Here is a 72,089-nt window from a genome sequence, read left to right as displayed (position 1 = left end):
TATTTGGTGTTTTGACTATTATGTGACGGGAGGATTTTCTTTTCTGGTCCAATCTATTTGGAGTTCTGTAGGCTTCTGGTAAGTTTATGGGCATCCCTTCCTTTAGGTTAGGGAAATTTTTTTCTATGATTTTGTTGAAAATATTTACTGGTCCTTTGAGCTGGGTGTCTTCACTCTCTTCTATACCTACTATCCTTAGGTTTGATCTTCTCATTAATTCCTGGGTTTCCTGTATGTTTTGGAACAGTAGCTTTTTCTGTTTTACATTATCTTTGACAGTTGTGTCGATGATTTCTATGGAATCTTCTGCTCCTCAGATTCTCTCTTCTATCTTCTGTATTCTGTTGGTGATGCTTGTATCTACAGCCCCTTGTCTCTTCCTTTGGTTTTCTATATCCAGTGTTGCTTTCCTTTGCGCTTTCTTTATTGCTTCTATTTCCATTTTTAATCCCCTCACGTGTTTGATTGTGTTTTCCTGGAATTCTTTCAGGGATTTTTGTGATTCCTCTCTGTAGACTTCTCCTTTTTTATATATGTTTTCCTCCGTTTCTCTAAGGGAGTAATTCATGACTTTCTTGAAGTTCTCCTGCATCATGATCAAATGTGATTTTAAATCTAGATCTTGCTTTTCTGGTGTGTTTGGATATTCAGTGTTTGCTTTGGTGGGATAATTGGGCTCCAATGATGCCATTTGGTCTTTGTTCCTGTTGCTTGGGTTCCTGCGTTTGCCTCTAGCCATTAAGTTGTCTCTGGTGTTACTCTGTTCTGCTATTTCTGACAGTGGCTAGATCGTCCTCTAGGTCTGTGTGCCAGGAGTGCTGTAAATCTGTTTTCTTGTTTTCTTTCAGCTGGTTGTGGGAACAGATTATTCTGCTTTTGGGCATTTAGTCTTTCCTGTCTACTGGTCTTCAGCTGTTCCTGTGGAACTGTGTCTTGGATCCACCAGGCAGGTCACTTAGAGCAAAGTTGGTCTTAACTGTGGTCCCATGGCTCAAGTTGCTTGTGGAGGAGCTGATTTTGAGCTCTCCATGAGGGTGGCAGCCAGGAGGGCCTGCACTCCCTTTTCCTAGAGCCCCCAGGCACCGGGGTCCCAGATGGCGTTAAGTGTTTTCCTCTGGAGTCAGAAATGTGGGGAGATTGCAGTCTCTTCTGGCATCCCAGGCATGTCTGCCCCTCTGAAAATTTAGCTCTCCCTCCCACGGGATTTGGGTGCAGAGAACTCTTGATCGATCCCTTCAGTTCCAGGTGGTGTCTGGACTGCAGGGGACCTGCCACTCCAGTGCGCCTTCTTTCACTTTAAATACAGCACCTATAGTAGTTTCTTTAAGGGAACAGAATTAAATATGTATGTGTAGATACATATATTTGTACATATGTGTGTACATATCATATATTTAGTGTTTTATTTTACAGTATATATTTCTATATTTGGTTTTATATGTAAAGTATTACATATTATATTTTAATATGTATATATGTTATATATGCATGTATATATAATTTATTAGACAATCTTTTATCCAAAATGACTGTCTTACACTAGAGAAGACAAATATCTCGTATTTATTCAATCCATGAATCTGAGTAATCCAGGAATACCCCAGTTTGACTCTGAAGGTATTGAAGATACCTGGAGAACTCTTGACCTTCAGTCTACATTGGAATTCCTAAGAAGTTGATCCTAATATTGGTGAAGGAATGACTTGTCAACAGTATGGATGAAATTGCCAGGAAAAGTGAAGATGAGCACACAAAAAGCCGTTTCTTCCTACTATGTCCTTTCATCTGGTTGCCACCAGAAGTTGCTGTCCATGGTTAGTCTTTTTGTTTACATTTATCTGATTGAAAAAAATTCCTCACAGGATTTCCATCAACTTAATTAGTTAATTTTAGTTAATTCCAAATGCAGTCAGTATTTGTCAGTGTGACATACAACCACATTTCCTTATAACACACTTAATTTCCAAACAAAACCAATAAGCAGGACATAATTCTTCCTAGCCTTATGTAACTATTGCATGTACATTTTTTACAATAATTGTCCTTTCTTTATTCTGAGAGCACTCAAAATATACTCTACTAGCTATTTTGAATAATACAATTAATTGGTTCTATCTATTATTACCCGAGAGTGTTGAACACTAGAAGTTATTTCTGACATTCTACTGTCCCCCTCTACCTAGTATCCATTTCCTCTTCTTTCCTGCCTCCTCAAATTTCTCTCATATAAAATGTAGCACTAACAAGTTTTCTCCTTTGTTTATTTGTCTGAGAGTCTTCATTTATGCCCCACTTTAAGGGATAATTTCTTAGGTACATGCTCTGGGTTGAGGATTGGGTTTTTTCCCAACATTTATTATACTACACGTTTTCCTTTGTAAAGTTCTGATGAGAAGTTTTATTTAATTCATGCACTCTTTCCTTTATAGAAAAGATTCCATTTCCATGGTCCAGGTCCACTAAAGAACCTCTGTTTCTTTGATATTCTGTAATTTGAGTGCGATAGACATCTGTGTCAATTTTTAGTATTTGTCCTGCTTTTTATCCTCTAAGCTTCTGATATGTAGCTTGGTTTTGAAATATGTTCACCCACTATTACTATAAGGTAATATAAATTACTTATTCCTGTCTCCATTGCTAGTGTTCCCATCCTGTGTATTGTGACAACTTCTGTAATTACCCATAATGTTTAGATATTCTGTTATTTCAAAATTACTTTTATTTTTCACTACTTTTATGTTTTAGATTTGGAAAGTGAAGCAAACAAGACATATGCTTCTAAGACAATGGTTCTCAACCTTTGTAATGCCATAACCTTTAATACAGTTTTTCATGTATGGTAGCCCCTAACCATAAAATTATTTTGTTGCTATTTTATAGCTGTAATTTTGCTACCATTGTGAATTATAATATAAATATCTAATATGCAGGATAGCAGATATGTGATCCTCTAAGGGGTCACAACTCACAGGGTAATAACTGCTGTTCAAAGAGATTAGGGGGAGAAAAGACCTAAAGTTCAATCATTCTAGTGTCCTTCTTGAACACTGTATCTGGGTTTGCTTGAATGACACTGAGGTTAAAAAAAAAAGGATAGACTGATAAGAACATCCTATAAAAATGCTTTAGCAGCCTTACTCACTATCTTTTGCTTCATATCTTTTGCTTTGTTGTTATCCTGGATCAAGTTATAAACTATCCCAGTTTGAGGTTATTACAGTTGCTCTTCTCTCCAAAGTAATAATCTCTGAACACACATATCCTTTTTTTGGTTATGTGTGCTATTTGTGCATTAATTTTTTCTGCAACCTACAATGTCTGTAAGTCCCAGAGGACAAATAACATTGTGTTCTATGCACCATGAAATTAGTCACAATATTTGAAATATGAAAACCCATAAATAATGTGCGAATGATCAGCTTGTCTGACTTGCTAAAAATTTCTGCTTCTATTACAGAATTATAGAGTGGGTCATGAAATAAAGTCTATAATCCAATTTGAGTAAACATGGCAAATGGAGATTTGGGAGATGGTAAAAACGACTTGAAAGAGAGCCAATTCACAGCCATATTGCAAATCTTTCCTCTCTCTTAATAGCAGGTCATTGAACTACAAAAATATTCATCAGAGTGTTCATGGTTCCTGTCTTAGTTAGTGTTCTATTACTATGAAGAGAACCATAACCATGGCATCCTTATACATGAAAGTATTTAACTGGGGCTTCCTTATAGATTAAAAAGTTTCACCTATTATTGTCATGGGTGGGGAAGCATGGTGGCATATAGTCAGACATGGTACTAGAGAAGTAACTGGAAGTACTACATCTGAATCATCAGGCAGCAGGAAAAAGAGTCAGTGGGCCTGGCTTTGGTTTTTGAAATCTTAAAGACTAGCCCAATGATATATTTCCTCCAATAAGGCCACATCTGTTGGGGATCGGGACTGGACTGCTGTACATTCCACTCAATAAACAGACCTTGACAAGGACACTGCTTGGTCTTGCTCCTCTTTCTCGCCCGTTCTTCAGCAGGTATGGGTCCCCCTCAACTCCCACGAATAACTGAGTCCTCGCTGGTGGGGGCAAGTGGCACCCAACGTGCGGCTCGATGTATGGATGATCACTGGACAGAAAAAGAAGTTGAGGACCCCGGGTATTTGTCCAGAAACCGACGCAGATAAAGTGAAAGTAGCTGTGCTGATCTGGTATTCATCGCCACATGCTCTCACCACTCATGAGAGAAAGATATAGCAGGTAAGAGTTTTCTGTCTACTTGAGAATGGGCAAAAAATGTCTAAGGAAGCAGTCTTTATCAAACACCTTAAAGCTTCTTTCAGGGAAAGGGGAGTAAGAGCTTAGAAAAAGGATCTCATTAAATTTTTTTGTCTTTGTGTCAGAAACTTGTCCTTGGTTTATTATTAATGGATCAGAAATTGGCTCATATAGTTTTGACAAGGTTGGAAAGTGTTTAAATGACTTATTGTAAGAAAAAGGACCTGAGGCGGTTCCAATAGAGGAAATAGCATCTGTGTCTATGTGTCTTTGTGTTTTGTGCCAGCTAAACTCTGGGTCTGTATTTGCTACTCTGGGTCTGTATTTGCTCTCGAGTTCTGGAGTTCTGGTTTTTCAGTTGCTCCCATCTTGGACTGAGAGGGAGGCTCATGTCTTAGGAGAAACACAAGTGTGAGTGGTAGACATGCCAGGAGCTCACCGATTGTGCTTCCCCGGGAGATGTCCCAGGAGGTGAGGGAACCCAGGGATGCCTGGGAGAGTCCTGTCTGGGTGCCAGTGAGGATTCGATGATTCTCCTGGATTGGAGAAAAGACCTGTCCTCCCAGTCATCTGTATTCCCAGAGTGGTCTTTGTCTGTGTGTCTTAGGTCTTTGTTTTGTGTTACTTGTGATTTTGACAATGGGAAGATTCTGGTTGGGAAGGAGGAGTGATGTGGAATCCACTCCCCTTCATCTGTCTTTGGTGAGCTCATGGAAGCTAACATCTGAATCAGTTTGGTTTTGTGACAATCTTGCGGCTGCTGCTTGTTTTTTGTTTTTGTGTGCACTTTTGTTTTTTTTGTCTTGTTGTTTGTTTGTTTGTTTGTTTTTTGGTCTGTTAATCTTTTGGTTGTGTTTCTGTGTGACTGAATGCTATTTGCCCTCTTCGGTGGACCTCTATTTTATGGACTCTCTTCTTGTTTTCTCACCATCCCACTTGAGATGCTTGTTAGTAGCTGTTACAGGAAATCTATATGCTCACTTGAGGAGTGTGCTTTAGAAACAAGAATTTCATGTTTGCCCTGGGTTCCATCGGGATAGGTGTGGGGATAGGCTTGATTTCTATTGCAAATGATGTAAAATTGCATATGTTAGTACTCCTAACACTTCTTGGGACTGTGCCTCAGGGATCACAACCTGTATAAGTTTAGAAGTTCTAAAAGGCAGTTGTGACCTTTGTGTGTAGGTTCAGATAGTGTCCAGATTGGAATCCTGATGCTAAAGACTTAATGAGATACAAAAGAGAATTACTTAGGGCTATCTTAAGGCTGAGTCTAGGTGTTGCAAGGGCAGCTACAAGGACATAGGCTGTTGCCTGCAACACAAGGCTTATGGAGAAATCAGAACTGCCATTGACTTAGATATAAAAAGAGTAAAAAAGACTTTTTAGCTGACCTCCAAGAATCCCTAACCTCCCTCTCAGAGGTATTCCTTCATATTAGAAGATTAGACCTGATATTCCTTAAAGAAGAGGTCTCTGTGCTACACTAAAAGAAGAATGTTGCTTCTATGTAGACCATTCAGGAATAATTAAAGACCCCATGAGTAAACTTTAAAATAAAAGGTTAGACAAAAGACAGAGAGACATAGAAGCACATCAAGGATGGTTCGAGAGCTGGTTTAGTAGATCTCCTTGGATGACTACTCTGATATCTTCCCTTATGGGACCCTTCTTAATTTTGCTTCTGTTTCTGATTATAAGTCCATGTGTGTTAAATAAGCTAGCTACCTTCATTAGAGAAAGAGTAAGTGATGTTCAGATTTTGATATTACATCAGCAATATCATGTTTTAATTTAGTTCTATGATTAGAACTAGCCACTAGAAGAAGTGGGGAATGAAAGGTAGAAGTTTTAAGGTTGCCTCCCCGGCTAGACAAAAGTTCAGAGTAGAAGAAAAAAAACTGGTTAGGCCCTGGAATTGTATGATCCAGGAAGCTTCTCCTAGGACTATAGAATGGGTAATTACATCAGCGGGTTCAACAACTCTCTCCCCGGAACTAACTGACCATAAAGTTAGATTAAAATCTTAGAGAACAATCTTGAGACGCAGGAAGCTTCTCCCAGGAACTAGTGGACCCTAAAGTTAAACAATCTTGAGAAACAGGAAGCTCTTCCTTGTGATTTTTCATTGGTATTCTCAACATTTTCCAATGATGTCCTTCCTACCCCCTTTTCCCCAACAGCAGTTTTTTGGCAACAATATCCTCTTTTACTGGATACATTTACCTGCCTCCTCAACTAGGGTCCTTCCCACCTATCCCTTGCTAGTGGCACAAATCATACATCTTGGAAGAGAAGAGTCCCATACACTCTTTGGAAGGGACCCCGATACTTTAATCTTACCCTATAGCCTCTCCCAGGTCTCTTGGCTCAGTCAACATGGACAATTAGCTGCATTGTCTTTCAGGGTAAGATAGATAATCCTTACCCCTCAGATAAGTTGATACAGTTTTTACACAAAATTACACTCCCAGTGGTCTTTCCAAAGGTAACACACGTGATCACCCTATGTTGGGAGTCCACCTTGTCTTTACAGATGGCTCCTCTAATAGACAAGCCACATTTTCCATTGATGGTCTAATACAACAGTTCTCTACCCCTTTAGATTCCACTCAGCTGGTAGAGCTTTAAGCTATCCTCACAGTATTTTGTGTGCTGCTGGATACACCCTTTAACCTATATATAGATAGCTCATATCTTGCCTTTTCTATCCCCCTGTTACAAACAGTGCCCTATATTCAGCCTACCACCAATGCTGCCCTCCTGTTTGTCACCTTACAAAGGTATATTCAGAGGTGTACTTGCCCCTTCTTTGTGGGGTACATCCGAGCACATACCAGATTGCCAGGCCCTTGGCCGATGGTAATGATGCCGTTGATCGCCTCACCCAGAATGTGGCATTGACCCAGGGGACCTTCTCTACGCCCCTTACACTTGCCCAAAAAGCACATGACTTACATCACCTTAATGCACAAACCCTTAGGATTAAATATAAGATCACCTGTGAAGAGGCTGGCCAAATAGTCCGTAATTGCAAATGCTGCATGGCCCTACTGCCTGACCCCACCTAGGGGTCAACCCCCATGGATTGGTTCCCAGAGAGCTCTGGCAAATGGATGTCACCCATATTCCCTCCTTTGGTAAATTAAAATATATTGATGTAATGATTCCCCCTCCCTGGTAATCACAAAAATTTAATAAATCATGCACTCTTTGTCCTTAACTACCTTGTCATGGACAAGGATGGAAAAACTGCAGCAGACCACCTGTGGCAGCCCCATAATTCTTATGATTATGCACCAGTCCTATGGAAGGATCCATAAACATCACAATGGTATGGCCCTGATCCAGTCCTCATTTGGGGACGTGGATCAGCCTGCACTTATCATTCAAAGACTAGGGGTGCCCGTTGGCTACCCAAGTACCTTGTTAAGATCTTTCACCCACCCAGGGACAACCCTGAGGAAAAGTCTAACTATGCTTAATTACAGACCATGCTGACCATGTTCCCCTTCATCTGGATCCTTGGAAGCATCATCACGTCTGCCCTTGCTACATCGCCTCACCAGATCTTGAACTATACCTGGGTGATTCTTAAAGGTGCCGGAGATGTGGTGTCTGCCAACTCCACCACCGTTGCACAAGTTCCCTGGCCCAAACTTGAGTTCCTGCAGTTTCTGGAAAGAGGCACCTCCACGAGTACAAAGAGAGAACCCATCACAACCTTAACTCTTGCAGTATTCCTAGGCCTGTCAGCTGTGGGGACAGGAACCAGGTTGCCTCCCTGATCACCTCCCAACAGAGTTATCATCAGCTCAGTGCCACCATAGACATGGACATTAGTGAGCTTCAACAAGGAATAACCTATCTTAAAGATTGAGTTGCTTCCTTGACTGAGGTTGGTCTACAAAATAAAAGTGGATTAGATCTTCTCTTTCTCCAACAGGGAGGGCTCTGTGCAGCCCTCAAGGAGGAATGTTGCTTTTATGCTGATAAAACAGGATTAGTAGAAAACAGCCTACAAAATGTTAGAAAAAGGTACCAAAACAGACAAAGAGAAAAGAGAGAAGCATGGTATAAAAATTGGTTTTATGCCTCTCCCCTTCTCACCACTCTTCTACACAGTATCCTGGGTCCCTTCCCTGCTACTTGTCTCCTTTGGTCCATGGGTGCTTAGAGAGTTAACTGATTTTATCAAGGCCCAGGTGCATTCAGCTACCAAGCAGATCTCGGCCCATTACCACCGCCTCCATTGTGAGGAGGCTGAGACAACTGGAGAGTGTGAAACTCCCCTTGGGTCGCCCACTGCTGACCTCGACTTCTCCACCCTAAATACAGCCTATAACTCAGCCTGGTGGAAGCGTCAATGACGGGAATATTATGGTGCCACATACCAGGCGCACACCTCACCACTGTGAAGTAACCCTACAATGGGATTAGCACGGGTCCATTGCCCACTCTCACAAAACACACACGTATAGAGCCCAGAATGGTGTGTTAAAGCATAAGATTGTTCCTAGCCATTGGGGTGCAGTCCTAATTGCAAGAGTGGCTTGCCATGGCTGAGCTGGGAACTCTGTGAGGCATGTCTGATCTATCTCAGACCACTACTTCCACCCTGGCAGAAATAATGGAACCTAAGTGAGAGTGCCAGATGTGGGGGCAACCTGTGTAGCCTAAGATATGGGGCTTACCGACTCCTTATAGGTGCTGGTCATGGATGCACACCATATAGCCCAGACCTTCCTCCCACTGATAGTTAAGGAAAGGCGGACACATCTACTCCAACAAGGTCATACCTCCTAATCCTTCTCAGATAATGCTACTCCCCAATGATTGAACTTTAAAATATATGATCCCAAGGAGGACATTCTTATTCAAACCTCCACAGTTCCAGATTCAAAGAAGTTGAGTGAAAATACCATTGATTGAGGAAGAGTAATTGAGTGTGAGGCAGGGTCCAGCACTAATTGATCAGCCAATGACATATTCTGAAGGTCAACACTGGAACTGACAAAAGCTCAAACTCCCACTTTATTTCATTGATGTCAGAAAGTAGTGCCACTACATGAGAAAACTTATTTCCTCAATTTGACAACTAGAAATCTTTCTTGCAGGAAAGGATCACTCGTTTTCCATATCTCCAAGTACAATTACATTGCTGAGGAAAGAAAGATAAAATCTTTTGAATGAAGGAATTATCTCAAGAAGAGCAACTATCTAGATGCATTATTTAAAAGTTGTTATTAAAGTTAAAACTACCAAAAAATTTAACTTCTCAATTGAATTATTTACCATCTAAATCTGAATTATTAAAATAATTAAAGTAAAATTTAGTTAAAAATTGAATTTTTATCTTATCAAGCTAATTCAATAAGATTTGTTTATATGACACTGGCTTGGACTTTGGATAAGTGAATGAGACAGACATTAACTCTTTCCGTTCTTCTTAAATATACAGAGAAGTTATTTCTCTCCATCTCTTTATGTATTCATGAGAACACTTATTTGACACCACTAAAGGAAGTTTAGAGTATAGTTATCCAAAAAGAAGGTATTGTGCATATTTGTTGTGGTTTGCCCTGAAGTTATGTATATTTTGATGTTAATTCTACCACCCCAAGGACAGCTCCCTAGTCACATACTCAGGAATCAGGTGACTTCACCAGAGCCTCCCCACTGTACATAAAGTACAGGTGAAGGGCAGGCACAGAATAGAAGGTTGCCTGTCATATTATCAATGTTCCTAAGGGATGTATGGTACCGGGGTTTGTATGTTTAAGTGGGCAATTATATCTTACCAATTGGGTTAAAGATTATTGTGTTGTGTGTTCTTTTATGTGAGGGTTTGAGTGTAGGAAAGTGTGCAGCTAGGATGTGTTTCCACCAAGATATCTAGCAGATATCTTGGGGCACTGGGGTGTGTACCTTGCGAGGTAAAAGACATTACCGATTTTTATTTTTATATTTTTACAACAGATGGCGAACCAAGGTGATGGTCAAGAATCCACTAGTAATCTTAAGACTTGAGAGAGAGTTTTTATTTTCCAAGTAAGAGGAGGCTGGTGCCATCTTAAGTCATGTGATATCTCAAGGGCAGGAATTTAACAAAGAAACAGGGAAGTAGCCTGGGCTGACAGGCTGTCTGCCCCCCACTGTGTGATAAGTAATGGCAGCTCAGAGAGTTAGAGATTAAAAGCTGCTTTTTAAAGAACTCACACAAAACCATCCTTGCTGTAATCACATGAGGTTTAACGATAGCAACCAGTGCACTGGGGTCGAGACTCATAGCCCACACAGGGGCAGTGGAGTTCGACCCTGAGAGGCTGGGAGAAGAGGAATTTAAAGGGAGAAACCACAACCCGAGGGGGCAGGTATGGCATCATTGGAAAGTGTGTAGAATAACAGTGAAAAATCACAAGGAAAAACTCTCTGTTTTTCAAGATTGTTTCCTAGGAGAAGCTGTCTCCTGCTTCTCAAGATTGTTTAACTCCATAGTCCTCTAGTTCCTAGGAGAAGTTGCTTCCTGCTTGTCAAGATTGTTCTCTAAGATTTATTGTCAGCTAGTTTCTGGGAGAAAGCTGTTGAGCTGGCCAATGTAATTACCCATTCTATAGCCCTAGGAGACGCTTCTTGGAACATACAATTCTGGGGCCTAACCTGTTTTTTTTTTCCTGCTCTAAACTTTGTGTCTAGGGGGGCAATTTTAAAACTTTTACCTTTCACTACTTCTTAATTACAGGTATTATAGAAGTTAAGAAGGTTAAAGAAAACTCTGTGGGTCTGGGTAGAGAGAGCTTAACAGATGGGTATATTTTGGGTTAAAGTCTTGAGTTTTAAGTTGCTTATTGGTTTTAGAATTGATATGAGGTGTTTAAGTTTGTTTTAAGCAAAGTACACAGATTACCCGAATCACGTGGTGGAATCATTTGTGGATTGTCAACTATGGTTCGGAACTTAGATAGGGAAAAATTGGCCACTAACTCCAAGTAGAGAGTTGTGATAAATGTCTGTAACACCAGGGAGAGTGAATGCAGGCATATATTCTAGGAGTTATTAAGGTTAAATAAAAATCTGTGGCTCGCTCTGGGTTCCCTTGGATAAAGGCACAGGAGCAGGAAATCCACTTAGTCTGAGACACTGCTGGAACCTGAAGGGACCGATCAGATAAACAGTTCTCTGCACCCAAATCCCGTGGGAGGGAGAGCTAAACCTTCAGAGAGGCAGACACGCCTGGGAAACCAGAAGAGTCTACACTCGGCACACATCTCTGACTCCAGAGGAAAACACCAAATGCCATCTGGAAACCTAGTGCACGGAAGCTCCCTGGAAGGGCTGCGCAGATCTTCCTGGTTATTGCCGCCACGCCATGGAGAGCTCATAAGCAACACCCCACGAGCAAACTTGAGCCTCGGGACTGCAGGTAAGACCAACTTTTCTGCTGCAAGCGAACTGCCTGGTGAACTCAAGAAACAGGCCCACAGGAACAGCTGAAGACCTATAGATAGGAAAAACTACATGGCCGAAAGCAGAACACTCTGTCCCCATAACTGGCTGAAAGAAAACAGGAAGACATGTCTACAGCACGCCTGACACAGAGGCTTATAGGACAGTCTAGCCACTGTCAGAAAAAGCAGAACAAAGTAACACTAGAGATAATCTGCTGGCGAGAGGCAAGCACAGGAACCCAAGCAACAGAAACCATGACTACATGGCATCATCATAGCCCAATTCTCCCGCCAAAGCAAACACGAAATATCCAAACACACCAAAAAAGCAAGATCTAGTTTCAAAATCATATTTGATCATGATGCTGGAGGACTTCAAGAAAGACATGAAGAACTCCCTTAGAGAAACACAGGAAAACATAAATAAACAAGTAGAAGCCTACAGAGAGGAATCACAAAAATCCCTGAAAGAATTCCAGGAAAAAATAAATAAACAAGTAGAAGCCTATAGGGAGGAAAGACAAAAATCCATGAAAGAATTCCAGGAAAACACAATCAAACAATTGAAGGAATTAAAAATGGAAATAGAAGCAATCAAGAAAGAACACATGGAAACAACCCGGGATATAGAAAACCAAAGGAAGAGACAAGGAGACGCAGATACAAGCATCACCAACAGAATACAAGAGATAGAAGAGAGAATCTCAGGAGCAGAAGATTCCATAGAAATCATCGACTCAACAGTCAAAGATAATGTAAAGCAGAAAAAGCTACTGGTCCAAAACATACAGGAAATCCAGGACTCAATGAGAAGATCAAACTTAAGGAAAACAGGTATAAAAGAGAGTGAAGACTCCCAGCTCAAAGAACTAGTAAATATCTTCAACAAAATCATAGAAGAAAACTTCCCTAACATAAAATAAGAGATACCCATAGGCATACAAGAAGCCTACAGAACTGCACATATATTGGACCAGAAAAGAAACACCTCCCGATACATAATAGTCAAAACAGCAAATGCACAAAATAAAGAAAGAATATTAAAAGCAGTAAGGGAAAAAGGTCAAGAAACATATAAAGGCAGACCTATCAGAATCAAACCAGACTTTTCGCCAGAGACTGTGAAAGCCAGAAGATCCTGGACAGATGTCATAAAGACCCTAAGAGAACACAAATGCCAGCCCAGGTTACTGTATCCTGCAAAACTCTCAATTAACATAGAAGGAGAAACCAAGATATTCCATGACAAAACCAAATTTACACAATATCTTTCTACAAATCCAGCACTACAAAGAATGATAAATGGTAAAGCCCAACATAAGGAGGCAAGCTATACCCTAGAAAAAGCAAGAAATTAATCATCTTGGCAACAAAACAAAGAGAAGAAAAGCACACAAACATAAACTCACATCCAAATATGAATATAAGAGGAAGCAATAATCACTATTCCTTAATATCTCTCAACATCAATGGTCTCAACTCCCCAATAAAAAGACATAGATTAACAAACTGGACATGCAATGAGGACCCTGCCTTCTGCTGCCTACAGGAAACACACCTCAGAGACAAAGACAGACACTACCTCAGAGTGAAAGCCGGGAAATCAACTTTCCAGGCAAATGGTCAGAAGAAGCAAGCTAGAGTAGCCATTCTAATATCAAATAAAATCAATTTTCAACTAAAAGTCATCAAAAAAGATAAGGAAGGACACTTCATAATCATCAAAGGAAAAATCCACCAAGATGAACTCTCAATCCTAAATATCTATGCCCCAAATACAAGGGTACCTACCTACATAAAAGAAACCTTACTAAAGCTCAAAACTCACATTGCACCTCACACAATAATAGTAGGAGATTTCAACATCCCACTCTCATCAATGGACACATCATGGAAACAGAAATTACACAGAGACGTAGACAGACTAAGAGAAGTCATGAACCAAATGGACTTAACAGATATTTATAGAACATTCTATCCTAAAGCAAAAGGATATACATTCTTCAAAGCTCCTCATGGTACTTTTTCCAAAATTGACCATATAATTGGTCAAAAAATGGGCCTCAACACGTACAGAAAGTTAGACATAATCCCATGTGTGCTATCAGACCACCACGACCTAAAGCTGGTCTTCAATAATAAGGAAAGAACGCCCATATATACGTGGAAGTTGAACAATGCTCTACTCAATGATAACCTGGTCAATGAAGAAAAAAAGAAAGAAATTAAAAACTTCTTAGAATTTAATGAAAATGAAGGTACAACATACCCTAACTTATGGGACAAAATGAAAGCTGGGCTAAGAGAAAAACTCATAGCTCTGAGTGCCTGCAGAAAGAAACAGGACAGAGCATATGTCAGCAGCTTTGACAGAACACATAAAAGCTCTAGAACAAAAAGAAGCAAATACACCCAGGAGTAGACGACAGGAAATAATCATACTCAGAGCTGAAATCACCCAAGTAGAAACAAAAAGGACCATAGAAAAAATCAACAGAACCAAAAGTTTGTTCTTTGAGAAAATCAACAAGATAGATAAACCCTTAGCCAGACTAACAGCAGGACACAGAGAGTGTGTCCAAATTAACAAAATCAGAAATGAAAAGGGAGACATAACTACAGATTCAGAGGAAATTCAAAAAATCATCAGATCTTATTGTAAAAGCCTATATTCAACAAAACTTGAAAATCTGCAGGAAATGGACAATTTCCTAGACAGATACCAGGTACCGGAGTTAAATCAGGAATCGATAAACCAATTAAACAACCCCAGAACTCCTAAGGAAATAGAAGCAGTCATTAAAGGTCTCCCAACCAAAAAGAGCCCAGATCCAGACGGGTTTAGTGCAGAATTCTATCAGTCCTTCATAGAAGACCTCATATCATACCAATATTATGCAAATATTTCACAAAATTGAAACAGATGGAGCTCTACCGAATTCCTTCTATGAAGCCACAATTACTCTTATACCTAAACCACACAAAGACCCGACAAAGAAAGAGAACTTCAGACCAATTTCCCTTATGAATATCGACGCAAAAATACTCAATAAAATTCTGGCAAACCGAATCCAAGAGCACATCAAAACAATCATCCACCATGATCAAGTAGTCTTCATCCCAGGCATGCAGGGATGGTTTAATATATGGAAAACCATAAATATGATCCATTATATAAAGAAACTGAGAGAACAAAACAACATGATCATTTCATTAGATGCTGAGAAAGCATTTGACAAAATTCAACACCCATTCATGACAAAAGTCCTGGAAAGAATAGGAATTCAAGGCCCATACCTAAACATAGTAAAAGCCTTATACAGCAAACCAGTTGCTAACATTAAACTAAATGGAGAGAAACTTGAAGCAATCCCACTAAAATCAGGGACTAAACAAGGCTGCCCACTCTCTCCCTACTTATTCAACATAGTTCTTGAAGTTCTAGCCAGAGCAATCAGCAAGAAAAGGAGGTCAAGGGGATACAGATTGGTAAGAAGAAGTCAAAATATCACTATTTGCAGATGATATGATAGTATATTTAAGTGATCCCAAAAGTTCCACCAGAGAACTACTAAAGCTGATAAACAACTTCAGCAAAGTGGCTGGGTATAAAATTAACTAAAAAATCAGTAGCCTTCCCCTACACAAAAGAGAAACAAGCCGAGAAAGAAATTAGGGAAATGACAACCTTCATAATAGGCCCAAACAATATAAAGTACCTCGGTGTGACTTTAACCAAGCAAGAAAAATTTATACAACAAGAACTTCAAGACTCTGAAGGAAGAAATTGAAGAAGACCTCAGAAGATGGAAAGATTGCCCATGCTCATGGATTGGCATGATTAATATAGTAAAAATGGCCATTTTACCAGAAGCGATCTACAGATTCAATGCAATCCCCATCAAAATACCAATCCAATTCTTTAAAGAGTTAGACAGAACAATTTGCAAATTCATCTGGAATAACAAAAAACCCAGGATAGCTAAAACTATCCTCAACAATAAAAGGACTTCAGGGGGAATCACTATCCCTGAACTCAAGCAATATCACAGAACAATAGTAATAAAAAACTGCATGGTATTGGTACAGAGACAGACAGATAGACAAATGGAACAGAATTGAAGACCCAGAAATGAAACCACACATCTATGGGCACCTGATTTTTGACAAAGGAGTCAAAACCATCCAATGGAAAAAAGATAGCATTTTCAGCAAATGGTGCTGGTTCAACTGGAGGTAAACATGTAGAAGAATGCAGATCGATCCATGCTTATCACCCTGTACAAAGCTTAAGTCCAAGTGGATGAAGGATCTCCACCTCAAACTAGATACACTCAAACTAATAGAAGAAAAACTAGGGCAGCATCTGGAACACATGCACTGGAAAAAGTTTCCTGAACGAAACACCAATGGCTTACGCTCTAAGATCAAGAATCGACAAATGGGATCTCATAAAACTGCAAAGCTTCTGTAAGGCAAAGGACACTGTGGTTAGGACAACATAGCAACCCACAGATTGGGAAAAGATCTTTACCAATCCTACAACAGATGGAAGCCTTATATCCAAAATATACAAAGAACTCAAGAAGTTAGACCTCAGGGAGACAAATAACACTATTAAAAAATGGGGTTCAGAACTAAACAAAGAATTCACAGTTGAGGAATGCCAAATGGCTGAGAAACACCTAAAGAAATGTTCACCATCTTTAGTCATAAGGGAAATGCAAATCAACACAACCCTGAGATTTCACCTCTCACCAGTGAGAATGGCTAAGATCAAAAACTCAGGTGACAACAATTGCTGGAGAGGATTTGGAGAAAGAGGAACACTCCTCCATTGTTGGTGGCATTGCAGACTGGTACAACCATTCTGGAAAACATTTTGGGGGTTCCTCAGAAAATTGGACATTGAACTACCTGAGGATCCAGCTATACCTCTCTTGGGCATATACCCACAAGATGCCCCAACATATAAAAAAGACACGTGCTCCACTATGTTCATTGCAGCCTAATTTATAATAGCCAGAAGCTGGAAAGAACCCAGATGCCCTTCAACAGAGGAATGGATACAGAAAATGTGGTACATCTACACAATGGAATATTACTCAGCTATCAAAAACAATGACCTTATGAAATTCATAGATAAACGTTTGGAACTGTAAAATATCATCCTGAATGAGATAGCCCAATCACAGAAAAACACACATGGGATGCACTCATTAATAAGTGGCTAGTAGCCCTAATGCTTGAATTACCCTAGATGCATAGAACACATGAAACTCAAGACGGATGAACAAAATGCGAATGCTTCACTCCTTCTTTAAAAGGGGAACAAGAATACCCTTGGCAGAAAACAGAGAGGCAAAGATTAAAACAGAGACAGAAGGAACACCCATTCAGAGCCTGTCCCACATGTGGCCCATACATATACAGCCACCCAAATAGACAAGATGGATGAAGCAAAGAAGTGCAGGCCGACAGGAGCCAGATGTAGATCTCTCCTGAGAGACACAGCCAGAATACAGCAAATACAGAGGCGAATGCCAGCAGCAAACCACTGAACTGAGAATAGGACCCCCGTTGAAGGAATCAGAGAAGGAACTGGAAGAGCTTGAAGGGGCTCGAGACCCCTTATAAACAACAATGCCAAGTACTAGAGCTTCCAGGGACTAAGCCATTACCGAAAGACTATACATGAACTGACCCTGGACTCTGACCTCATAGGTAGCAATGAATATCCTAGTAAGATCACCAGTGGAAGGGGAAGCCCTTGGTCCTGCTAAGACTGAACCCCCAGTGAACGTGATTGTTGGGGGTAGGGCGGCAATGGTTGGGAGGGTGTGGAGAAGAACACCCATAAAGAAGGGGAGGGGGAGGGATTAGGGGGATGTTTGCCTAGAAACCAGGAAAGGGAATAACATTCGAAATGTAAATAAGAATTACTCAAGTTAATAAAAAAAAAAGAATTATAAACAAAAAAAATCTGTGGCTCTGGGTAGAGAGCTTGAAAGATTAAGATATTTTGGGCTAAAGTCCTGGTTTGATGTGTTGCTTATAGATACTGGAATTGATAAAAGGTGTTTAGTTTGTTTTATGAATTAGCCTGCTAAAGGCTATATCGCTCGTTGATGCCGGCTAGCGAGGTTTTGTGTTTACTTTTGTTATTTACCACAAGAGGAAGCTCAGATTCTCTCAACGTGGCCTCCACGGGAATTTTGGGTTATTTTCCTGGTATCACAGAGTACAAAAGCCTATCAGGCTAATTGTTTAGCTTCCTTCCTTTTTAAAAAATTTAGTCTTCATAATGGGTGTGACTTTAAGTTTCATGGTTATGTTACTACTCTGGGAGAGAGTGCAAGATACAAGCTTTTCTGGTTTCAGACTAAGGAACACAGTATTTTGAGAGAAAGATTTTGTGTTTATGTTTTTAAAAACATGATTAGGCTCTGGAAACCTCACAGGGTCATACTGATCAGATTTGATAAAGGTAGACCGCCTGAAAAATTTATTCAGGAAAAACAAACAAAAAGATTTCTCGATTCTAAACTTTTCTCTTGAGAGTTGTATTTTACAGAGTGTGCCTACTTGGATTCCTGGTCTCAAGATCTTTCAGCTGTGTCCAGTCAGGACACATTGGCTATAGAATTTGCTTCATTCTTCCTACCCCTTACCCCCAAGGATATCTCAACACCCATGTACATATTGAAGAAGTTATACAGGAGTCGTCGCCCCAATTCCCTGGACTTTGGAGGGCTGAAAGTGGTTATTGTAAAGTTGTTTTTATGAGGAATTTAAAATTGATTGTAATTTAACAGGGAGGAATTAGCTAGATTGAATTGTACAGTCATAATCTCATTTGGTATCTGAGCTTAAATAATATCACTGTTTGGGTATAGAATTTATACCCAAAACAAAGTTTAAAAGTACAAGGTTTACAGATACACTCAAACTAATAGAAGAAGAAGTGGGGAAGTATCTCGAACTCATAGTCACTGGAGAAAATTTCCTGAACAAAACACCAATGGCTTATGCTCTAAGATCAAGAATCGACAAATGGGATCTCATAAAACTGCAAAGCTTCTGTAAGGCAAAGGACACTGTGGTTAGGACAAAATGGCAATCAACAGATTGGGGAAAGATCTTAACCAATCCTACAAGAGATAGAGGCCTTATATCCAAAATATACAAAGAGCTCAAGAAGTTAGACCACAGGGAGACAAATAACCCTATTAAAAAAAGGAGTTCAGAGCTAAACAAAGAATTCACAGCTGAGGAATGCAGAATGTCAGAGAAACACCTAAAGAAATGTTCACCATCTTTAGTCATAAGGGAAATGCAAATCAACACAACCCTGAGATTTCACCTCACACCAGTGAGAATGGCTAAGATCAAAAACTCAGGTGACAGCAAATGCTGGTGAGGGTGTGGAGAAAGAGGAACACTCCTCCATTGTTGGTGGGATTGCAGACTAGTACAACCATTCTGGAAATCAGTCTAGAGGTTCCTCAGAAAATTGGACATTGAACTACCTCAGGACCCAGCTATACCTCTCTTGGGCATATACCCAAAAGATGCCCCAACATATAAAAAAGACACATGATCCACTATGTTCAAAGCAGCCTTATTTATAATAGCCAGAAACTGGAAAGAACGCAGATGCCCTTCAATAGAGGAATGGATAGAGAAAATGTGGTACATCTACACAATGGAATATTACTCAGCTATCAAAAACAATGACTTCATGAAAGTCATAGGCAAATGAATGGATCTGGAAAATATCATCCTGAGTGAGGTAACCCAATCACAGAAAAACACACATAGTGTGCACTCATTGATAAGTGGCTATTAGCCTAAATTCTTGAGTTGCCCTAGATGCACAGAACACATGAAACTCAAGAAGGATGACCCAAATGCGAATGCTTCACTCCTCCTTTAAAAAGTGAACAAAAATACCTTTGGCAGTCAATAGGGAGGCAAAGTTTAAAACAGAGGCAGAAGGAACACCCATTCAGCTCCTGCCCCACATGTGGCCCATACATATACAGCCACCCAATTAGATAAGATGGATGAAGCAAAAAAGTGCAAGCTGACAGGAGCCGGATGTAGATCGCTCCTGAGAGACACAGCCAGAATACAGCAAATACATAGGCAAATGCCAGCAGCAAACCACTGAACTGAGTACGGGACCCCTGTTGAAGGAATCAGAGAAAGGACTGGAAGAGCTTGAAGGGGCTCTAGACCCATATGAACAACAATGCCAACCAACCAGAGTTTCCAGGGCCTAAGCCACTACCCAAAGACTATGCATGGACTGACCCTGGGCTCCAACCTCATAAGTAGCAATTAAAAAGCCTAGTAAGAGCAGCAGTGGAAAGGGAAGCCCTTGGTCCTGCCAAGACTGAACCCCCAGTGAACGTGATTGTTGGGGGGAGGGTGGTAATGGGGGAAGGATGGGGAGGGGAACACCCATATAGAAGGGAAGGGGGAGGGGCTAGGGGGATGTTGTCCAGGAAACCGAGAAAGGGAATAACAATCAAAATGTAAATAAGAAATACTCAAGTTAATAAAGATATAAAAAAAAAAGAACAACCCAGTTGACCATAAAAAAAAAGTACAATGTTTAGAGCCCATCTTTCTATTGTCATTACAAACTTCTGAGTTAATTACACCTGTGAGTTAAGATTCAAATAGCAAATTCATGGCTCTGAGTTTGTGAGAGTACTTTCAAGATACTGTGTAGGATATGTAGCCAACAGTCCAGATTGTCTTATATAGATAGATGGTTTTCAAAAACATCAGAAATCCACAAAATTTGATATTTAAGGTTATTTATCTTTTGTTGAGACATATCTGGTCCGAACTGTTCCCCTTTGCTGGATTTAATGAAGAATTTGAACATCTCTATTTCAGATGAGGCAATACTTTGTGGCTAGGCAGCCACTGGACAAAACTGCCTGTTTCATCTGCAGACTAATACTGTCCAGAAAAGGACAAATTATGCAGAATAGTTGTGACAGGGTGATCAGCCCTTCAAAATCTGCATTTCAAGAGTCTGTCAGTTTATTTAGGGCCAGAAGGCTGAAGACTTGCATTCAAATGTTGCTAACAGGGGACTCTGCTAATGGAGATTTGTCTCTACATCCTCTCACTTCTGGAAGCCGTGTTAGGCTTCCTATGTGTATAAATATTTGGTCATCCCCAGATTTCTGATGGGTTGAAGACTGATTATAGTCTCATAGCCTACCCAAGCTAGCCAAGATATAATAAAGATTTTAAGCCTTTCTTAAGCTGGAATGAATAACTAAATGTTCTGTTTAACTGATATAGTGATGGACTGAGTCTTGAGAATATCATATGCTTTATAAATTGTAGAATGTTAATAATTGTACTCAATTTATATGTAAGTGAAAAGGCTTTTTAACTGGACAAAAAGGGGGAAATATTGTGGTTTCCCCTGAAGTTATCTGTATGTTGATGCTAATTCCACTGCCCCAAGGACATCTCCCTAGTCACATACTCAGGAATCAGGTGACTTCACCAGAGCCTCCCCATTGAATTTGTAAAGTACAGGTGAAGGGCAGGTACAGAATAGAAGGAGGCCTGTCATTGGAGGAGAAGGAACAATGGGCGGGAGAGAAGCTTGAAGGAAGAGGAGGAGACTAGAGGAGAAGGTGAGACAGGGAGAAGAGAGGGGGAGAAGCCATGGCCGGTGATGTTAAGATTCTGCTCTGTGTATTTACAGGTTATTATCAATGTTCCTAAGGGATGGATGGTACCGGGCTTTGTATGTTTAAGTGTGCAATTATATCTTACCAATTGGGTCAAAGATTATTGTGTTGTGTGTTCTTTTAAGTGAGGGTTTGAGTGTAGGAAAGTGTGTGGCTGGGATGTGTTTCCACCAAGATATCTAGCAGATATCTCGGGGCACCGCGGTGCGGACCTAGCAGGGTAAAAGACAACTATATTTTTTTATTTTTCTATTTTTTAACAACAACACATATTTTTACCTAATGAATAATAATTTTCCCTAAATTAAAGCATGAATTTCCAAGGTCACCCAGCTACCCAGTGCGAGGATCAAATTTTGCCCATTTTCCCCTAAATCACAAACTTAAAACCTCAGTTGGGAAACATATTCATAGGAGACTGTTATTTATATAACTACAATGATAAGAAGCAATGATCAGTTTTATCAACGTTAATTTATAGCCTTATAATATTACATGTTTTGAGTTGCTTTATCCTCTTAATTGAGAGGTGTGAAATACACAAAAAATAAAAGTGTGGCTTTATTTGCCCACAAAGAATTACAGGACTAAATGGTTACCATATATGAATTGAGGAAAAAGATTTCCTCTACCTCATTCTCTTGCTGATCTTTTTTTCTTGCCTTAAACTTATGACAGATAACAATAACATTTTTGAAAAATCTGGTTTATGCTCTCCTGGTTGATGACCAAAGCAAAATGAGTCTTTGAACATTTAAAATAAACTGAATTAGAATCAAATAGAAAGAGTATAGACAATTCTATAGACATGTATCACATCCTCAAGTGTATTAGTTATTCTCTTGATGTGGCCAAAAGAAATGTAAGGAAGAAAAGCCTCATTTTAATTAATTATTTCAGGAAGACAGAGTCCATGATAGTGGGGAAGCAGGTGTGGTGGCTTGAAGCTGGCTAAATCCATTTTCATCTATAAACAGGAAGTAGAGAAAGAACAGGAACTGCTTCATGAGCAAGGCTGCATCTTCTCAAGAGTCTATATTCTCCTCAAATAGCACTGCTTAGCAGGGACCAGCATTTGTTGCCAGATTCCATGATTGCCATTCTAACTGTCATAAGGTAGTATTCTCAAAGTATTTTTATTTTTATTTCCCTGATTACTAGGAGAATGCTTTTAAAAATTGTTATTGACCATTTATGTTTTGTCTTTGGAAACTGTCTATTCATTTCATTGGCCCATTTGTTGATTGTAAGTTTTATTTACTTGGCATTAATTGCTACAGGTCTTTGTAAATTTTGATTATTCTCCTGTCTAAAGAATTGAAGCCCCAGGGAGTGAGGAGGTAAGGTAGGGTGGGGTGGGGACATCCTCTTGGAAATGGAGGAGGAGTTATGGGATGAGGAATAGTCAGAAGGTGGACCAGGAGGGAGATAACAACTGCAGTGTAAAAAGAAAAGATTAAAGAATAATAATTTTAAAATAATACATACATACATACATACATACATACATACATACATCCTCTAGGAATAAAAGAATGACTAGTTAAAGAGTCATTGAAAAGTAAAAGATTGACAAACCCTTATCCAATCAAACAAAGAGAAAGAAACATCAGACACAAATTAACATTAGAGATAAAAAATCCTGTTATTACAATAAGTTCTAATGAAATCCAGAACAGTAATAGAGGATGCTTTTAAAAACTTATTCTCTAAAACTATGAAAAACTTAAAAAAACATGCAAATTTCTGAAGTGTGAACTATCAGAATTAAGGTCAGAAGACAGATCATTACAAGCATGAGGTCAAAGATTTAATCAAGTTCCCCTCCAAGCAGAGCTCAAAATTAGAAGGACTCCCATCTAAACTCTATCTGACTTTCAAGAAATATTGAATACCAATTCTTCTTAATATGTTCCACGAAATAGAATTCAAATGAATAGTACCAAATTAATTGTCATGAAATTATTTATTTTCATGTTATTATTTTGGTATCAAACCTGATAAAGACACAACAAACTTTAGATCCATTTATTTGATTAACACAGATGCAAAGTTTTCAATCAAATACTTTTAAACTGAATTCTGGGACACCTTAAGAAAAATGTACACTGTGATCAAGTGAGTTTCACCCTGGAGAGCAGAGTCAACTTATGTAAATCAATAATATTTGTTACAAACATACAAGGTTACAAACAGCATCACCACTTTGATTCCAGAAAAGGCAGTTTACAGGCATAAAAGTCCTGGAGACATTAGGGACAGGGGCATTGTACCTGAAAATAATAAAGGCTATATACAACAAATTTATTGCCACAACTATTCTAAATTGAAGACCAACTGAGAGCATTTCCTGTGAAGTCAAGTGCAAGACAAGGATGCTCACTCACTCCTTTTGTTCAGTACACTGCTCACAGCCTTTGCTATAGCAATTAGACAACAGAAAGAGAGATGAGAGACAACAATAGGAAAGGAAGAATTAAAATATTATATGACTTAATGAACTTCTTTATAATTAGAATAGCTATTTAGATAGAACTTTGGGATTTCATGTTGGATTTCACACTTCAATATCAAATCTATTCTTATTCATACTCTTAGCATCTGGTTAATTTTGATGTATGATTTTTTTATTTACAATGGTTTTATAATGCAGTTGGACCAAATACAAAAGAGAGTCAAACTAACTATATCTGCAGATGACATCATACATAACATCCTATAAAAGCCTATAAATATTTAAACAACAACAACAAAAATACCACTCACATATATCAACAATATAGTCTTAGAGAAAATATCCAATATGTAATAACTCCCTCCAAAACTAAGTACTTAGGAATATACCTAAGCAAAGAAGTGAAATACCTCTAAAATGAAAACATCAAGGCACTAAAAATGAAATTTAACAAAGAAAATAGAGCAGTGTTTTTCAATCTGTGGGTTTCAAGACTTGCTGAATTGGGTCAAATGACCCTTTCACAGGAGTCATTTAAGACCATTGGAAAACACAGATACTTGCACTACAATTCATAACAGTAGTACACTTACGAAGTAGTAACAAAAGTTATTGTATGGTTGGGCATCTCTATGTCACTAGGATCTGTTTTAAAGGGCTCCACTAGGAAGGCTAAAAAACATTGCAGTAGAGCCATGGAAAGAACTTCCATGCTTTTGCATGGCAAAAGTAATATTGTGAAAATGACTATAATGCCAAAACTAATCCATATATTTAACTTGATACCTGTCAAAATTTTGATGCTGTATTTCACACATTTTAAAAAATGCAAAAGTCCCTAAGGAAACATAAAAGACCACCGTAATCCTAAAGAGTAAGAATAAAGTTGGCAAAGGTGGGCAGTGGAGATGAAAGAATAAAGATTTTAAACTATCCCCCACTGACCCTGCCATGAGGACAAGTGCACCTCACAGCAAAGAATAACATATCATGTTTGGGGGATGTAGCCCAGCTATAGCCACCACAAACCATCTGGCTTCGATAAGGCCTGACTCAACAGTCCTGAGAAAAGCAAAAACTAGGGTCAGCTTGCCCCAGAAGCAAGGTGGCCTAGAGTTGAACTGAGCCCAAGTTAGATCATGTGTGCCAATGTAAACCAACCAATGAAATTGCTTTGTGTGACTGTTGCCAACTGCCTATGTAATTTTCCCTATAAATAACTTCCCCTAATTGGGCTCAGGGTCAACTCCTCTGTCTCCTGTGTGAGATACGTGTTGTCCCCAGAGCTCTGGTTCCTCAAATACACCTCTTGTTCATTACATCAAGACCAGTTTCTTGTAAGTTCTTGGGGGGGGATTACATTGTCTCAAAATTTGAGTGGGGGGTCTTCCCCACCTCGGTGGTCTTTCAGTGGCACACACCTTTAATCTCAGCACTGGGGAGGCAGAGATAGGTGGATTTCTGTGAGTTTGGGAACAGTCTGGTCTATACAGTGAGGTCCAGGACAGCCAGGGCTACACAAAGAAATCCTATCTTGAAAAACCAACCAAACGAAAAGAATACAAGTAGCAGTATCACAGTATCCAACTTCAAATTCAGAGATACAGTGATAAACACAGCCTAAAGTTGACATAAAAACTGACAGGTAGACCAGGAGAATAGAATAAAGGACCTGGCAATAAGCAGAAGAAACTATGGCTACCTTATTTTGACAATGTAAGCAAAACCATAAGTGGAAAATACAGCTTATTCAATAAATTATGCTGGCAAATTTCAACATCACCTGCAGAAGAATAAAATCTGATTTGTATTTTTCATCTTGCACAAAAATCAATTTAAAATATAGCCATGATATTAATTTAAATCCTCAAAATTACATTATGAAATCACAAGAAATTCCTCTCAAGATATTAGGATAGGTAAAAATTTTATGAAACAAACTTCAGTAAAACAGGTTCTAGACCCAAGTATCGGCAACATTTGTGATTACATGAACTTTAAAATGTTTTCTCTTGCAATACAGTGACTTTTTAAAAGTAAATGTTTTAAAAGTCACTTTAGCCAAGCTGAATTTACAAAGAAATTGTCGCGCGCCCAACGTCTCGCCAGCATGAACGACGCGCAGACACCAGGATCCTTCTGCAGCAAAGCGTTTATTGCATCTTGAAGAGGAGAGACCTGGGGCCCAGAAAGGCGCTTTTATAAAACCCTAGCACGGCGCATCCACGCCTGATTGGTCGCTTACCCATGATCTCACTGGCACGCCCCAGGGTGGGCAAAGACTTGGCGCAAACACACTCTTGCACATGCGCACATCTAGTTTCCTGAAAGGAAGTAGGGCTGGCGCAGCGGAAGCCAGCGCCATCTTGTGATGGCGAATGCTATTGAGGCTTTCCACATCTCCCCCTTTTTGTTTTACTAGAATGAGGCTGGTCTAGGCCTCTGCAGTTACGTCCATCTGCTGTGGCTCCTGTCTTAGGTCGTTCCTCTAACGTCACAGCCTTATCTGTCATAGGGTAACCCTATCGCCACCAGGCTCCGTGTCTTAGATTGGTCTGTGCATGAGGAAAGTTGCCCGTCTCTGGATACTGCAGTGCTGTGTGACAGTAACTGCTAAACAACCTAGGGCGAACTCTACAAAAGAGGCCAGCATGAAAATGAGTTAGTGGGGAAATCATGATCACCCTATCGCATGCAATGAGGAAACCTCAGCGATGTAGAAGGGCTGATCAAAGAATCATTGAGTCTCTCTCATCCCAGTGCAATGGATCCACAAATCCATGGGGTGTAAGAGCAGAGAACTCAGATGCTGACTAATTCCTGAGCATAGATAACCAAATTCCAGGGGAGGCCCCTTGTTCAATGGCCACAAGTGCTTGAGTGACAATGACCTTGTCACGTTTCTGTTGAGATCTGAGTTTGCAAACCAACCATAGCATGAACACTAATCCACAGCATAGGGCTGCACCAAACAGAGCCACCCCCGATAAGTAGTGGGCACCTCATCTGGTTCTCCTCAGCTGTTACCACCAAAGGCCGTAGTCAAGCCGCTCCTATAATAAAATTTAGAACTCCGAATTGTTAGCAACTACTCCAGAAAGTTCACCCACTGTGCTTGCCTAACAATAGATTGGGGGAGGGTAACTCCAGACACTGCACACACAATGGCTGCAGCAGTAATGGCTGCTACAATAGCAGCGAAAATAACAAGGTCTTTCCCAGGACAGTTCAGGATCAGTCATTCTTCTCTGGAACAACCAGCAGGCAATGGAACCATGTCTGAGATCTGCACAACCAGGGCAGAGTTCCCCAGTCCACAGCAGCTTCACGCAGATTGCATTCCTGTGAAGCTACAGACTGCAAAATGACAACACCAGTCAAGGCAGCAAGAGTCACCAGGGGAATGAGGGGGGCAGTAACGGCTGGAGTCCAGTCTTCTCTAGCAAGCAGCAGTGCACAGAGTCGGAGTGCAGGCCACAGTGGGACAGGACACACGCAGCGGTAACACTGACTGCAGCAACGCCAAAATCTGTGATGACAAAAGATGAGGGGGAATCTTCCATCTTCCTCTCAGGGCAGAGGAATGACTCCAGGGACCCAAGCCACGAGAGCTGAACCTTCATGCAACCAGGATCAGCAAGTCTCAGCAACCACCTCTGGCAGCTGGCATACTCTTGTAGCATCCTGTAGAAAAAACACAAACATTCCCTCTTCCCCATAAAAATACCTGGACAGGATCATGCCAAATGCAGAAGTATGCCTAGTTGTAAGGTGCCATAAACACTCAGAGTTCCTTGGCATCCAAATTTTAAAATTGGAAATAAAAGGAGTATTATTAAATAATTGTATAGCATACATAGCATACAGGGAAATAACTCCCCCTTTTTATTTATTAAGATATAAACTGTCTAGTATCATTGTCCTCCCTCGTTAAGGGGTCCAGGCAATCTAGTTTGAGTTCCCAAATGGCCTACAAAGGAACAGTGGTGAGTGCTCTTAACCACTAAGCCATCTCTCCAGCACCTCACAAGTTTTAAGCATTAATTAGAAATGCTGAATCCTGTAAACAAGGTCAAGATTTAGCCTTATTTAGAAATCCCTGAGTTAGCAGGGTGAAGCTGGGCATTGAAAGTAAGCAAATGGAGTCTTCCTCTTTTCGTGAGGGTGTGTTCTCAACTCCATTACCATTTTCAAAGAGCTGGGTCTATGGTTTTGTTTAGTTGTCTGAGCCAGAGCACTGAAAGGACAGTGAGTTGTCAGACATTCACACTGAAATCACTCCTTGATTTCAAGTAGAAAACCTGCCTCTAATAAAGCATTAAGCAATTGAAATCAATTATAAACCACAAGCAGCACATTGGCTATCAGTATATGAATTGAAAGCTTGATTTTTTTTTAACATTTTAAAAACAGTGGCTAAAGCACGGAATTTAATAGTCTGTGTTGAAGCAGGGGAAACTCAAGAGAATAAACAAGTGATCCAATCATACATCTAGCCTTTTCATTAGATGAACCACCTATAATACAGTAAGCGCATAGTCTATGGGTTGCATGCACAAATTTACAGTAAATACAAAAGCATGCAAAGAGTAAAATTATCAACTTTGCCTGAAATTTGTATATGTAATAGGCCAAATATCAGTATTTTGTAATAACCAATTTGATTGCTGTTTGGAATAAGGTATGTTTCACCAGGTTTCTTTTTAAAATACTTACATGACTCTAGCCTACAATTCTGTATTAACACAACTGAAGCTTTATCTCCAATGAGGATAACAAAGTTAAGTCCTCTGGTAAGGTGAGGTACTTTGGCAATTAACATATCCTTAGAAGCTTAAAATTAGTTTCAAATGTTCTTTTCTGGAGTAGTGTAACAGCTACTCCCCAAATATTAAAACTCATTTGGAGAGCAAAGTTTTGTAGTAAAAATTTCCATATACACTGAAAGATTCAAAGTTCTAACTTCTTACATTGAAGAAGCAACAAAATTACATAATATAAGGCTATTATCCATTCTTTTGTAAAAAAAATTTAATGATATCACTTCATGGGCTCTCTAAAATTATAAGCAAGCTCACAAAATGAAAACACAAAATCACTATGACGTAAACAAATTGCATAAAATCAATCCTCTAAATCTATCTTGAAACAAGCTGTAATGCTCTCACAAGTTCTAAAACCTCATCGATCCTTTGTAAATCCTGTAACAATCTCTACCTGTTTGATTTTTTTCTCAATTATAAATAAGTTTGAGTTAGTCAATGCAACACTGGCAATCCTTAATCACAATCCTTAAGTTCTCCTTGTAACACCAGAGCACAACCACAAGGTCACCTGAGTTTTGAGTAGTGACTAGGCAGCTGTTCTTGGGGCAGTGGAATTAGCATTAAAATACAGATAACTTCAGGGCAAACCACAACTTTGGAAAGCAAAACTCAACCTCCAACAAACGATCTAGTCTCCAAAATCCAGTCTCCAAAACACCGAGTCTATCCTTCATGCTACAAAGTTTGACTGCCAATTCCTACATATGAACCACGATGGTGCGGTCTCCAGTACCTCAACAAAGAGACATTGCCCTTAAAATCTTTTAGAAGTCTGGTTTCTAGGATAAGAGTTCCATAAAAATATTATCTCAATTTAGACCTGTTTCCCTAGGTTGGCTCATGCCACATGTTGTCTAGAATGACTTTATCCAAATTACCAGCTTTATGTCAACATTCTGTTACCAGTATTATACCTTTTTAACCATATCCAATAACTTATAAGCCAATAGTCCATAACCAAGGCATGTAGAGCATATTTATACATTTAAAACCAATGAGAAACAAAATTGAAGTGGCTACACATATCTTTAATATTTAGACCAAGCACCATTTTTACTTTTCTAGCTATGATTTTAAGAGAAGCACCTTGTCACCTGCTAAGTCTAATAATAAGTCAGGGATTTTTCTAAGAGAAACTGCCATCAGCTCCTGCAGACGCTCATCCCCAGGGCACCTTCTCCAGCTGACCTAGACACCTGGCTACAGGTACAGGGCTCCAAGGACTGATTGAAACTGCTTTTTATTCATTTGTTCCTTTTTTGAAACGAGTTAAAAACAAATCAAGGTGTGAATGACTGGCAGATAAAGTTTTTACCATTTTTTCTTTTGAACATGAAACATAAAACATTTAAACAACGAGAAACAAAAACCACAGACATAAACTGACATACATGGACAGCTTGGTGCACCAAGGACAGACAATAGACAAAGGGGAAAAACTAGATGGTGTCCCACCAAAGGGACCCAGATTCCAATAGGAGTCAGCAGAAAGGTAGGATTTCCCCTTTCCCACCACTTCCACGGTGACCATCCACTCGAGTGGAGTTGATATGGACGATGGATTGTCTCAATTCCTGGACTAGTCCATCAACGTGTTGAAACCAAATTCCTGTAAGATACTGAGATGTATTACGGGATATCTGAGCAGCACGACTGACATTCACAAATGGTATGGAAGTGAAACACTACAACTCTGAAGACAAAAGTTTAGAATTGAGATATCTTTTTGTTTGATTCTCCTGAATAAATTTTTTAGGCGGTCTACCTCTATCAAATCTGATCAGTATGACTCTGTGAAGTTTCCCGAGCCTAATCACACCTTTTACAAGCACAAAGACAAAATTTTTCTCCCAAAATACTGTGTTCCTTTTATCTCCTCCCTTTTTCTCTCGCAGGGCATCCTTTCCCTTATCTCTCGCTTCCTCGGATCCAAGGTCCTTAGAAGGGCCTTTTTTCTTATGTGCACCTTTTCTCTTTGAGCTCTTTAATCTTTCATTCCGCTCTGTTTCTGACATGCTGTCCTGTAACTCCCCTAGAGCTCCCTGTCCTGCTATTACTGTTGGGCGGCATTTCCCATCTTCTAGGCACGACTTCTGACTGTGCCTAGCGGCAGCCGCAACATTAAAAACCAAAAGAGAAAGAATGAGCGCTGCCAACACGATAACAAAAGCATCCGCCGCATCTTCTAAGGGAGGAGAGAGACGAGAGAGATCAAGACCAAACATGCCTCTCAGAGCTTACCTTTCGACCTGCAGTTCTGAACCCTCTCTGCGAGCGGAGGCTCTCCTTGGTGCCTGCAATGGTGAGGCGTTTGTGCCGGGTTTCGGCACCATATATCATGCGCCCAACGTCTCGCCAGCATGAACGATGCGCGGACACCAGGATCCTTCTGTAGCAAAGCGTTTATTGCATCTTGAAAAGGAGAGACCCGGGGCCCAGAAAGGTGACTTTCTGAGTAGGGCCACAGTAGTCACAGGCATTGACACCAACAATTAATGAAATTATTCTTTCTGACATCCTCTATATAAAGGCTTCTACACAGTAAAAGACACCACCTTTCAACCAAATAGGCATCCTACAGAGTGGGTGTCTTAGTCAGGGTTTCTATTCCTGCACAAAACATCATGACCAGCAGCTAGTTGGGGAGGAAAGGGTTTATTCAGCTTATACTTCCACATTGCTTTCATCACCAAAGAAAGTCAGGACCGGAACACAAACAGGTCAGGAAGCAGAAGCTGATGCAGAGGCCATGGAGTGATGTTACTGGCTTGCTCCTCCTGAGTTGCTCAGCTTGCTTTCTTATAACTCAAGACCACCAGCCCAGGGAGGCACCACCCACAATGGGCACTCTCACCCTTGATTACTAATTGAGAAAATGCCTCACAGCTGGATTTCAAGGAGACATTTTCTCACGGAAGGCTCCTTTCTCTGTGATAACTCCAGCTTGTGTCAAGTTGATACTAAAACTAGCCAGTACAGTGAGTAAAAAGAAAAATCTTTACCTCTATCTGTCAGAAGGTTAGTACCTAGTTAGTATCTAGTCTAAAGGTTAGTATACAAAGATTTAAAAGCCTAAACTTCAAGAAACCAAACAACCCAATTGAAAAATGATACCAAGAACTAGACAGAGTTCATAAAAAAAATGAAAGTCTGATGTCTGAGAAGCATTTTTTATGTTTAACATCCTTAACAATCAGAAAATGCAAATTAAACCTACTTTAAGATATCATCTACCAGTGTCAGAAGGACCAAGATAAAAAGAATGATAACAAATTCTGGCATGGATGTGGGAAGGGTTTGTTTATTAACTGCTGGTGAGAAAATAAACTGGTCTAGCCACAGTAGAAATTGGTATTAAGTTTCCTCCATAGGCTAGAAATAGATCTACCTCATAACCCAACTATCCAATTGAACATATACCCAAATGACTCTATATAATACTATAGAAATATTTGCTCATCTCTGTTCCTTAATGCTCTGTTCATGTAACAAGGAAATGGAAACAGCCAAGATAACTATCAACTTATGAATGGATCATGAAAATGTGGTACATGTATACAATGGAATGTAAGTCAACTCCTAAGAAAGATGAAATCGTGCCATTTTAGATGACTACACTAACTAAAATAGACTAACAGGTATTCTGAATGAAGTCAGAACCAGAAAGACTAATGTCCTATGTTTTCTCTCATTTATGGATGTTAGCTTTGATTCTTCAGCTATGTGTGTGTGGTTTAGAAAAACCATAGAGGTCAGAGAATTAGTAACGAAGTGTAAGGGAGTAGAGATTGGATGCAGAGGTATAAAGGAGGATAATGAAACAGAAAACATTGGGTCGGGAATGGAGGAGGACAGAGTAGAAGAGGATGGAGAGAAAGTATGACTAACATTGAAATTCTTTCGAAAAAGTCATATGGAAACCCACTACTGTAGAAGTATATAAATATATATGCACACATATATTTCAAATAGAGTTACCATTAATGAGATAACAGTGACCTTGTAGGATACCACAAGAAAACACATTCAAAGCCTAGGAATGGGTTACCTCTTTTGGAGTTGTTGGCCAGTGAGGACCTATAGATCTTCAAACATTATAGCCTATGGCCAATGCTGTCAGTTACCCTCCAGAATATGATGGTAAAATCCTGTTGCTGAAGACAGCACATATTTTGAGCTTTAGAACATGGAGAAATAAAGCTGGTTCTGACCTAGACTCTTCATCACTATGGTCAGCATCACTCATGGTACTAGAAGGTGTTATGCACATATACTGGAAGACAAATATAATCATCAGTCTTGTCTACCTGTGAACTTGTAAGCAACATCAATGACCAATGTGGCCAGATATGTCCAATGATTCAATAGTGAAATTAACATTCTGACTGGATTTAAGGTCAGCTTCACAAGATAGAATTCATACCCAGTATGGTTATCAGTCCAAGAACTTGTGGCTTGACAGGTCATAGTCTGTAGAAAAGAATATGCTACTAATATTCTGGTAAATGGCCATAGTATTAGACCAACTCTTTTTTTTTCCATTAATTTATTTATTCACTTTACATGCTGATCCTATCTCCCATTCTCCCAGTCCTTCCCTCACATGGTCCCTCCCCCATCTTCCCTTCTTTGTACCTCAGAGAAGGTAGAGGTCCCTCCCGGGGGACTAACCCACTCTGGCACCTCAAATCATTGCAGTACTAGGTATATCCTTTTCCACTGAGTCCACACAGGACAACCTAGTTAGGGAAGCGGTATCTATTTGCAGACAATAGAGTCAGAGTAAGCCCCAACTCCAGTTATTAGGTAACCCACATGAAGACTAAGATATGCATCTTGGGGCCTAGGTCCATTCTTTGTATGCTCTTTGGTTGGTAGTTCAATACCTGGGAGCCCCCAAGGGCTCAGGTTAGTAGACTCTGTTAGTCTTGTAGACTTCCTGTTTCCTCTGGATTCTTCGATCTTTCTCCAACTCTAATACAAGACTTTCCAAGCTCCCTATAATACATGACTGTGGGTCTTAGGATTTGTTTCAGTCAGAGGCTCTGGGTAGAGCCACTTAGAGGATAGTTATGTTAGGCTCTTGTCTGTGAATCAAAGCTGATAGATACAAACACAGCCTAAGGTTCCAAGGTAGTTGAAGGAGGAAGGCAGGATAGCAATGCGTCTGTACAGGTCTTCTGAGGACAGCTCAGCACATCCCCTGACCACTGCAATTGGCAGAGATTGCTGCATTCATTTATGTCCATCTCATGCAGAGCACCTGTGAATCCAGGCCAGCAGTGACAAATTTAGCTGTCAACAGTGTCTTCACATGTTGCATCATTGTGACAAGATCAACTTTTAATGACTTAACCTTCATCCCCCCAGATTAGTGCATCTCCTTATGTGGATCTCTGCAAATACCACAGCCAGGACAGTAGTGATCTATGTGAGGCAAGAAGACAGTTGAGTTCAACAAGACTTAGTAGCCAGTGTCAGTCAGACTTCAAGAGTCTGATATCAGGCAGCTTATTTTAGCTATATTTAACACAACACGAATTGGGAAAAAGTTTTCTGTGACAATTCATTTGATCCCAAATGTAAAATAAAGCTTAAGACATGATTAATGGAAACTCTTATAAAATACAAGAAACATCTTCCATTAAGATGAGTTCTATAGATTAACTGAAGATGCAGGCTCATGTGAGGCATCCCATGCAGGTATCATACAGGGAAGAAAACCACGTGAAGATGTAAGATGGAAACGATGTGCAAACTGCATCAAACTTCTGGGAGTCTAATGCCAGGAGCTTCATTGTCCAAATATTTAAAACACAGTGCAATTTTGGAAAAAGTTTCCAGGCAGCAATCAGTCCAATCAGTCCAATTCTAAGTATACAATAAAACTTGTGGTGGGACTACAGAGAAATTCTTTTACATTGTACATGTGACCATGAGGGTGGGTTCTGTAACTAAATGGCCTGGAATCTAATATTTTCTCTGACAAATAGCATAGAGGCCAGCAGAGTATAAAGTACTATCCAACCCTTAGGATGGATAGTAGTCTAGGGAAGGAAAAGTCTAGAATAAGCATTCTGGGGAACTTAGATAAGGCATGACTATATGGAAAAAAATGGATAAGGTCTCTCTCCACAGATAGCAAAAAGGTCACCAAGTTGTTAATAATCTCCATGTCAGCTTTCTGGATAGAATGCAGTGACTTGATTTGATCTCCTCCACTGAGAGACACTCCTACATGATTTACATCCCTGGTTGTCTTAGTGCTTCTCTGTGAGTACAAGAACCAGTAGGCCTCCAACGCTCATGATAAGGGTCTCCAGAAGACTAGCACTGTAGGTGGTTATGAGAGTCCTGGAAAGCCAGTGTGTACATCAGGCTATTAATCACATCCATTCGCAGCCTTCCAGGCAGAAAATGGGTTATACAGATCCCTTTGAAGAGATAACCCTGAGTATTTAACATTCCTGATTTCCCTGGTGCTTCTTTATGAGCACAAGTACCCACACATTTTCTACATCTCTGAACCCTCATCAGAGAAGTTCATTTCTACAGCAGATGGTGACTTACAGCAATCCACAACTGGCCAAGATGCACTGAATGAGAAACTAAGGAATGTTCAGCTCAAACTTGGTAATCTGCATTGTACTCATCATCCACAGGTTTAGGAATGATTGTGGAAGAGAATTCCGAAAGACTCTAAGATCCAGAGGCAGTGGATGATCACAAGAGTGTTTTCAGACATACTAGGGCAGTTGCACATTAGAACTCACAATGGTTGTGACAGTATAAGATCTGCACAAGCTCAAGCCAGACAAAATCCTAGCATAGAGAAGGAGGGTTGGGCCAAAGCCATACTCATACCTGAGGAACTATGGGTAATTGATAGCCTATGGAGAAGGAGAGCTTTCCTTAAAGATTTGTCCTCTAGTAAGTTATCTACACTCCAGTGGAAGGCCATACATCTGAGAAGATATTAGCAGCAGCAACTGCACTTGAAGAGTTTCTTTTTTAAAGTAGGCATGGATCTGGGAGTAGTTTGGGGTAAATATGGTCAAAATAAATTACATGAAATTCTCAAAGAACTAATGAGAAGGAAAGTTGTCAAATAGCTATTAAACACATTTTTTGTCTGTCTTTGCACAAGACAGGACTATTTGCAAGCTAGCATCTGACACCAAGGACAAGCTTCAGTAACTACATAAACATCATTATTTTCCATCTGACAAATTTCAGGGTGATTAAAAGCTGCAGATAACACTTTCATCATTAATAAATAAATAGAACTACTCTACAGAATCTAGGTGTGCAGAATTGTTATATGCAGACACACTGAAAGATGGAAGAAAAACTACTTGGAAAAAGTAATGTTTAATATGTTTTGTTTTGAGTAAAAAATGATAATGTCAACCTTATAAGCACACCAGGCCCTGGAGCTGACTGCCTCCACTTGGATGTGGGCTCATGCTGGCTGGCGCTTCCTAACCAAAGGCCAGACTCTGATGTCTATTCCAGTAGTCCACATGTTGAAGACATCCTATGAAATTACTGAAGTTGTTCCTGTTTTCTGTTTCCCTGAGGATTTTGCTTCTGAAAAAGCAAAATTTTTTTCTTACTCTGTATTACTGTTTTCATCATCAGCTGTCATATTATATTTGTTTCCTGATATTGTTAAATATCACCTCAGAAATCTAGCAATAGAGTTTTTGGTAGCTAACAGCAAAATACATAAGCTTTTGTTAGTTGTGTTTGTAACAGTATCGATCAGAGTATCCAAACAGGAATTTGTAGGATCAGAAACACAAGATCCTCTCTTTCTTCTCTTCTTAATGTTTACTCACACTATTTTACAGTTCCTTACTCTCTAATCCTCACCATAAACTATTAACTTCAAACAGTGATAAACTTTACCTAAGATATACAGATACATAAATACACACACACACACACACACACACACACACACCATGCTTCCACATATAATGCCATGGTTACTTTCTAAGAGTCATGTCTCTAATGAACTTCTTGATTGATGCCACTATATTTGCGGGGTAAGGTTGAGGCAGATTTTTGGAATATGGAAATCAATGCTAGTATTGAAACAAGCCCACTGAAGGACATCATTGGTACACTGGTAGCAATAAGAAGCAATTCCAAGACTGTATCCCTTGTCCCTGCCCTAACCCTCTTGTCGTCTCCCTAGTGCTTTCAATAGTCAGTCCTAAAATAAAATAATAGAGAATTTAGTTTTTGCAGAATTGCAGACCCAGTATTACCAAACAAAACACAGACATAATAATTTGGAGCCGAGAGCCAATCGCATGCCCCTTGTCCATTTGATCTCAAGGTTCAGCTCTTTGCCAGCTGCCTACAGCACAGCAGCTTCTCCAGTCTGCTGAGTGGGAGAAATCAACTTCTTTACTTCTGAAAACACACATAGACTTTTGATTATAAATGTTGAATAAGATCACCCAGGTCATCCACTAAATCTCCACTAAGAGAAACAATGACCCAAATGCCAGACATGAATAAATACCACCTTCAATATAGGAAGCATTTTAAGCAACAAAATATAAATATAAATGAGGCATAGCATCTAAGATTCAAAACAACAAAATCAAGCCAAATAAGTTATTTTTTGATATAAATGCTTTGACTTTATTCTTTATTATCGAGCTAATCCCAGTTTCTCAGTAAGTAAAGGCTGCAGAAGAACTGTATGACATATTTCCAAAGCTTTTGTTCTACCTGCCTCTTCAACAGTAATACCAGAGAGACATTGCTATTTGAAGGCTCTGTGGGAAATAACAGAGAACTACTAACTATAAATTCACAGTCAACCAGTAAACTCTGATAGTGTGGTATAAAACAAGTGATAATGCAGTGCCAAGACCATGCTAGAAGACCTGAACTTCCTGAGAAGTTGACAGTTGTCAAATGCATTGCTGCTGATCATGAGATGGGTTGATGAGGCCTACATGCACAAAAAGTCCACAAAAATTCCCCATAGAGACTCATTCAGAAATAAGAAAAGTGGGTATAAGGCAAGAACCTGTGGAAGTATTATTGAAGTTGTCAACAATGTACCATCAGATGGAGACTTGATAGACAGACATTTACAGAGGGACCTCCTAATAGAAATTCTAGAAGTGTTTACAGTGATCATTATTTACAGTCTCAAAGAAATTGAAACTATAATAGGAAGCTAACTAATTCTTTAAAAGGAATTCAATAAAGAGATTAAGTAGTTTAAAACAGTTACATAACTAATAATAAAAATAAGCCTTCAGAATTAGAGAAAGAAATGAAAGTTAAAAGTGAAATATTATGAAAACAAGTTACTCATAAACTGGATCTAACATACCTTTTGTTCATTACTTAAGCCAGAAACTAGAACAGCTAAAAAAAATAAGTTAAAAAAATAGGAGGAATAATATAAGCATGTAAAATAATACATTGGAATTCAATCCATAAAATAAATAAAAAGAAATAAGCAAATATGAGAATGTTAAGTTATACATTAAAGAAACAATATAAACAATAGGAAGAAAACAGAAATTGCTTCTAATAAGGGAATAAAATAAGTTGGTATTCTGAACCCTGTGACTGAAAGGGTGAATTTTTATAATATTAGGTGTGACTGTGATATCAGAAGAGGACAAGGGAATATGAGAACATCACCTAAATTCTACATCAATAGCTTTTAAATACTAGAAAAATGGATGAATTTCAAGTAAACCAGAAGGATCCAAAACTAGTCCCAAAAGCAGAAAAATGTGACAACAAAAAATAATGAAAATACTAAGTATTTTTTTTAATTTGCCATTTTAAAACATCTCAGAGAATTTTCGTGGGTGGGATTTGTAAATGTTCTGTTTGTTTTGTTTTGTTTTTGTCCAATTGGTTTTGGTTTTTTGTCATTTGCTTGTTTTGTCAACTAGACATAAGGTAGAGTTATCTGAGAGCAGGAAACTCCAATTCAGAAAATGATCCTAAATGTGGCCGTGTAGGCAAACCTATGGAGCATTTACCTAACTAGTGACTGAAGGGGAAAGGTCCAGATGACTGTTGGTGGTGCCACCCCTGAGCTAGTGATCCTGGCTGTTACAAAAAAAAAGCATGCTGAGCAAGTCAGGAGGAACAAGCCAGTGAGTAGCACTCTTCCACAGTTCAGTTCCTGCCTCCAGGTTCCTGACCTGTTATAGTTCCTGTCTAGACTTCCTTTCATGATGTACTGTAATCAGAAAATGTAAGCAGAAACAAACCCTTTCTTCCCCAATTTACTTTTGGTAACAGTTTTTATCAAAGCAATAGGAACTCTAACACAGTGGACATGTTGAAATAGATCATTTTAAAATATTTAAATGTTCAGTATAATAGTTTCAGATGACAGTTAAGGTTCATTTTGCTAAATTCACACACTCGATTTATGGGAGAATTCTGAGTCCAGCTTCAAAAAGATAGTTTTTTTTTATCAACAAGAGCACATGTACAAAGAAACCCCAGATATATGCACAATGTCAAGTGCATGGACATTTGTACCACATGAGCATACATATCTATACACATGTACACAGAGCCTGGGGGAGGGGCATGCCTATATTTTCACATCTTAAGTTTTTAAAATCTTTTTGTAGTTAATGACTTAAGAAAGAAATTGTTGAACGGCATGAAGAATATTACTGTCTTTAATTATTTAATTTTACCGTCTCATCTTCCCTGCCCACTGAGTCCTCCCTGGGAAGCCCAGCTGCCCTGAGCAGCCTGACTGACATCCCCACTGAACCTCCATTATCCTTCCACCTCTCTGCCCACCTTCATCAGACCTGCTGATCTGAAACCATACAGGTTAGATTCCCCCCTGCACCCTTCTTCCCTGCCCTCTGAATCCCCTGGGCCACTCCCAGCTGCTCTGAGCAGCCTGATACTCCAACTGAATCTCCATGTTCCTTCCACCCCTCTGCCAACCTTCATCAGACCTGCTGATCCAGAAAATCATACAGCCCAAGGATACCCACCAGAGACCTGCCACTCAAGGGTCATTGAGGTTAGGCCCCCCTTCCAATATGTACTACAACAGGAATATCCGGGGACTAAAGCCATCCAGATGGCTAAAGTCCCGACAAAGAATACAATTAACAAAATCCATGATGATATCACACCTTCAGAACACAGCTACCCTACTAGAGCAAGCCATGGATGTACTAACAACAATAGCACAAGAAAATTTTACTGTTTTATATAGTCTAGTAAAAGTTAAGTAAAACCTTATTTTATTTCAACAAACATATATCCTGTAACCTAATTTTATTAAATTATGTCTTTCTATCCTGTCTGTATGTATATCTTAAAAATTATCTAAAATAAGGTTTACCAATATTAACATTATTTATACCTGAGGGGACTCTGGTGTGATTTCATTTATTTTTCTTTATTGCTTGAGTATCTGATAAAGTTTATTTTTCTTCATATAGCAAAGCTCAATCACACAAATTTTAAAATATGAAGAAAAGGGAATAAACACAGTATACTCTAATAAATTTCTATTTAATGTGTTTAGTATGCCTATTGGATGAGTCACAGAAAACACTATAATGAGAATTTCACTTTGTGCCTTAACTTCATTACAGGACACACAAGCTGAGACAGCCATTTTCATCACTTATGGGCATCCTTGTCTTGCTCTTATTTAATAACACAAATTAGAGTGGGATAAGCTTTCTCTGTGTCTCAGAAAATTGTCATATGGTGAATTCTCTTGGGATCTCTTAGTTTAGAACTGAATGAATCCCCAAGTGGTATGTTTTATCTATTTCCTATTATATAAACCAGCCATTCTCTTGTATCTCAAACGTACGGGAATTTCATCCATGCATCATGGCACTCTAACAGTGTTTGTCCTGAGACCATCCAACAGGACCTAACTCACTGGATTCTGATTAAGCATGAATGGCACCGTAAACAGAACTTTGTGATTTTTATTTTTAACAAGAAGCCAATTTCTAAGAGCCACATTGTAGTACACAAATAGCTCTGCTTCACCAACTCTGAAATTCCTGTATACATACAGGAGTTTGTGAAACTGTACACAGTCATTCAAGGAAGAATGATAGGTACTAAAGGTTCAGTGGGGAATTACTAACTGTATGTACTGTATATAGAGGAAATTACTCATAATAAGATATAGAATTATGTAAACAGTGCTTTGAATTTTGGCAGATTTTATACACCTATTCAGCTACCACTAAAATCAAGGTTAAATATGGATCTGTGATCTTATAAATTCTTACATACCCTCCACAATCAACAACTAACTACTCATGCCAACTCTGCCCCAGGATTCAGTCAGTCACTGATCTTCGTACAAATACTTTTTTTCTAATTTCACATAAATTGAGAAATACATTCTGTTTTGGTTTGGTTTCTAAAAAGGAACTGAATGTCTTATACATTCTGTTCCATTGTATCGGAATGCTATTCATTTATTACTGAGCAGAATTTCATGACATGGATTTTCCATAATCTGCCAATTATTTATGGACAATGAGATCTTATTCAGAATAAAGCTGCCTTATACACTGGAGTATAAATCCTTGGGTAAAGATGTGCTCTCATTTCTATTGGGCAAATGGCTAAAGAAAAGAAAAACATCCTGTTCACAATAGTTCAAAATAAAATAAGGCACTTAGGAATAAACCTAACAGTAGAAATGAAACCTACACTGAAACATTTTAGACATTGAAAAAGATGCTTATTAGACAATGAAAAAGGCCTCTCAAGCTTCTGGATTAGCATAACTAATATTGTGAATATTGCTATATTGCTAAATTAAAATCTAGAAATTTATTTCCTATACAAATTTCAGTGAAATTCTTCAAAGAACTAAAAATAAAAGAAATCAATCCAAAGCTTTATATGGAAACCCAAAAGTCTTCAAACAGCTAAAGCAATTCTAAGCAGGAAAAAATTTTGTTGGGCAGTATCACAAAGCCCGACCTCAGATTATATTCCAGACCCATACTAACCAAAATTGCATGGTACTAGTGCAAAAACAGATACATAGATCAATGGAACAGAACAGATGACCCAGAAATAAATCCAGATAGGTGTGACAATGTAATATTTGACAAAGATTACACACACACACACACACACACACAGAGAGAGAGAGAGAGAGAGAGAGAGAGAGAGAGAGAGAGAGAGAGAGAGAATAAAAAGACAGTCCATTTAACAAATAGTACTGACAAAACTGGATTCCCAAAAATCGGTTCACAATAGATTGACTACATTAATTTAAAGCTTGAAATGCTGAAAGTGCTTTAAGAGATAAACACAAACAAGGCCTTCCTAGAAAAGACCCTGACAGTAAATAGTGCCAAGAATGGATTACGTGAAATTAAAAAGCTCTGCACAGTAAATAAAGCTCTCTACCAAGAAACTACAAAAATGGAAACAAGCCTTAGGCAACTATACTTCAAGTCATACTTTATGTCTACAATATGTAAAGGACCACAAAACGTAAATACCCCGAGGTGTTCTGAAGAGAAATTGTCCCCATAGACTCCTGTGTTTGAATGTTGAACCCATAGGGAGGGCACTATTAGGAGGTGTGGCCTTATTGGAGTAGATGTGGCCTTGCTGGAGGAAGTATATCATTGTTGGTCAGGCTTTGAGATCTCAGAAGCTAAAGTCAGTTCTCCCCTCTGCTGCCTGAAGATCAAGAAAGAAAACTCCCAGCTTCTTCTCTAGCACCATGACTACCTGCATGCTACTATGTGTCCTGCCATGACAATAACAGATGAAACCTCTGAACTGTAAACTAACCCCAATTAAATATTTTATTTTATAGAAGCTGCAGTGGTCATGGTGTCTCTACACAGCAATAGAAACCCTAAGACACACCCCAAATAAATACATAAACAATCAACAAATGGGCCAATTAAATACTTAGTTCATGAAAGAAATACAAATGGCCAATCAATATTTTGCCCCACCTCATACCACTCCTGCCACCTCTGGCAGTCCTGGAAGCTGCCCACAGGGTCATGAGCTAGGAAGAGCTATCACTGTCCCTCACCAGGTGTAGCACTTGGGAGAAAAGACCCTGTACCTTACCTGGACAGGACACAGAGCTGACTCTAGTGATGAGGTAACAGGTGACCCAGTCCTAAGGGTGAGAGTGCTGTGGTAGAGCTGACCCTGAAGTTGTGAGAGCAGGAGAGCTGTCTCTGCCCTTGTAGGCTGCATCAATCAGGAGAGCTGGCCTTGTACCTCATTGAGCAGCACAGTAGATCTGGCCCTGGTGGCAGGGGCGGGGTGAGTAAGGGAGAGATGACCCTACCAGATGTTCTACACCTGCTTTGTCCCTCACCACCTAAGGCAGACTGGAGAGCTGACCCCAGAGGGTAATGAGGGTACTCATTTGGGCAGAACAGTAGAGGCATGGATGTGGGTGAGCTGGCCCTGAGGACATGAGGCAGGAGAGCTGATCCTGCCTCCTGCTAGATAGAGCAGTGCTGGAGAAGTAGCCCTAGTGGTGCAGATGATGTGTGCTGTCCATCTCAGTTACAACCCAGGCCCAGACTCAGGGCTCTGAAAGGGCCCATACACAAATCTACATGCTCCGCGAATGGTTGGCATGTGTGAAAGTGCCAGTCCTGCTGATCTAAAGCTGCAGGATCTTCACAAGTCAGGGCAACAACAGGATGACCAGGAGGAGTCCTGGTGATGAACCAATATTGATGGTGTCATAGAACCTAGAGATCTAAGACCAAACCAATGGTCCATGGCAATGAACATTTGCAAGTAAAGATGTGTGAACAGAGGGATATACTGTGGAACACACTGTGACATACTACAGCTTCCACGATGAGATGTTTTCTATGCTTTTTGTTGATGGTGGTGGTGGGAGAGGTACTAGTTTGTTTGTGTCTTTCTGGGGGCGTTGGCGTTGCAAGGATGAAGAGAGGATATGAGGGGATGGGCAGAATGAACAGGACTGGGGTACATGATGTGAAACTCACAAAGAATCAATAATTTTTTTTTAAAAAGTTATAAGTCTCTTGTGGGCAGCTTGTGAATGTATTATCCTTCTCCCAAGTAACCTTTCTCCTTTCCCAGATAGTCCCATACCGCCCAACCCTTGCTCTTCTCTCTCTCTCTCCCTCTTCCTCCCTCTCTCTTTCTCTCTCTCTCCCTCCCTCCCTCCCCCCTCTGTCTCTCTTTGTCTCTGTCTCTGTTTCTCTCTTTGCAGTTTGGAAGAAAGTGCCAGCAATTATATTTTATCAAACTCTAAGATGAATATACCAGAAGCTTTATAGATCACTGGTGTGAGATAGTGGAAGTGCTGGCTTCCTTCATCTTCTACTCTGCAGTCTTATAGGAAAGAATCTCCAAGTATTCAATTGATGTAATGTTCAGGGGGTATGATAAGAACTTTCAGAACTCATGTTGAGATACAACCAGACCTAACGTTCCTATGTCTATGCCAAATGACGTTACAAATTGATATTTGCCAGCCAAACTTATATCAAGTCTGTGTTCCAATTGTTTTCTTAGTTGTCTTTCATGGTAGTTCAGTAAATTTTTATAGATTCAAGAGTCTGGATTTGGACTTCATGATTACTTTCTTATGCCTTTAATTTGTATTAGCACAGCTGCTGTAAATAATTCCAGAATCTGCAATGAATTGCTCTTAGCTTTGTCCCCCTATTTCTCTATAATGGCAAGCCCTACCAAGATTATGATGTCTACATGGCTACCAGCCTACCATAGGGTCCATTAGCCTATCATACCAACTTGATGTATATAAGGTGCATTTCTTAAAGGAAAGTCCATAAAAGTTTAAGAAAAACATTTCAACCATGATTGCCTCTTCTGGTTTATTTATATTGGCATGTACAATAAAGTAAAGTTCCAAACATATCTGAATTATGAAATGTCAATAAATTGGCATGACATACCCTTGAAGCTTTTTAATCTTTTCTATTATAATGCCATCCCAAAACATCAGCTAATAGAGATTTTTATTAGTTCCCTTTTAGCAATTATTCTTATACAGCATTTATTAATGGACTCAAGCTCTGTGCTTTGTAGATTATTTTTAGGTGAATACTATCATCTTCATTTTATATGTAAGGGGACTGAAGCCCAACAAGCTTAAATAAATGGGTTAAAGCACAGGCCTAATGTATGATAATGCAAGCAAGCATCTCTGAAGGTTTGAATCAGCTACTATGTAGGCTGTACCCTTTCTGAACCTCTCCCCTCTTCATAGTCTCAGATCTTCCATACATCTCCTATGTTCCACAGGTAGATCTAGAATCTACCTTCAGAAAATCATTCTACTGAAACTATCTCAAACTACCCTCTCTTCCACATTTTTTAAATGATTTTAATCAAGTCTCTAATAGCTAATTAGCATCCTTAGGTGGACTACCACATCTGTAGATGTCACTGATTCACATTCATTTTGGTTTTACTAATGCCAGCTGTGTTTTCCTGATATATGTTAACAATGTTAACATTGCTTCATAATTGTTCTGTCTTCTCCATTAGCCTTTTCTTATGAAGACAGATGGTTGGAATGGTCATAAAATTGGAATAACAATAGGAAATGAGAATGCAGTACCAGGGTGTTTTCCACCCCAAAACCCTTAAACTATGGAACAAAGTGGTCCTTTTCTTAATCATTGCCAGTGTTTATGACTTCTATATGTCAAATTCTCCTGAAATCCTAAAGAACGACTGAAGCTAAAAACAGTTGAAGAGGATGTGAGCCCATTTTCTTAATTAGAAAATGTGTTCTAAAAGTAAGTCATCTGTCAGTGTGTGGCTTCCTCTAGTCATGTCCTTTCCTTTGGGAGTAGTCAAGAGACATGGAAGGAGGAAGCTCATCCAACGTACAGAGGAAAGAAACAACTGTGTCTTGACAAATGCTGAATGATTCCATATTTCCATAAATATCCTTGAACTTTATTCTAGGGTACAGTTAGGTGCCCCCTTTCCCCTTGGCATTATTTTTATCCTTTTGAATCTTATGCTTAAATTCTGTTTAGGAAATAGAGTAATGTGTGATCTAAAGTTAATTTTGCCTTTGCATGGAAAGCTCCTATACAAGTGTGGTTTTGTAATGAATTTTTAGGTTAGCGTACTTTGCAATGAAATCCTCATATATATCATTCATCACTCTACCCTACTATCCTCTCTGTGCCCCTCCCCATCTCCAGCTGGCTCTCTCTCTTCCCAAATGGTATTTCCTTCAGTTTATCTGGTATGTGTACTCCTCTGCCCTATGTCCAACCTCCCTTAAGATCTTCCATTCCTCTTTATGACCCCCTTTCTAGTTTTATGACCTACGAATAGATATATGTACACACATGTATGTGAAAGGAATCTTGGTACTTGTCTGAGCCTGCCTTATTTCACTGAGCATAAGGATCAAATGGCTTCCTGCAAATGTGAAGCTTTTACTCTGCATGAAATGCAGGTTCTTTGTCCATTCATCTCTTGAACATCTAGACTGGTTCTGTTCCTTTTCAATGATGACTATTGAGGCTATGAAATGATGCACAGTATGGTCACCTAAAGTTCCTGTGGTACAGGAGGGTCATGCAGTAGCACTAATTTCAGTGTTTTGGGGTGCTTCCATTTCTTTTCCTCATGCTCTCTCCCACACTTTTTGCCATATCTAATGAGAGCAAAGTGGACTCTCATATTGTTCCTTTTACTGTGTAGAAGCATCTTAATTTCATTGAGCCACACTTGTCAGCACTTAGGAGATCCTGCACTGTTGAGAGTCTAATTCAAAAAAATCCTTGCCCACCCTGTATCGTGAAGTATTTACACATGGTTTTCCTCAATTTCAAGGTTTCCAGTCATATATTAAGACGTTAGGTATATTTTGAATTTGTGTGTGCCGAAGAAGAGGTGTGGGTGTAATTTTACCATTCTTCATGTCATCATTCAGGTTTTTACTACTTGTTAAGAACAACCTTGTCCCCTCCAAAAAAATAGTTATCTATAACTGTATGATTACTCTGCAGGCTCTTTATCTTATTGGTCTCCACGACTGTTCGTATGGTGGTGGCTGTGGAACAGAATTTGAGAAGCGTTCTGCATTGCTCCTTTTCATAGGGAAGATTTCACTGTTCAGAGCCTTCTTCTATCTATACTTCTAAAGCATTTTGGAATAGCTTTCCTAGTTCTTTGGACACTGTCACTAGGATCTTTATTAAATTGCATCTGTACATTGCTTTTGCTTAGATGGCCACTTTCATATTATTCTGCTAATCCATGAGCAGAGGTGGTCTTTCCAGTTCTTCTACTGTCTTCAATTTCTTTCAAGGCCAAATTTTTATCATAATTGTCTTTTGCTTCTGTGGATAGGTTTATTCCTGTGTTTATTTATTTTGTGGTTATTGTGAGGATTTTTTTTCCAGATACTTTTCTCGGTGAATCCATTATAGGTGTTAGATAGACAAAAGATTACTGACTATAAGTATTTATACTTACAGCTTCTAGATTTAATTTTGATAGATTACATGTGTCAAAGAATTGTCTATTTCTTTTAGATTTATAGTTTTTGAGAATGAAAATTTGTGAAGTATTCCCTAACAACTATTTCCATGGGATTTTATTAATTATCCATTTCATCTCTAAATTTATTGATTCAAGTCTTCCTTCTGATTAGCTTATTTCAGGTCAGGGGAGGCCGGTAGTGACATTTTTACTTTGTAATGTTTAGAACTAAATAGATAATCTAGGATTCTCTGTCTATCTATCTATCTATCTATCTATCTATCTATCTATCTATCTATCTCTCAAACACCTAGTGCCTTGCAAAGACATAGCTGTATCCCATAATATTTACAGTCCCAAAGTTTAAGGACTGAAAAACCAGGGATGTGGCAAAATACTCACCCAACCATATATTTCCTATAGTAATTTAGATAAATGAAGAATGCTCTGGAGGGATTCAATAATGGATGATAACTAGAGTCAAATAACAGCTAGTGACACATTCAGCGAACACATCAATGCTGTATATCCCCATATCGCCAACATATGTCACTGTACTAAAAAAGATTAGTTTCCTTAAATGTACAGATGTATCTCATCTCCTGTGAGCTATCCTGAATTCTGTAACCACTGTAAAGCCACACAGCCCCAGTCAAAGAAAATGTCATTTGTAACCAATATAGTAATATAGTAGTAAAGTTTAGGGCTCTGGAAACCAGTTTAGATAGCTATCAATTAAAGGTATTTTGGGCAATTCCAGATGTTACATCTGCTCATAGGAATAGAGATACAACTAAAATCCCATTTCTCTGAAGATTTGAGGGAAAACATCAGAATTTGCAGGAAACAAAAAAAAGCCAACTACAGAAATTCTTCAGTTGGTGCTCTTTCCCTCCAATCCTGATCTAGTCTTTAACTGTTTCATGCCTTTGCCTTCTGTATTTTTTGACACCTGCAAGGCCTGCCTTCTGAGACACTGAAAAAATCTCCCTCAGATCCTCAAAAGACTTCTTGCAGATAGCAACATTTCAAAACAATGAATTGCTATTTCTATTCCTTTAAAAAACTAACCTTATATTTTTGTCATATTCACCAGTAAACATTGTTGTAAAATATCTGTTTTTCTATTCAAGCTTTATGAGAATCAATGTGTTTTAAACAAAAGAAAGCTGTTCTCTTGACATCTCATTTTGTAATCTATATTAAAATGTTCTTCAGGTAAGCCTGGACTTTTTGTAGAAATAAGAGACTCTTGGAATAGTTCCTCACATTCAATTCTACATCTAGCTTATGAGGGGATAGAAAGATGAATAGATCAAATAAACAGTTTAGAAGCCAGAAACCTAGAATCAAAATTGTGTGTTTTCATTTCCCTTGGCTCTGTGACATATACTTTTTTCCTATGAATTTAATTAGCTGAAATACCAATATTGTACCAGACACTAGGGAGGATAAAAAAGGATCTGGAACAGCATTGACCAGAGAGAAGAGGCAATGCAGGTTCACACAATGCCAACAAACTTAAGATCGTAGCTGACAAATAATTGCACCAAGGAGCCTCTTCTCCTGTTTTAGGACCAACTGCTGTCCACAGAGCTCACAAGGTTCTCAGGAGTCAGGCAAAGCTAAAAAGCCAGAATAGAATTTTTTTTTCTAACACAGTAGTTTTCAACCTACTTAAGGCTGTAACCCTTTAGTACAGTTCCTCATGTTGTGGTGACCCCCAACCATAAAGTTATTCCATTGCTACTTCATAACTGTAATTTTACTACAGATATGCAACACAATGCAGATATCGGATATGCAGGGTATCTGATATGTGACCCCCAAATGGGTCCTGATACAAAGGTTAGAACAACTGCTCTACAACATCTGTGATAACAACAGATGTCATTTGTTGGTTTTAAAACCTACACATGGGTTAGAAGTAGTTTCTGAGCAAACATTGAGCAGCAATCAGTGGCAATAGGAAGAGCAACAAAGAGGTCTAATATCAACACCCTCTCACCCCAGGTCCTAAAGTTCCAGGAGACAAAGTCTCTCAGGCAAACACCAAGCTCCCAGCCTTCCCCCTTTGCCATATGAGATTCCTGTGGGCAGTGCAATCCTTTGGGGGTACATTTTCTCAATAGTATGAAAGCCTAAGAGATAGAAGGGTCCCTGAAGAATGTCTTCATTCCTGCCAGAGAAATTATAAAACCAAGTCTTGTTCTGAGTCAGTAAGACAGTACATTAAGGGATAACCATGTCCACTTGCTGTAGGTTGATGTCATTATACAGGTGAAGGCAGGTACGGGATAGAACTAGGCCTGTCATTGGATGAGAAGGAAGAATGGGCAGGAGAAAGGTTTTGGAGGAGGAGGAGACCACAGAGACTGGAGAGGGAGAGAGCAGCAGATATTAAGCAGCAGATATTAAGATTTCTCTCTGCACATTTACAGGGTGTTATGACTATACTTAAAGGATGGATGTGTGCAGGATTTTTGTATGTCTAGATGAGCAAACTATATCTTATTTATATCTTATCAATTGGATCAGAGGTTACTGTGTTGTGTGTTCTTTTATGTGGTGATTTAATTGAGTTCAAGAGAGTGTGTAGTGGCAGGACACGCTGGGCTGCCATGGAATTGGGATGTGTATGTCTGGCATGTTGGCAACCTGCCTTGGGAACTAGATGGGTAGAGAGATTGTTGCCAGTCTCAGAGAGTAGCCCTTGGCAGTGTGATATGTTATGGAGCTTAGCGGGTGAAACGCTATGCTGACTGAGGTGAAAATATTCCACAGATGCCATGTGTCACTATGGTGCTGGTTCTAGTGCAGGATGAAATAAATCTTTTTTAGTTTTACCGCAACTTGTCTAGTACCTTTTAATTTTTTAAGATTTATTTATTTTCTTATTTTATGTGTATGAATATTTTGCTGGTGTATACACCTATGCACCACTTGTATGCATAGTGCCAGAGGAGGTCAGAAGAGAATGTCTGATCTGAGATTGGAATTGAAAAAGGTTGCAAGCTGCCCTGTAGAAGCTGGGATTTGAACTGGGTCCTCTGGAAGAGCTCCTTACAACTGAGCAAATCCTCTAGCCCACTCTGCTGCTTTTTTGGCTTGATCTTCTCAGAGGACCTTGGCCTTTCTGCCTCTATAATTGGGAAGGAGAAAGTATCCGGAGGAACTGTAGTTAAGAACACAGTACAGGATTCCGGGTTTGTTCCACTTTGTTGGATCTTTGCAATAGACAGCATCTAAGGTGAGAGGGAGAGAGGGAGAGAGGGAGAGAGGGAGAGAGGGAGAGAGAGAATATACAATTATAAAATTAAAGGCTCAGAATTACTGCTATTCTAGCAGTGGCTGCATTTTTCTCAACTTCCTTTAAAGTATGTTAAGCCTGTGGTCTAACAAGAAAGACCTTTTCAAATTATACTCCTGCATCCTGCAGTCTCAGGTCTCCACACTTGGTATAAGCCTGAAGACAGAGAGAATGAGGTCAGCATGGTGGGGGAAGGGGAGGGGGTTGTGAATTTCTGACATTCTCACAAAGGAAATGCCTTTGGCTTCCCACTCAAGCATGACAGACACTGCCCTCTAAACGGGGATGTGGCACTCTTCAGGACTGATGGCTTTCACGCGCAGGCTATTGTAAAGAGGCTATTTATATTCCTACAGAGAAAATCTGATGCCTCATGACTAAGGCTGCATTAGGGAGCAGAAGGGCTGCCTGCAAGGCCTTGCAATTTGCTTGTCTGCAGTGAAGGACATTGGTGAATAGAAAAGGTATTTTCCCTTCTGCAGTATTGAGACCATCTGTTATCCTGCCGCGGTGCAGTGCAGGGGAAACCCTTTGCAAACAATAACCCTCCTGCCAGAGTTCCCTGGAAACACTCCACAGACAATCCCGCCCACGGAAGAGCCTGCCTTCCCAGCCTGCTTTTTGTATTTCTCCCTTTTATTGTTCTATAGAGAGAGGGTGAGAGAATATTGCCTGTAATTTAAAACTAGCAGCAAGGTCTGCCTGCAAAGCTGTCAGAATTTTATTATTACTGTTATTCTGACTATTTTAGTGGTGGATCAGCACTAAGTATACACACACACACACACACACACACACACACACACCCCACATGGTAGTATCTTGTTCATGGGCAGGAGAATGAGGAGCTCACAGCAAACTGTTTTTAGAGTATCCAAGGATCCCTTCAGAACACAACCTGAATGGAAATAGGCTCCCCGGGCAATGCCTACCGCCACCATTCTGCAGATGATCTTGTTTCTTTTGCTAAAGCAGAGCCAAAGAGACAGATTTAAAGAAGGATCGGCCCTTCCTAGAGAAGAAGGAAGGTAGCCCAACTTGTTGGGTTACATAAAAAGCGCCAGGAGGAAAAAAAAATAGACTTGGTTCTCTAACTGGAACACCCAAAAACACCACATAGAGCAGAAGTCTGATCCCCTAGTCTTGTTTTTGAATGCTTCCACTCACCCATTGATTTTTCTACTTTTAAGCACCGATGTGTAGAATCCATTCCTCTTCTCTAGGCTTCTTTCTCTTTCTGAGTTAGTTCTTACCTACCCTGATCTGGCTTGCACCTTTGGAATATTAGACAGCTTTCTGAAGTTAATTAAACAAGGCAAGCATCTGCCTCCAAGGATCAGTCAGCTACCATCTGCTCAGAATCTTCAGCTAAAGGGAGTTTCTAACACTTGTCTGCAAAACTAAGGGAGATTCAGTAAGTAAAGCTGTAATGTTGTGGAACACCTGTGAACATGAGTCTAAGAGAAAACTGGCAGTGTTGAATAGCACTGTCATCTTTGCCTTGCTGTAAACATTATTAATGACCCAGAAGGGTGAATGCCCTGTGCTTTTGCTTTGCAAGAGGGAAATAAAATAGGCCAGCAGCGCCACCGTTTGCAATTTGGGAGAACTGCAGGAAAAATAATGAAACCTTTGTTGATTTCCACCTGAATGGTGGGGAAAAAAAGGAATTACAATTTATAACTGTCATACAAGACAGGAAGCAGAGCTTTCCCTGTCATGCATTGAGTCTAATATGTGCAAGCATTTCATGTGGATCTCTTGTGTGGCTACAGAGTTCAGGACCATCTGTTAGCACATCAGCTGGACATATCAATAGTAGAGCTCATATACAGTGGTAAACTAAAAGCTTCCTTCACCCCTTGGTGTTACAGCTATCCTAATCTGAGTATCCATGTTCTGTATGGTTTAGACAACAAGGAAATCACCCAGTAATGTATTCTTCAAATTACAACCCTGCCATTAAGTGATATGTAAATCTAGAAACATTGATTGTGTGTAGATATAAGTTTTTAAAATTTCTAAGTATTCACTTTACATCATGCTCACTGCTCCCCTCCCACTCACACCCTCAATCCCTCCCCAGACCACCTCTCCCACTCTCCTCTAAGCAGGCACCCCCTGGGTATTCCCCAACCCTCGAACATCAAGTTGGAAACCAAGCACATCCTCTCCCACTGGTGCCAGAAAAGGCAGCCCAGCTAAAGGAATGTATCCCACATACAGGCAAGAGCTTTTAGGATACCCCCCACTCCAGTTGTTTGGGATGCTCATGAAGACCAAATTGTACATCTACTACATAGGAGTGGGAAGGCCTAGGTCCAGCATTCCAACACAACATTTTATAGTCCTTGAAAGAACAATCTCAACTTCACAGAAAAAAACAAAATATCAAGGACAGTCAAAATAATCCCAAACAATAAAAGAACTTCTGGGGGAATCACCATCCCTGTCTTCAAGCTGTACTACACACACACACACACACACACACACACACACACACACACACACACACTCATACATTCACATACACACTGAGAACATCCTACCCAGTGACAGACACATGAAATCAAGTCAAGGGTATCACCCCCAAGTGTGTGGAGAAGCCTAATTGATCACAGGTTTCCTAGGAAACAAATCCATCAACTAAAAAGCAGGTTACATTTGGGCATAAATGTCCCTTCCAAAATACACTGTGAGTTGGAGGAAATGCCTGTAAAACATTAGCAGGACCTTAAAAATACATTCCCTTGCACAAAGAAATATCTAGCCTGAAAAAATCAAGAGAATGTCACATATTTTCCCATGTTGCTTACTCTGGCATGAAAAGAGATAGTATTTTCCAAATTTTGATGAGCCTCATTCAAATCTCATCATTCAAATTACCCATATGTTCTAAGTAAGTTATTATAAAATCGTAGGTTTGAGCACAGGAAGAAATTTGCCAGTCACCTAGTCCAACCCACTCCAATTAAAAGTGAAGAACAACCTCATAGAAGAAGGGAGAAAGGGGATGGGATGGGGGTTTATGGACAGAAAACCGGAAAAGAAGCTACCATTTGAAATGTAAATTTAAAAAATCCTGTAAAAAAACAGATGAAGAACAGATACCCAGGGTAAGGAAGAGAACTGATGAAAACCAGCAAAGTTAGCATCTAGTTAGAAACTGCAACCCAGGACCCAAGACACCACACCAAGGTCAGCAAATGTCTCTATGGTTTCCTTTCAGGCTGTCTCTGAAAATGTCTTCCCTGATACTGATATTTGCTCTGCTTCTTCAGTTATATTGCTCAACCAATATCTGTTACATAACATGTTGTTATTGAGTATTTACTGTTGCTTAGTGTTGGTGAGCTTTCTGTAAGAAACACTGGAGGCAATCCATTTACAGAGGGAGAGAGTTTGTTTTAGAGATTTTAGCCTGTGATCCACTGGTCTCATTGCTCTGAGACTCTAGTAGAGATGATGGGTAACAATGACAGACAATACACAGAGGAGAAAACTGCTCAGCTCATGGCCAAGAAGCAAAGGACAGAGGAAGAGAAGAAAGACAGAGGTCCTGTACTCTCCTTCACCCGCACACCCTTGATGACCTAAAAACTTCCCACAGGGCCCTCTGTCCTAACATTTTCAGCACTCCTGGAAAGCACTATCCATTCAGCACAGGAGCCTTTGAGGTGTACTTACGAAATGACAGAATCTGGAGCCTGAAAGGATACTAGGGTCGAAAAGAGAGAAAAGTGAATGCACAATTTGTTCTTCGAGAACACATCAAAAAACATCATTTACCACAATCAGGTAAGTTTCATCCCAGGGATGCAGAGATGGGTCAATATATGAAAATCCATCAAAGTAATCCACTACATAAATTTTAAAAACCATGATCATCTCATTAGATCCTGAAAAGGCCTTTGACAAAATCCAATACCCATTCATCTGAAAAGTCTTGGAGAGATCAGGAATTCAAGGCACATACCTAAACAAAATAGAAGCAATCTATAGCAAACCAGTAGCCAACATCAAATTAAATGGACAGAAACTTGAAGCACTCTCCCTAAAATCAGAGAGAAGTTAAGGCTGCTACTCTCTCCATATCTATTCAATAACAATTCAATAACCAAAGCAATTAGACAACAAGAAGATATCAAGGGAATACAAATTGGAAAGAAAAAAGTCAAGGTATCATCATTCAAGGATGATGTGATATCATGTGTAGCCAACCCCAAAAATCTACCAGAGAGCTCCTATAACAAAGTGGCTGTATACAAAATTAACTAAAAGAAGTCAGTAGTAGCCTTGCTTTATACAAATGATAAATGGGCTGAGGAAGAAATTAGGGCAACAACACCCTTATCAGTGGCCATAAATAATATTAAAATATCTTGCTGTGACTCTAATCAAGCAAGTGTAAAACCTATATGACAAAACCTTCAAGTCTCTGAAGAGAAAAATTGAAGAAGACCTCAGAAGATGATCTCCCATGCTCATAGATAGACAGGATTGATGTGGTAAAAATGACCACCTTACCAAGAGCAATCTACAGATTTAATGCAGTTTCCCTCAAAATTTCAACACAATTCTTCGCAGCCATGGAAAGAATAATTCTCAACTTTATATGGAAAAAAAACCCAGGATAGCCAAAACAATTCTAAACAATTAAAAAAAACCTTCTGGAAGAATTATCATCCCTAACCTCAAGTTGTATTACAGAGCAATAGTGGTTTAAAAACAAACAAACAAACAAACAAAAAACATGGTATTAGTACAGACACAGGCAGGTTGATGAATAGAATAGAATTGAAGAACCAGAAATAAATCTATATACTTATGGACCTTTGATTTTTGGCAAGGAAGCCAAAATCATACAGTAGAAAAAAGAAAGTATGTACAACAAATAGTGGTAATCTGCATGTAGAAGAATGCAAATTGATCCATATTTATCACCCTACACAAAGCTTAAGTCCAAGAGGATCAAGAACCTCAACATAAAGCCAGATACACTGAATCTAATAGAAAGTGGGAAATAACCCCCAAAGGCATTGGCACAGGAAAATTTTCCTGGACAAATCACCAATGGCTCAGGCTGTAAGATCAACTATTGATAATACATTTTGATAATATTTTCTTAGCTTTAATACTTCTATTACTTTTCAATAACTAAATCCATAATGCTATAGTAGATCTGGGATTTTTTTCTAAGCATAATTTGACCTGTAGAAAATAACTACAAAGACAACAAATTCCTCCCTTCACATCAAGTAACTGCTGAACAAGGGAGGCAGGAAATATAGAAAATGGTTTTTACTGGAAACAATGTAGAATCACCAGACTAAATTATTCTGATAACTCACCTCCTAGTCCTATACAAACTGCTTAAACCAGTTGCCACAAAACCTTCCTTCTAAAGAAGAGAAATTCATAAGCATGCAGTAGGCCAGTGAAGATAAGCCTCCCAGTTCAGAAAGTTGGAAGAGTACCTTGGCAACCCAATCACATAGTTGGAGCTCTAAGAACATTATCCCAGGGGTGTGAAAGTCAGGTGACACGTTCTAGTAGTAGAGAACTTCAACTGTGAAGAAAGAAGTCCATGCTTAGGCCTCAACACCTCAATGCCAGCTTAAAAAAATGCAGATGTAATTTGAGTATCATGTGCTGTGTCTCTCTGCTCTGAGAACTCTAATGATCTCATCTCTGAAGTCTGCTCAATAAAGTCACTGGGCAGACTCTAGGTCTAAGATACTGACATTCATCTATATTAGTACTTCCTATAGAAAGCATGTTACTTTTCTATAATTACTTGGAGCTGTCTACAATTTCCATGGAAATCACTCTAAGGTAATATCTACTGCAGTTAGTAAACAGTTCAAGGTTTGGTGCCTAGCCATAAAGCTAACAGCAATTACTTTTCTCACCTTCAAATCCAGTTACTAAGGGAGTCATTTTCCAAAATCTTTCTACATTTCAGCCATTGTAAACCAGTCCAACCTGTATCGCATAGTGGGAAATGGATGCCATCTTTAAATTTTCATTTCATGACAGTAGGTTTAACTTCAGGATTGTTCTACTCCAAGATATCAAATGCTCCTCTACTTCCAGCAAAATCTCACACTTATGAGTAGGAGACAACATGGTGTCTTCTCACACACCACAAGATGAGGCCTTGTTACCTGGTATGCAAACCCAAGTATATCTTAGATCTCTACCACCTTGGCCACCAAGCTATCTATTATGAATTATTCAAAACAAATGGTACAAGATAATTTCACCACTTCTCATCAGGTACAAAAGTGTGTAGAACTAGTTGGTGATGCTTGACTGTGATTTTTTTTATTTTTACAACCACTCTCTCAGCAAAGGTGCAAATATAATATCCAATAGGGCTGAAAAAGAAACACAATGGCAGACAGACTCAAAGCACCATCCAAATTTCTTCTCCTCTTGACAGCTTTCTTTCCCAGAAGTCATGTCAACTTTGTACTCAAAGTCCCCGAGGCAGGCTATATATCAGGGCTTCCATGTCTGTTCAGACTCTGGCAATGCCATTACTTTGTCAAAAGCAGGTATCCTAGCTATCATAAGGTTTTAATCAGAATCAATGACAGATAAATAGAATTTCAGTCTAATCACAAAGGAAAATCTAATACCCAAGTTTTAGAAGTTTTAATCCAATATGCCAGTATAGAAATGTCAACCTCTGTCAGTTTACAGAGAGGAAAGAAATGATTATGAGCACACAGAAAGGCTCCTAATCAAAGAATTAAGCTGAAGCAGCCAACTGAGGGTGTGCCTAACAGATGGGGACCAGTTTCGAAAAACTCTCCTGAATATGCAATAGGATTTATGTTGGTGAGAAATCAGATAACTATTTATGTAAGTAAATGTCAAATAATATTAATTAAATTAAAAAAACAGCTATTGAGGGAAAGAATGTATTCTCTGTGAAATCACTTACTATAGAGAGAAAAATGAATAGCAACAGGAAGGTCATATCTGAGATGCCAGTTAAACTGTAAATGTCAGACTGCGCCTAGATATGAAGGGACCTGGTCAAAGAGCTAGGGGCACGCAAATCCCTTGGGAGAGAGAGCTAGACCTTCAGAGGGGCAGACAAGCCTGGGAAGCCAGAGGAGACTATTCTCTGCCCACATTTCTGACTCTAGAGGAAAACGCCTAGTGCCATCTGGGCCCCCTGTGCACAGGGACCTGACAGAAGGTGGGGCAGGCACTTCAGGTTACTGCCCTCACAGAGAGCTGAAACCCAGCCCCAAGGAGTGACTTGGAACCTGTGGGACTCGGGACACACAAAGGCAAAATTCCTCTTGGACCAGACACTTTCAGTTTCTAGCTGGAGCCAAAACCTTGCTGATCCTGGCCCACAGCTCCCTGCTACCAAACCCAGTGGGAGAGAGAGCTCATCACACAGACAGGTAGGCACTCCTGAGACTACAGGGCAGGAGAGACCGCCATTACAGCCCACCCTTGACCACATCCCTGACCCAAGAGGAAACTGTACAGGGCCTCTGGGAACAGGAAGATAGGAGCACACAACTGCAGGAGCCCTGCAGTCCAGATTGTGCCCGGATCTGAAGGGACCCAGTGAAACAGCTCCATGCACCCAAATCCTGTAGGAGGGACAGCTAGACATTCATAGGGGCAGACACACCTGGGAAGCCAGAGGAAATTACTCTCTGTCCCCATTTCTGAATCTAGAGGAAACTGCCTAGCATCATCTGGGCACCCTGTACACAGGGACCCAGGAAAAGGCAGAGCAGGAGTTTCTGGTTGCTGCCCTCACAGAGAGCTGAAACCCAGCCCAGAGGAACAATTTCAGGCCCAAGACCAGAGGTAATACCAGCTTTTCTACTCCAAGTGACCTGCCTGGTGGACACAGGACACATGCCCAAAGGAACAGCTGAAGACAAGTGGAAAGGAACGACTACACGCCTGAAAGCAGAACACTCTGTTACCATAACTAGATGAAAGAAAACAGGAAAACAGGTCTGCAGCACTCTTGACACACAGGTCTATAGGACGGTCTAGCCACTGTCAGAAATAGCAGAACAAGGTAACACCAGAGACAACCTGATGGCGAGAGGCAAGTGCAGGAATCGAAACAACAGAAACCAATGCTACATGTCATCATCAGAGCCCAATTCTCCCACCAAAGCAAACAGTGAATATCCAATCACACCAGAAAAGCAACATCTAGATTTAAAATCACATTTGATCATGAGGATGGAGGACTTCAAGAAAGACATAAAGAACTCTCTTAGAGAAATGCAGGAAAACACAAATAAAAAAGTAGAAGCCTATGGAGAAGAAAAACAAAAATTCCTGAAAGAGTTACAGGAACGCACAATCAAAAAGTTGAAGGAATTAAAAATGGAAATAGAAGCAATGAAGAAAGAACACAGGGAAACAACCCTGGATATAGAAAACCAAAGGAAGAGACAAGAGGCCATAGATACAAGCATCACTAACAGAATACAGGAGAGAGAATCTCAGGGGCAGAAGATAACATAGAAATCATCGACACAACTGAAAAAGATAATGGAAAATGGAAAAATCTACTGGTCCAAAACATACAGGAAATCCAGAACTCAATGAGAAGATCACACCTAAGGATAATAGGTATAGAAGAGAGTGAAGACTCCCAGTTCAAAGGACCAGTAAATATCTTCAACAAAATCATAGAAGAAAACTTCCCTAACCTAAAGAAAGAGATGCCCATAAACATACAAGAAGCATACAGAACTCCATATAGATTGGAACAGAAAAGAAAATCCTCCCGTCACATAATAGTCAAAACACCAAATGCACAAAATAAAAAAAAGAATGTTAAAAGTCGTAAGGGAAAAACATCAAGTAACATATAAAGGCAGACCTATCAGAATCACACCAGACTTCTCGCCAGAGACTATGAAAGCCAGAAGACCCTGGACAGATGTCATATAGACCCTAAGAGAACATAAATGCCATCCCAGGTTCCTGTATCCTGTAAAACTCTCAATTAACATAGATGGAGAAACCAAGTTATTCCATGACAAAACCAAATTTACACAATAACTTTCTACGTATCCAGCCCTACAAAGAATAATAAATGGTAAAGCCCAACATAAGGAGGCAAGCTACACCCTAGAAAAAGCAAGAAATTAATCGTCTTGGCAACAAAACAAAGAGAAGAAAAGTACACAAACATAATCTCACATCCAAATATGAATATAACAGGAAGCAATAATCACTATTCTTCAATATCTCTCAACATCAATGGTCTCAACTCCCCAATAAAAAGACATAGATTAACAAACTGGATACACAATGAAGACCCTGCATTCTGCTGCCTACAGGAAACATACTTCAGAGCCAAAGACAGACACTACCTCAGAGAGAAAGGCTGGAAAATACTTTCCAAGAAAATGGTCTGATGAAGCAAGCTGGAGAAGTCTTACTGATATCGAATAAAATTGATTTTCAACTAAAAGTCATCAAAAAAGATAGGGAAGGACACTTCATATTCATCAAAGAAAAAATCCACCATGATGAATTCTCAATCCTAAATATCTATGCTCCAAATACAAGGGCACGTACATACATAAAAGTAACCTTACTAAAGCTGAAAACTCATATTGCACTTTGCACAATAATAGCAGGAGATTTCAACACCCCACTCTCATCAATGGACAGGTCACAGAAACAGAAATTAAACAGAGACATAGACAGATTAAGAGAAGTCATGAACCAAATGGACTTAAGAAATATTTATAAAACATTCTATCCAAAAGTAAAAGGATATACATTCTTCTCAGCACCTCATGATACTTTCTCCAAAATTGACCATATAACTGGTCAAAAAACAGGCCTCAAGGGATACAGAAAGATAGAAACAGAGACAGACGGATAGACCAATGGAATAGAATTGAAGACCCAGAAATGAACCCACACACCTATGGTCACTTGATTTTTGACAAAGGAGCCAAAACCATCCAATGGAAAAAAGATTGCATTTTCAGCAAATGGTGCTGGTTCATGATAAAAGTCCTGGAAAGAATAGGAATTCAAGGCCCATACCTAAACATAGTAAAGGCCATATACAGCAAACCAGTCGCTAACATTATACTAAATGGAACGAAACTTGAAGCAATCCCACTAAAATCACGTACTAGGCAAGGCTGCCCACTCTCTCCCTACTTATTCAATATAGTTCTTGAAGTTCTAGCCAGAGCAATCAGACAACAAAAGGAGGTCAAGGGGAAACAGATTGGAAAAGAAGAAGTCAAAATATGACTATTTGCAGATGATGTGGTAGTATATTTAAGTGATCCTAAAAGTTCCACCAGAGAACTACTAAAGCTGATAAACAACTTCAGCAAAGTGGCTGTGTATAAAATTAACTCAAATAAATCAGTAGCCTTCCTCTACACAAAGGAGAAACAAGCTGAGAAAGAAAATAGGGAAACAACACCCTTCATAATAGTCCCAAATAATATAAAATACCTCAGTGTGACTTTAACCAAGCAAGTAAAAGATCTGTACAATAAGAACTTCAAGCCTCTCAACAAAGAAATTGAAGAAGACCTCAGAAGATGGAAAGATCTCCCATGCTTATGGATTGGCAGGAATAATATAGTAAAAATGGCAATTTTACCAAAAGTGATCTACAGATTCAGTGCAATCCCCATCAAAATTCCAATCCAATTCTTCAGAGAGTTAGACAGAACAATTTGCAAATTTATGTGGAATAACAATATCCCAGGATACCTAAAACTATCCTCAACAATAAAAGGACTTCTGGGGGAATCACATTCCCTGAACTCAAGCAGTATTACAGAGCAATAGTGATAAAAACTTAATGGAATTGGTACAGGGACAGACAGATAGACCAGTGGAATAGAATTGAAGATCCAGAAATGAACACACACACAGCTATGGTCACTTGATTTTTGACAAAGGAGCTAAAACCATCCAATGGAAAAAAATAGCATTTTCAGCAAATGGTGTTATTTCAACTGGAGGTCAGCATGTAGAAGAATGCAGATCGATCCATTCTTATCACCCTGTACAAAGTGCAAGTCCAAGCGGGTCAAGGACCTCCACATCAAAGAGATACACTCAAACTAATAGAAGAAAAAGTGGGGAAGCATCTCACACACATGGGCACTGGAGAAAATTTTCTGAACAAAACACCAATAGCTTATGCTCTAAGATCAAGAATTGACAAATGGGATCTCATAAAACTGCAAAGCTTCTGTAAGGCAAAGGACACTGTGGTAAGGACAAAATGACAACCAACAGATTGAGAAAAGATCTTTAGCAATCGTACAACAGATAGATGACTTATATCCAAAATATACAAAGAACTCAAGAAGTTAGACCACAGGGAGACAAATAACCCTATTAAAAAAAGGAGTTCAAGCTTTGCGCAGTGGCAGTATCGTAGCCAATGAGGTTTATCCGAGGCGCGATTATTGCTAATTGAAAAAAAGGAGTTCAGAGCTAAACAAAGAATTCACAGCTGAGGAATGCAGAATGGCTGAGAAACACCTAAAGAAATGTTCAACATCTTTAGTCATAAGGGAAATGCAAATCAAAACAACCCTGAGATTCCACCTCACACCAGTCAGAATGGCTGAGATCAAAAATTCCGGCTATAGCAGATGCTGGTGAGGATGTGGAAAAAGGGGAACACTCCTCCATTGTTGATGGTATTCCAGACTGGTACAACCATTCTGGAAACCAGTCTGGTGGTTCCTCAGAAAATTGGACATTGCACTACCTGAGGACCCAGCTATACCCCTCTTGGGCATATACCCAAAAGACGCTCCAACAAATAACAAAGACACATGCTCCACTATGTTCATAGCAGCCTTATTTATAATAGCCAGAAGCTGGAAAGAACCCAGATGCCCTTCAACAGAGGAATTGATAAAGAAAATGTACATCTACAAAATGGAATACTACTCCACTCTCAAAAACAATGACTTTATGAAATTCATAGGCAAATGGATGGAACTGGAAAATACCATCCTGAGTGAGGTAACCCAATCACAGAAAAACACACATGGTATGCACTCATTGATAAGTGGATATTAGCCCAAATGCTTGAATTACCCTAGATGCACAGAACACGTGAAACTCAAGAAGGATGACCAAAATGTAAATGCTTCACATTTTGAAAAGGGGAACATGAATACCCTTGGCAGGGAATAGGGAGGCAACATGATCCCAGAGAAGAAAAGGAATGGTCAAAGAATAGTAAAAACAAAGTCAAAATCATTTGGATGCTTGCTTGTACTTTCAGTTCTTACTATCTGTAATAGTTATTTCTTCTTGTTGTTGCTGCTGCTGTGTTAAAATACCTAACAATAAACAGCATAAGGGGAATTATTTTGTTCCACAGTCCATCATGGGGAAGTGATTGAGGCAACTGGTCACATTATACTGGTCATAGGGAAACAGATTGAGATCAAGCTTGGTATTCAGCTCCATTTTCACTTTCTTATTCAGTCTAAGACAGACGTCCATAGGAAGGTGCCAGCCCACAGTTATAGTGGGTCTTTCTACAAATCTAACTTTATCTTAATATTACCTCATAAGTATTCCCAGAGATTTGCCTTATAGGTGATTCTGGAGCCTTTCAAGTTGGCAATCCATGTTAGCCTATAAGATCCAGCCTGACAGAGTTTTGGTAAATGATTGTGCTTCTTAATTAGATATTGAATCTCTTTCCTGTATTCTTTCTGTACACTCCAGAACACACACACACACACACACACACACACACACACACACACACACACACATGAACACTGGAAGATTTTTTTCTAGTCTGACAATGGATCTTGATCATCTTTTCATATCTATCACTGAGCTCTTTTTTTTCTCTTTATTAACTTGAGTATTTCTTATTTACATTTCGATTGTTATTCCCCTTCCCGGTTTCCGTGCCAACATCCCCCTAGCCCCTCCCCCTCCCCTTCTATATGGCTTCTCATCCCCATCCTCCCCCCATTTCCTCCCTCCCCCCCAACAATCATGTTCACTGGGGTTCAGTGAGCTCTTTCTTTTATTCATCTATATAATGTTCTGTAATTTAGATGCAATCCAATCCCCATTGACTGCCTCTCAATCTATGGGTTTTCCTGTTGTCATTGTTGTTTGAAGCCAGTGCCCTACACATGCTAACCATGTTACTAGTGAGTAATGTTTTATTACCCAAATTCTTAAAAATAACATAGCAATGAATACCCTTTTGTGTATATTTGTTTCACAGCCTCAAAGATGAATTCTCAAAAAAAATAGTATTACTAAACTTAAAAGGCATTTGTCCTTTCAATATACTTTGCATATTTGGTCCCCTGTGGCTTCATGCCAATTTAACCAATTCTTCTAGCCTTCTCATGTTCCATGTTAGAGAATAAAGACATTGGAGGACACAAAACATCTGTCTCATATCAAGATGTGAGATACATGATACATCAAGAGCACGTGTGTCCCTAATACTTGCCTTGTAAGTCCCTTAGCAGTGCCTTTTAGCCTGAGTCATTCTGAGCATGACTTGATGGTTCTCACTCTGGGATTCCGGATGGAAAACTTCCTAGAACCTCTAGAGATTAGCAGTTGTGGTAAATAAAATGCATTCCTAGTCTAGTTGAGTGAATCCTATCAGAAGAAAGAAGAAAAGAAATGTGCCAGGTAAGGAAGTAACCAAAAAGAGAAAAGGTAAATGGAGATGGTGACACAGCAAAAAAGTCACCCTGAGGTATGCACCAGATAAGCTGCATTGGTGTGTTTTAAAAGTAATAGCCTCAGTAACAAATGCAGCAGCCATAAACATCCCCACACATCTCTGAACCTACTTACTTTAATGGTCTTCCCCTTGCCATCCGAGCTGGTGTTCTAACAGCCTTCAGATGTTAGCTCATGAAAAGCAAAGGGATCAGATACATCAAGGAAGCTGCAAGGCACCATCTGCACACAGATAATGAGTGGGTTTACCTGTTTGTGTGATGTGCAAACATCATCCTGGCTTCCTGCCCTTGACAGTCTTAAATCAGCTCATCAAGTGCCAGCTCCCTTTATATCAGACAGTTTAGCTAAAGGACAGGAAGAAAAGCATACCTTGGTCTGCTGCCAATTCAAGTTCTTTTGTTTATCTGTTCTTTTCAAGTTCAAAGGATATGAGTTATGCAATTAAAAGAAAACTGTTAAAAAGAACCAGACATAAATGCTAAGCTGTTGAGAAAAAGAAAGCATTTAGTAAGTACTGGACAGGTTGGTAGTATACTTTTCAAGCTACTAAACATACATGTATATCTGATTATCAGTGATCAATTTCATTTTTTAAAATATAGAACACTTCAGTCTGGTGATATAGCTTGGTGGTTAAAGCACTGGTTGCTCTTTCAGAGAACCCAAGTTTTAAATCCCAAATTCCCATCACCCTCTCTTTCCAAAACCCATGTGGTACATTATAATCATCTCTAACTCTACTTCCACAGAATCTTTAGATTTTCAAACTCCTTCCTTTAACAGTAGACATTAGAAAAATTAATTGAATTTCTAATGATTCCTCACTTTAATGGATAGAAGATGCAGGATTTGATGTCCTCCTCTAACCTCCTTTAGCACAAATGCATGCATGTGGTCCACAGACATACATGCAGGCATAACACCCATACACTTAAAATAAAACTAATGATAAAAAATTAAGGACAGTATTGTATGTTGGAAGCCACCTATGTTGGAATCAAACAGAAGAAAGAAAGATAAAAGAACTGGAAATGTATCCATTATTGGCTTTTATATGTTGCCAAACACAGATGATTCTTTCACTGAAAACTGAGCTGACTTGGAGCCATCTAAGACCCCTTGCCCCACCCCCACATGATTCTTGTGAACTCCAGGGAACACAGAGTTCCTGGGAAGCCTAGAAATCCAATTCAACCGCCATGATTTAAAGCGGGGGAGCATGTCCGCGACTGAGGGTGGCATAGCAGTCACAGGTCAGATACTCAGAGACAACCAAGCAAACAAAACAATATGCTAAAGCAGTAACATAACTTAACTGAAGCACAAATATGTATTTTTTCACCCCATAGAACAACGATTAAAAAACATTCAGAAGGAGAGGCCACTCTGTCTTCCTTATCCACTGCAATACATAGAGCTAAGGGCATGTAGTTACATGAGCCATGATTTACCTGAGAATTCTATAGCTCCTTTAACTTTCTTCCAGCTTTAGATCTTCAAACTCTCTTTCATAAATAGTAGACATATTCTACATTGGAAAAAATTAATTCAATTTCCAATGAGTCTTCAATTCAATGAACAGAAGATGAAGGGAACTATTAATTTTTTAGTTCTACAAAAGATGTTGATCTCTTAGGAGATCGATTTAACAAAGGATGATGAACTAGAAGGCCATCAACATATTAGGAATATGAGTGACTCACATGTGACTTCAAATCAGTGACTTTCTATACAGAGTGTTTCCTGTTATTTTATGGTCATGTACAACTTCCATACCTTTAATGTGTGTGATGGTTTACATATGCTTGGCCCAGGGAGTGGCACTATTAGAAGGTATAGCTTTGTTGGAGGAAATGTGTCACTGTGAATGTGGGTTTAATACCCTCGTCCTAGTTGCCTGGAAATCAGTTTTCCACTAGCAGCCTTCAGATAAAGATGTAGAACTCTCAGTTCTGCCTGCCTAGATGCTGCCATCCTTCCACCTTGATAATAATGGATTGAACCTGTGAACCTGTAAGCCAGCCCCAATTAAATGTAATCCTTTATAAAACTTGCATTGACCATGGTGTCTTTTCACAGCAATAAAACCCTAAGACAGAAGTTTGTACCAGGAGTGGGGTGTGATGGTTTGCATATGTTTAGTCCAGGAAGTGGCACTATTAGGAGGTGTGGCTTTGTTGGAGGAAGTGTGACACTGTGGGGGTGGGATTGAAGACCCTCCTCCTAGCTGCCTGAGGATGCTCAGTCTATTCCTGGCTTCCTTCAGGTGAAGATGTAGAACTCAGCTCCTTCTGCACCATGCCTACCTAGATGCTGCTATGCTCCTGCCTTGATGATAATGGATTGAACCTCTGAACCTGTAAGCCAGCCCCAATTAAATGTTGTCCTTTATAAAACTTGCATTGATCATGGTGTTTGTTCACAGCAATAAAACCCCAACAAAGACAATGTGTAAAGCTCAAGAATTGCCTGGTAGGGTTTTGTCCCTTTAAGTAGCCAAGGACACAATCAACTTCTCATTCCACAAACACAGGGCTTAGTTATATAAGGTTTCTGGTCTTATTTATCTCTTTTCTTCAACCATTTCACTATTTTAAAAATGTATTTTATGATTTTCCCAGCACAAGGAAGGCTAAGCTAGGAGCACCAAGGTGCTGTAACCAGTGAGCACCACTCAACAGAAGTCCATCTCAGAGATACAGCCCTCCCCACAGGGATTTTAAGAAAGAATTAGACTCTTTGTATAAAAAGCAATTAAAATTTTTTGATTTCTAGGTTTACACCTATTTGTTCTCCATGTGTTTACTACTTCTGGAGTTGAGTCCTTATTATTAAAGGATTGATTTCTGTATTTATGCCTACAAGAAAAAACTTTACACCTTACCATGAGACACCACATTTACTAATGGAAACAGGATATCAGGACTAGTGGAGGGATTTTCATCTAAACTTTATCTAACTTTATCTATGTTAGCCATTGCTGAATTTCCAATTTTATATACTATGAGCATATATGAATATGTAAGTGTGTGGGTGTGTAAGCATGTATGTGTTTTCACACATGATCTAGCACTCATGAGCAGGTTAGACTCTTTCAGGAGCTGGTACCCCTTTCCACTGATGGTTTTAGGATTGGCCTCTGATCACCAGGCTTTACACAAGCATTTTTACCAGTCAAGCCATTTTGATGGCACCACTGATTAACTTCAATAGAATATACATATTCTGCTTGTAATAAATGATCAATTAATCTAAAAATGGAACATATTTGCTTAAATTCAAGGTATACAACAATGTTTTGTCTGTCATGTGTTTATAAAAAGATAAAGAGAGAAGGGGATATGTTGTTATAGATTGTGGTGAGGTGTGCAGGATGGGGGTGCCTCAGCAGGCCCATGCTAAAGCATCACTTCCCCCTGAGGGAACAGCCACACAAAGGTACAGTATAGATTAGAGTTTATTCAGTCCATGGGGAGGGGAGTCAAGAGGGTAGTAGAGGAAGAGAAAGACAGTAGAGAAGGAGAAGAGTAGAGACCAGCCATGAGCATGTGAAGATAGAATACAAGGGGTATGGGGATAGAGGGAGGAAGGGACAAGAGGACAGAGTGGAGAGTGCAAGCAGGAAGAAAAGAGCAAGAGAGAGAGGAGAAGGCAAGCAGCCCCTTTTATGGTGAGCCAGGCACACCTGGCTATTGCCAGGTAGCTGTGGGGTGGAGCTTAGACAAAATGCTAACTGTCTGCATTGCAAAATGTAGATGTTACAGTCTTCCCCAGAGGATGGGAGGAGGGATGGTTTCTTGATTATAGCAGTATCATTTGAGTGAAAAAGAACATTCTGGAAGGGCCTCACTCCGTACATTTCAGAAAAGTCTAGCTACTTTAGAGATTGCCTGCTGCTGCCACTTGATATTCTGTGGTGAGAGGAATGTTGTCCATGGAAAATACTTTCCCTTGTTTTCTCCTGCTATACAGCAGAAATTCTTTATAATCAATTACAATCAAGCCTCTTCCCATGTCCTTTGGCTTCTGTCAAACAACACACATTTTCACAGCCAATATCTTTGTGCCATTAACTCATGGGCATCCTCCTGCCAGAGCCACTGTTCACACTGAATTTCTGTCATTCTCCCTGCAACCTGTCTCTGCTGTCTCCCTGCTTTTCCTGGCTTTTCCCCAAGCTTTTTAAGCACCAGTCAAACCTTGGCAATCCCCACAAACTCTTCCGCAAAGCAGTCTTTAAAAGCATTCCTTATAATTGGATCAGAAAGTCCACTTGTTTGCTTTCTCAAAGGATGAATTAAACTGAGAAATCCTGCAGGCCATCACTGAACTCAATTCCACTAGGATTCACTGAGTCCTAACTGCAGTCAAGAAATTATAACACGATCAGTGGGGCCTGTGGTCACAAATTAAAGTTCCTGTCCTCAAGCTGTTTGGAATCTAGCAAGTCTGAGTAAGTGCCTTCTGAGCACTTAGGCCTTTATTAAACTGTCTACTTCCAGACTCTTCAGAAGGGCTTCCTTTTGTTTCTGTCCTCATTGTTTATTATTTTGTGAAAACTCGTATTACATAAAAGTTACCATCTTGACGTTTAAGTGTACAATGCAGTGTCATTAAGACCATTCATGACTCATCCCCACCATCTCCCTTCTCTGCTTCCAAATCTGTCGTACAGAAGTTCTTATCTGCTAAGCTCCTTACTGTCTCCCCCTTGCATTCTGCTTGCTATTATTCTACTGCCTCTGGGAATTTGCCTATTTCCAGTCTTTGATATAGTAAAATCATATAACATTTCTCCTTCTGTGTTTGGCTTTTTTCTTTTAGTGGGATGTTTATTTAAGCCTATGTCTTATAACCGAAGAAAGAAAAGTGAATAGAAGTGGATATGTCTCATGGGAAGGTGCAGAGGTTGTCATTCCATCTGTTTTCCAGCCTCCTGTTGGGAAACTTTAGGTTGAAGCCTACCATGTCTGGATAGTTCTTCTGAGTTTGGCACAAAAGGGAGAACTTCTTTTTCCAGCAGGACATCCCCTTCTTGTCTGGGTAGACTGACCCTCTATCTAAGGAAAGTCACATTGCCCTTTGCAAACCCTATAAGTTTAGTTTCATCTTCATCAATAAAAACATGCCCAGTAACCTGGAGTTCCTGAAATGCCTCTCCATACAAATGAAGAATTCCCAGTAAGTTAAGCTTCAGCCATTTTTTTATTAACTTGAGTATTTCTTATATACATTTCAAGTGTTATTCCCTTTCCCGGTTTCTGGGCAAACATACCCCTCCCCACCCTCCCCCCTTGTCGCCCTCCCCTCAACAATCTAGTTCACTGGGGGTTCAGTCTTAGCAGGACCCAGGGCTTCCCCTTCCTCTGGTGCTCTTACTAGGATATTCATTGCTACCTATGAGGTCAGAGTCCAGGGTCAGTCCATGTATAGTCTTTAGGTAGTGGCTTAGTCCCTGGAAGCTCTGGTTGCTTGGCATTGTTGTACATATGGGGTCTCGAGCCCCTTCAAGCTCTTCTAGTTCTTTCTCTGATTCCTTCAACGGGGGTCCTATTCTCAATTCAGTGGTTTGCTGCTGGCATACGCCTCTGTATTTGCTGTATTCTGGCTGTGTCTCTCGAGAGAGATCTACATCCGGCTCCTGTCGGCCCGCACTTCTTTGTTTCATCCATCTTGTCTAGTTGGATGGCTGTATATGCATGGGCCACATGTGGGGCAGGCTCTGAATGGGTGTTTCTTCTGACTCTGTTTTAATCTTTGCCTCTCTATTCCCTGCCAAGGGTATTCTTGTTCCCCTTTTAAAGAAGGAGTGAAGCATTCATATTTTGATCATCCGTGTTGAGTTTCATTTGTTCTAGGCATCTAGGGTAATTCAAGCATTTGGGCTAATAGCCACTTATCAATGAGTGCATCCCATGTGTGTTTTTCTGTGATTGGGTTACCTCACTCAGGATTATATTTTCCAGTTCCGACCATTTGCCTATGAATTTCATAAAGTCATTGTTTTTGATAGCTGAGTAATATTCCATTGTGTAGATGTACCACATTTTCTGTATCCATTCCTCTGTTGAAGGGCATCTGGGTTCTTTCCAGCTTCTGTCTATTATAAATAAGTCAGCCAGTTATTTTAAGTTCACCCATTCACCCTGAAAAGCCACTTCCCACTCTCCAAGGTTCCTATATTCCCTTTGGTCACTAAGAAAAAAGTGTAGCATACAGCTGTTTCACTGAAGATTAGTTAAGAGAGATGTTTCATTGACTATCATCTAAAAAAAAGCTATAATGCTAAAATCCTCAGAGAAGCCCTCACTGCCCCAGTACTCGCTCCCTACCTGACTAGGATCCTGCAAACCCCACCTCTTCTGGAGTCTGCTTCATCATTCCAGCCTGGTGTACAGATGCACCCAAAAACACTGAGGGAGGAAACAGAGGATGCAGAACAGTAGCTAGTCTCCTACATAAATACCACAGGCTCCTAGATCAAGTCACTAAGGGGTTAAAGATTATTTGCTTACATGTTTTAGGAAGAGTTTCAAGAGAAAGATTGCCAAGTTCATAGAATTTCCTTATAATAGAAGGCAGATTAATACAAGCACTATGTGATGTGGGGTCTTCAGGGAGAACCATGCAATGTGTATCTTTGCGTAGCATAAGAAGACAGTTGTCAGAGAGTGATAGCAAAGGGGACATGGCAAGATGGTGCTAAAGAACAGAAAACTTCTCAGGGCTCACTGGTGCAGATTGCTATTGGTGGCTCTGTAACTCTGAAGATAAGCATATTCTTCTCCTTCAGATACAGAGAGGTCCCTCTCCTGTAAGATATTCAGAACTACTTCAGAAAGAGGCTAAGGAATAATCTATAGGTTTTATGGTCTACTTGAAGGAAGAACAGTAGATAGGGAGGTCAGAGAATGGCCTGCTTATGATCTGCAGTTTTCTTATAGTCAATTTTCCATATTTTTGGGATAGCACAACCCAAATTCTGCCATGTCATTAAAGAAATGGCTAACCTATTTCAGCACAAGATCTCCATGTAAAATAGGGGGTGAGGCACATTCTCAAACTCTTGCCACTAAGAGAAGAGTAAACTAGACAACCATTCATGATATGACATTTTCTCCTGTTTTGCTTTGTTTAGAGAGCATGTATAATCACTGAGTGGAAACAAGGTTATACTGTCATAACAAGTTAGTTCAAAGTTCCTGTGGTTTAAAACAACTTATTTCTCACTCACACTGTGTGTGACTCATAAGTTTACAAGTTTCACATAGGCACTATGGCATCTAGAACAAGAGACCCATCATCCTGCAACCATACAATCTGAGTGGTGTGGTAACTTCTCTAGAAACCTGCATGTGTTTTTGTTTCTGCCTGAACCACAAGAAAATGCAGTTGGTGCCTCTGAAGATCAAAGAGGCATACAACTGAGAGGAGTCTAGGAAGCATAAAAAAAGAAATGCAATATTTGATGAGCTTCAGTGTATGCCACACACTTCAGTCAGCCTGTAACTTTAGTCAGTGTGAACTGTAGAAGGTGATCAGTGACGAGTCTTCCTTTGTAAAGAGAAACAGTTTTGCTACAAACTTGTAGATATTTTCTGTTGATAAACTTAAGATATAAAAGCAATGTAATGGGTAGTGTTCTCAAGCACACACTGAGAAAAAACTAAAAATAACTTCCTTTCTGAGGTAAAGTGTCCACTGATAGTGTCATAAAGATTCAAATTGGTAGCTTCAATAAATCAAGTGAAAGTGAAGGTGTTGCTCTACAGTTTAGGTTTTAG

The 72,089-nt window shown here is 39.6% G+C and overlaps 1 protein-coding gene and 1 pseudogene across 1 annotated transcript; one reads left to right on the top strand and one right to left on the bottom strand.

The window, feature by feature from the left end:
* Window positions 1-25,681: 25,681 nt before the first annotated feature.
* Window positions 25,682-64,528, bottom strand: LOC147999769 (uncharacterized). The gene is made up of 3 exons (XM_087593612.1): window positions 64,417-64,528; window positions 30,969-31,139; window positions 25,682-27,585 (listed from the first exon to the last, which is right to left on the bottom strand). The coding sequence occupies exons 2-3, from the start codon at window positions 31,058-31,060 to the stop codon at window positions 27,294-27,296; spliced, it is 384 nt and encodes a 127-aa protein (XP_087449738.1). The 5' UTR covers window positions 31,061-31,139; window positions 64,417-64,528; the 3' UTR covers window positions 25,682-27,293.
* LOC120098421 (U4 spliceosomal RNA) lies at window positions 61,968-62,039 on the top strand (annotated as a pseudogene).
* Window positions 64,529-72,089: the final 7,561 nt, after the last annotated feature.

Source organism: Rattus norvegicus, chromosome 18 (genome assembly GCF_021556685.1).
Source record: "Rattus norvegicus strain SHRSP/BbbUtx chromosome 18, alternate assembly SHRSP_T2T, whole genome shotgun sequence".
NCBI classification, from domain to species: Eukaryota; Metazoa; Chordata; class Mammalia; order Rodentia; family Muridae; genus Rattus; species Rattus norvegicus.
This window is presented reverse-complemented; position numbering and strand designations above follow the sequence as displayed.

Coding starts and splice junctions, on each gene's coding strand:
- LOC147999769 (XM_087593612.1), bottom strand. CDS start 31,060: ATGGTGCCGAAACCCGGCACAAACGCCTCACCATTGCAGGCACCAAGG. Junction 27,586..30,968: donor TCAGAACTGCAGGTCGAAAG/GTAAGCTCTGAG, acceptor TTTTTTCTACAG/GATGCTACAAGAGTATGCCA.